The following is a 63717-nucleotide window of genomic DNA, read 5'->3' on the forward strand; positions in this document are numbered from 1 at the left end:
CAGACTCGTCCATCGGAATTGGTAAAGCGTGACTCCGGAGAACGTGTTTCCTCTGCTCCAGAGCCCAGTGGCTGCAAGCTTTACACCACTCCAGCCAAAGCTTGGCATTGAAAATGGTGATATTTGGCTTGTGTGCAGCTGTTTGACCATGGAAACCCATTTCATGAAGCTCCCGACCAGTTGTTGTGCTGACTTTGCTTCCAGAGGCAGTTATGAACTTGGTCGTGAGTGTTGCAACCGAGGTTAGACCTTTTTTATTAACTACGTGCTTCAGCACTTGGCTGTCCCATTCTGTGAGCTTGTGTGGCCTACCACTTTGGGGCTGAGCCACTCTTGCTCCTAGACGTTTCCACTTCACAATAACAGCACTTACAGTTGACCGGGGCAGCTCTAGCCGGGCAGAATTTTTTGGGAAAGTTGGCATCCTATGACAGTGCCATGTTGAAAGTCACTGAGCTCTTCAGTAAAGCCATTCTACTGTCAATGTTTGTCTATGGAAATTGCATGGCTGTGTGCTCGATTTTATACACCAGTCAGCAACGGGTGTGGCTGAAAAAGCTGAATCTACTAATTTCAAGTGTGTCCACATACGTTTGTATATATAGTGTATCTATTAGCTTAAATTGATGGATTCTGATGGGGATTTCTTCGAGAATAAGAAGAACCATCTCAGAATTGTCCCGAAATGCAAATTACACTTTGATTTCAAAGGCTAATAATAGTAGCCTACTACTGAAATAGACAAATGGGGCTGTCAACTGAGCCAGAAATTCACATTAAAAAAATTCTCTAAAAAGGCCAACATTAAAATAATATTTTGCAGAAATGTACATAAATGTTTAGCCTACATTTAAAAGTGTAGTCTAGGTTATATGCGTATTGACTACAGCCTCGTATGTCCACACAGCCGAGTTTCATCTTAGTGACTGTCTTACACAATAGTTCAAACAACATGTAGGCCTGTTAGAAGAACATAAGCATTATTATGAAATAAATGTACAGGCAAATCATTATGGAATCCTAGTCTCTCAGCCTGTATCTTTAGTGCTAACATTAGCAATGCTACCTAGCTAAGTAGCTGAACCTGCTGCATCCGAATAAAGTGTTTTCAGCGATAACAGACAAATCGCCACAGCGACTATCCAAGCAACCATCCAAAAACACTGGAGGCCTATTCAAACTTTTTAATTTTTTTTATTTATTTATTTCACCTTTATTTAACCAGGTAGGCAAGTTGAGAACAAGTTCTCATTTACAATTGCGACCTGGCCAAGATAAAGCAAAGCAGTTCGACAGATACAACGACACATGGAGTAAAACAAACATACAGTCAATAATACAGTATAAACAAGTCTATATACAATGTGAGCAAATGAGGTGAGAAGGGAGGTAAAGGCAAAAAAGGCCATGGTGGCAAAGTAAATACAATATAGCAAGTAAAACACTGGAATGGTAGTTTTGCAATGGAAGAATGTGCAAAGTAGACATAAAAATAATGGGCTGCAAAGGAGCAAAATAAATAAATAAATAAAATACAGTTGGGAAAGAGGTAGTTGTTTGGGCTAAATTATAGGTGGGCTATGTACAGGTGCAGTAATCTGTAAGATGCTCTGACAGTTGGTGCTTAAAGCTAGTGAGAGAGATAAGTGTTTCCAGTTTCAGAGATTTTTGCAGTTCGTTCCAGTCACTGGCAGCAGAGAACTGGAAGGAGAGACGGCCAAAGAAAGAATTGGTTTTGGGGGTGACCAGAGAGATATACCTGCTGGAGCGTGTGCTACGGGTGGGAGATGCTATGGTGACCAGCGAGCTGAGATAAGGGGGGACTTTACCTAGCAGGGTCTTGTAGATGACATGGAGCCAGTGGGTTTGGCGACGAGTATGAAGCGAGGGCCAGCCAACGAGAGCGTACAGGTCGCAATGGTGGGTAGTATATGGGGCTTTGGTGACAAAACGGATTGCACTGTGATAGACTGCATCCAATTTGTTGAGTAGGGTATTGGAGGCTATTTTGTAAATGACATCGCCAAAGTCGAGGATTGGTAGGATGGTCAGTTTTACAAGGGTATGTTTGGCAGCATGAGTGAAGGATGCTTTGTTGCGAAATAGGAAGCCAATTCTAGATTTAACTTTGGATTGGAGATGTTTGATATGGGTCTGGAAGGAGAGTTTACAGTCTAACCAGACACCTAAGTATTTGTAGTTGTCCACGTATTCTAAGTCAGAGCCGTCCAGAGTAGTGATGTTGGACAGGCGGGTAGGTGCAGGTAGCGATCGGTTGAAGAGCATGGATTTAGTTTTACTTGTATTTAAGAGCAATTGGAGGCCACGGAAGGAGAGTTGTATGGCATTGAAGCTTGCCTGGAGGGTTGTTAACACAGTGTCCAAAGAAGGGCCGGAAGTATACAGAATGGTGTCGTCTGCGTAGAGGTGGATCAGGGACTCACCAGCAGCAAGAGCGACCTCATTGATGTATACAGAGAAGAGAGTCGGTCCAAGAATTGAACCCTGTGGCACCCCCATAGAGACTGCCAGAGGTCCGGACAGCAGACCCTCCGATTTGACACACTGAACTCTATCAGAGAAGTAGTTGGTGAACCAGGCGAGGCAATCATTTGAGAAACCAAGGCTGTCGAGTCTGCCGATGAGGATGTTGTGGTTGACAGAATCGAAAGCCTTGGCCAGATCAATGAATACGGCTGCACAGTAATGTTTCTTATCGATGGCGGTTAAGATATCGTTTAGGACCTTGAGCGTGGCTGAGGTGAACCTAGACCAGCTCTGAAACCAGATTGCATAGCAGAGAAGGTATGGTTAGATTCGAAATGGTCGGTAATCTGTTTGTTAACTTGGCTTTCGAAGACCTTAGAAAGGCATGGTAGGATAGATATAGGTCTGTAGCAGTTTGGGTCAAGAGTGTCCCCCCCTTTGAAGAGGGGGACTAATAAACTAATAAAAAGTAGGATGTTTACAAGTAATTCAATATGAAAACATAGGCTGTTTGGAAAGGGCACCAAGGCTGCTGTAGTTGTAACTTCGGTCGTTGATGGTGGGTGTGGTTTTGGCGAATGGAATCATTGGAGCCAAATAGAAAATATTGGAGTACGCTGACTATAAACATCATTCTATAGGTTTTTGAGTGTCTATTTTAAATATTTACAGATGTTATTAGACAAAGACAACCATAATGTCTAGTATAAGTCATCTCAGGTATCGTACTTGAAAACCTCACAGAGAAGCAAAAGTGGCGGAGTTGTCCTTTAAAGGGGCAATTCGGGATTGGTAAATACATTTTCTGACTTTTAAAAAGCCATTGATTCTTTAAATATGGAATCTGTATTTGGGTACACAGTGCCATTGTTCACCCCAGCACCTTTGTTATTATTTTTGTTTTGTTGACTAACAGAGTAGCATTATAAAACAAACATATTTTACTGTTCTATCGCTCATACAAAGATGTCTGAGGGAAAATGTCACTAGAGGTATTGTAGCTGTCTTCATTAATAACTTGACCTCTGTATTAATTAAGTGAGAAGTGCAAAAAAAAGCCAGCTAAACAAACTATCTCAAATACACATACATTGATTGGCACCACATACAAACACCTGCACACAGAAACCAGAAATACACAGACAGAAAGACAGACACAAACACCACTTTTAGTCACTAGCAGGTTATGAGGTGGTGTTTGGTTCGAGATGTTTTCTCTCTCTATGCAAATCTGTTTCTCAGAAACAGAGCCACTTGTCGCAACAGGTTGGCCAAACTGCAGAGATAAGAATCTAAAGATTTTACCTTTAAGGTGTTGAACTGTATTACACACAAATGTATGCAAGAAAGCACGCACACATGAACGCACACAATCATGCTGTCACGCCTGCTCCCGCTCCCCCTCCCGTCACGCGCATCAGCAATGATTGGACTCACCTGGACTCAAACACCTGTGTCATTACCTCCCCTATATCTGTCTGTTCCCAAGCTCTGTTCCCTGCTTCAGGATTAATGTCAGTTTGTCTTTGTATACCCAGTTCTGACGCTGTCTCTGTCCTATTCAATGTCTGTTCCACATTAAATGTTCAACTCCCCGTACCTGCTTCTCTTCTCCAGTGTCGGTCCTTACACACACACACACACACACACACACACACACACACACACACACACACACACACACACACACACACACACACACACACACACACACACACACACACACACACACACACACACACACACACACACACACACACACACACACACACACACACACACACCGGCCTCTCACTGGTCAAACCAAACACACAGGCCTGATCCTTAAATCACCAAAGGTTTTAAAAATGTATGGAAGACAGCATATTGGTCAGTGTTGATTTTTCAGTGTAACATTTCTAGTGTTGATACAGGAGTTAAATTAACAGTGTAAAATCACTCCAATCACTCCAGGCATTAATAACAAGAGTTGAACCAAAACCTCTGGCTGGGCCACTCAAGGACATTCAGAGACTTGTCCTGAAGCAGCTCCTGCATTGTCTTGGCTGTGTGCTTCGGGTCACTGTCTTGTTGGAAGGTGAACCGTTGCCTCCGTCTTAGGTCCTCGGCAATCTGGAGCAGGTTTTCATCAAGGATCTCTCTGTACATTGCTTCATTCATCTTTCCCTCGATCCTGACTGGTCTCCTAGTCTCTGCCGCTGAAAAATATCCCCACAGCATGATGCTTCCACCACCATGCTTCACCGTAGTGAGGGTACCAGTTTCCCTCCAGATGTGATGCTTGGCATTCAGGCATAATAGTTCAATCTTGGTTTCATCAGACTAGAGAATCTTGTTTCTCATGGTCTGAAGGTCCTTTAGGTGCATTCTGACAAATTTTAAGCAAGCTGTCATGTGCCTTTTACTGAGGAGTGGCTTCTGTCTGGCCAGTCTACCATAAAGGCCTGATTGGTGGAGTACTGCAGAGATGGCTGTCCTTCTGTCCTTCCCATCTCCACAGAGGAACTATGGAGCTTCGTCAGTGACCATCTGGTTCTTGGTCACCTCCATGACCAAGGCCCTTCTCCCCCGATTGTTCAGTTTGGCAAGGCGGCCAGCTTTAGGAAGAGTCTTTGTGGTTCACAACTTCTTCCATTTAAGAATGATGGATGTCACTATGTTCTTTGGGATCTTCCATGCTGCAGAAATTTTTTGGTACCCTTCCCCAGATCTGTGCCTCCACACAACCCTATCTTGGAGCTCTACAGATAAATTCCTTTGACCTCATGGCTTGGATTTTGCTCTGACATACACTGTCAACCGTGAGACCTTATATAGACAACTGTGTGCCTTTCCAAATCATGTCCAATCAATTGAATTTATCACAGGTGGACTCCAATCAAGTTGTAGAAACATCTCAAGGATGATCAATGGAAACAGGAGGCACCTGAGCTCAATTTCAAGTCTCATGGCAAAGGGTCTGAATACTTATGTAAATAAGGTATTTCTGTTTATGTTTATGTTAAAAAACGTTTTTGCTTTGTCATTATGGGGTATTGTGTGTAGATTGATGATCAACATTTCTTATTTAATCAATTTTAGAATAAGGCTGTAACGTAACAAAATGTGGAAAAAGGGAAAGGGTCTGAATACTTTCCGAATGCACTGTGGTTCCCCTGGTTCCCCTAAGGCATCGCCCTCAATAACCTTATTTGGTTCCAACTTGCACTTATATTTTTAGGAGTGAGGGGCTAGCAGACTCTTAAGCCTGGTCCCAGATCTCATTTTGTGCGGTCTTGCCATTTCTTATGGTCAATGTCAATTGCACAAACAAGGCTAAGCAGAGGGACCAGGCTAAGCAGAGGTGTCCAAATATAAATCAATACTTTTGTGTAATTTGAACAAAATGCATTTTTGAAAACAAAAATCCCCTTTGTTTCAAATTAAAACTTCAGCATTTGTGTGAGAGTATTGATAGCTAGCATAGCATTAAGCCTATCATTCAGCAGGCAACATTTTCACAAAAACAAGAAAAGCATTCAAGTAAAATCATTTACCTTTGAAGAACTTTGGATGTTTTCAATGAGGAGACTCTCAGTTAGATAGCAAATGTTCAGTTTTTCCAAAAATATTATTTGTGTAGGAGAAATCGCTCCGTTTTGTTCATCACGTTTGGCTAAGAAAAAAAACGAAAATTCAGTCATTGCAACGCAAACTTTTTTCCAAATTAACTCCATAATATCGACAGAAACATGGCAAACGTTGTTTAGAATCAATCCTCAAGGTGTTTTTCACATATCTATTCAATGGCAGTTTTCTCCTCTGTTCAAAATGGAACAATGCACGCACCTGGAGATTACGCAATAGTTTCGACGGAGGACACCGAGCGGACACCTGGTAAATGTAGTCTCTTATGGTCAATTTCCCAATGATATGCCTACAAATACGTCACAACAGCCATATAAGGAGACATTGGAACACAGCGCCTCAAAAATCTGGCTCACTTCGTGTATGAAATGTTATCTTGGTTTTGCCTGTAGCATTAGTTCTGTGGCACTCACAGACAATATCTTTGCAGTTTTGGAAACGTCAGAGTGTTTTCTTTCCAAAGCTGTCAATTATATTGATCGTCGAGCATCTTTTCATGACAAAATATCTTGTTTAAAACGGGAATGTTTTTCATCCAAAAATTAAATACTGCCCCCAGAGGTTCAAGAGGTTAATAAAACCTCCCAGGAAAACCAAGGAACCATTGTAAAATGTTCTCAGAACCTCCTTGCAACTTAAACATAACGTTCCCAGAACAGGCGCAATTTTCTTTTCCTTTCTCCGAGTCTTTAAAAAACGTTCAGTTTCACCGGTCAAGAAACATATGGCTTCGTACCCAGAGCCAATGGTTAACCAAAAACTTGCGTTCCCACAACTTCCAAGGAACCAAATGTGCCAGCTGGCCTTGTCCTGACATTTAAATCTGTTTCATGGCTAAGATGTTGGACTGAGAGTTGCAGGGACCACCACAATCAAGATATAAGTCCCATTCCAAATGTTGTACTAATGCAAGCACTCTTAGTTTCCTTCAAATATCATCCATTAGGACCATATGCTTCATCAGGGCAAGTTTTGTTTAGGTTTGACTGTGACTATATTCATATACTGTATATCAGGAAAGTTTAACTAGGCCTACGGTTGTTTTTTCTGTAAAATTAGTTGTCATTCACCGGCACGTGCGGGAAGTAGTTTGGGGTGGAGGTGCTGTTTATTTGTATTTATTATTATTTTTTTTTCAAGGGGGGGTGCTGAACGTTATTTTTTGCATGCACTACAGACACTATATCAGTCCGTTAATTCAGCACTATTAAAGTCCCAGTGCACTACTTTTGCGAGAAAATGTATTTATTTTTATTCCGATTTTTCAGGGGGTACTGCAGCACCCTCAGCACCCCTACTTCCAGCGGCTATGTTTACATCAGATGAATATCACTGATATTTGGCATACAATTATTTTTGTGCAATAGAATATACTCAGCCTCATCACTAAGCTCGGGGCCCTGGGTCTGAATCCCGCTCTATGCAACTGAGTCCTGGATTTCCAGACAGGCCGATCCAGATGGTGAAGGTAGACAACAACACCACCGCCACGCTGATCCTCAACATGGGGGCCCCACAACGGTGCATGCTCAGCCCCTACCTGTACTCCCTGTTCACCAATGACTGCTTGGCCACACATGTCTCAATCATCAAATTTGCTGACGACACAACAGTGGTAGGCCTGATTACCTACAGGGAGGAGGTAAGGGCCCTGGTGGAGTGGTGCCAGGAAAATAACCTCTACCTCAACTTCAATACAAGTAAGGAGCTGATCGTGGACTTCAGGAGAGAGGAGAGAGAGCACGCCCCCATCCACATGGTGGCGGGAAGAGGGTTAAAAGCTTCAAATTCCTTGGTGAGCACATCACTGACAACCTGAAATGGTCCATTGACACCGATAGTGTGGTGAAGAAACTCAGGAGGCTGAAGGAATTTGGCTTGGCCCCCTCAGCCATGCGAGAGGCGGACACAATACAGGTGCATCAAAAACAGATACTGAAAAGCAGCTTTTATGTCCAACCCATCAGACAATGAAATAATCACCACTAGCCGGCCTCCACCCAGGACCCTGCTCTGAACGTATTTACTGTTACTAGCCGCCTACCAACTGATACTCTACCCTGCACCTTAGAGACTGCTGCCCTGTGTACATAGTCATCAAACACTAGTCACTTTAATAATTTAAACATACTGTTTTACCCACTTCGTATGTACTGTATATACTGTATTCTAGTCAAGACACATCCTATATAACTACTGCCATACACACCTTTCCTATTCATATACTGTCTGTACACACACTATTATTTATATATATATACAGTGGGGCAAAAAAGTATTTAGTCAGCCACCAATTGTGCAAGTTCTCCCACTTAAAAAGATGAGAGAGGCCTGTAATTTTCATCATAGGTACACTTCAACTATGCCAGACAAAATGAAAAAAAACCCAGAAAATCACATTGTAGGATTTTATGTGAATTTATTTGCAAATTATGGTGGAAAGTAAGTATTTGGTCACCTAGAAACAAGCAAGATTTCTGGCTCTCACAGACCTGTAACTTCTTCTTTAAGAGGCTCCTCTGTCCTCCACTCGTTACCTGTATTAATGGCACCTGTATTAATGGCACCTGTGTTGTTATCAGTATGAAAGACACCTGTCCACAACCTCAAACAGTCACACTCCAAACTCCACTATGGCCAAGACCAAAGAGCTGTCAAAGGACACCAGAAACAAAATTGTAGACCTGCACCAGGCTGGGAAGACTGAATCTGCAATAGGTAAGCAGCTTGGTTTGAAGAAATCAACTGTGGGAGCAATTATTAGGAAATGGAAGACATTCAAGACCACTGATAATCTCCCTCGATCTGGGGCTCCACGCAAGATCTCACCCCGTGGGGTCAAAATGATCACAAGAACGGTGAGCAAAAATCCCAGAACCACACGGGGGGACCTAGTGAATGACCTGCAGAGAGCTGGGACCAAAGTAACAAAGCCTACCATCAGTAACACACTACGCCGCCAGGGACTCAAATCCTGCAGTGCCAGACGTGTCCCCCTGCTTAAGCCAGTACATGTCCAGGCCCGTCTGAAGTTTGCTATGGGGCCATGTATCGTGAGATTTTGAGTGAAAACCTCCTTCCATCAGCAAGGGCATTGAAGATGAAACGTGGCTGGGTCTTTCAGCATGACAATGATCCCAAACACGCCGCCCGGGCAACGAAGCAGTGGCTTCGTAAGAAGCATTTCAGGATTTTGTACGAAACATTTCACCTGACTGGTAGTTTAGCAGGAAGAGTAGAGAACTATGGAACATTCAGGCACATGAGGGTAGATTTTTTTCGAGACACCACACTTTCTGCACTGTTGTTCAAATAATATGTTTTATTTAGTATAGTATAAGCTTCTGTCTTAAATAATGACATAGATTCAGTTTTTGAAAAATAGTAAACTTGTAAGATGCTAAATTGATGGAAACAGTGGGAAAAAAGTACCTCATAATCACACCCTGTTATTTATTGCTGACCAGCAGATGTCACTAATGTCCATTGTGAACAGATAATGAGGCTCAGTGTTTTCCGGCACAATGGCTAGGGCTGACTGCTCTACCCCGAGAACGGAGAAGAAAAAACGCAAGGAAATCAAAAGATAGCAGTGGCAGCTGCACAGATAACTCATCCAAAGGGCTTTTACTTCTCAAACACGGCAGAAAGCTTAAACAATATGATGTCCCATCACCTTATTAATTCAGTAACTTACTTAGATAACTAGCAAGTTAAACTTAGGGGTTTGCGTTAACGCAGAATTCTTAATTTTTCATGCAGGAAAAAAAATATAAAACGTGTAAGAAATCTCTTGCTGCGTTTTGTAAACGCAGATGTAAAATGCTTTTCATTTTAATTTCTGCTCTGCATCAGACTAATTTTGTGCTTCAGTTGCATTTCTCCACTTGGATGGAAATTCACAAATGGGCAGTCTATCAGTAGACTGTTTTTTCTCTGGTATTTTCTTGGTGTTGCCAACCTACTTTTCTCCGGTAAAATTCAAGATGCACTTTAAGCAAAACATTAGGGAATGTAGCTGGATATATTATTTATATGATAAACATTAGAAATGATGGCCATGCATTGTTTTAAAATAAATGCCTTATTTTTCATTGTAAGCTAATTTCCTTGTGTGGCTGACATCCAAATAGCATTGCATTTTGGATGAAGATAAAGCTATTTTCTGCCAAATCTTTTGCACTAATGCATTTTCTGTAAAGGAAAACTATTAGTTGCAAGTCCCTGATCCCTCTGTTGAAGTAAAAAACAAAAACACTGTTGACTTTCAATATAAAACACAACCCCTGTCAATACACAGCTGGACTCACCAGCTCCTGCTTTTACCCAATTGTGCTATTTTCAAACAAAACGTTGACTGGCTCAACCATTCTCGGTAACTATGGTAAACTCATAAAGCAAAATAATGTGACAAGTGAAACGTATTTCACAAGTTGACTACAGGTATTTACTTAAAAAGTAGCTACAAATATACACATTTATTGATAAAACTTTCCAAATAGCCCTGTATAAGGTATATACTGTATTCCACCTTAGCATAAAACAAACACTTGCAAAGCATGCTGGTTATTATTCTAAAAAGCTCCGCCCCCAAACAAGTACACAGTTGGTCGGTCAGGACCAGACCAAATCTGAACGAATCATAGACCCCTAGGCTGTTTCACAAGTTTGAACAGCACAGGACATTAGTTTTTATTCAGTAGAGTGCATTACAGTATAGTAAAGTACGGTACAGCACATACGAGTTTAATTCAGTAGAGCACAGGTTAATTCAGTAGAGTACAGTTAAATTCAGCAGAGAATATTAGAGTAAAGTAGGGTACAATATAGTACATTATACTGTGCACTGTCCAAACTAGTGAAACATAGATGCAATGATGTGTTTAGATGTATTAGACCTATTAAAATAATCTGAACAAATCATAGACATTTTTGGGAGAAATTAAGGCCGTCTATGTGGACGTTGAAAGGCTGATCTGTATCTGACCCAATATTAGCCAAACATAGATGTCTATGTTGGCAGAAATGTCCTATCTTGGACAATTCATTTTTTTTCCAAGACACAAGTGTCTGGGGATACTAAATGTGTTTTAGATAGCTTATTCTTTCAGAATACTAGCAAATCACCGTATCCCCTATGATTTATCTACGCCAATCATAGACAGGACGCCAATGCGCAACTCTCCCAGAGTGCTGTGCGTTTTTTTTGCCATCTTGTCTAGTGGTAGAGAATGATCAGAGCCATACTTGAGCTAGCCTGCTAGTAAGTGAATTTCAGGCACAGTAGGAGTTCTAAAGAGTGAGAGAACCCGAGGACGAGGAAGCTGAACTTTCTTCAATTCAGGAATGTATGTCTACCGTAGGAGGATATAGATTCCATGTGACGAGTTGAAGAAGGATATGGAGTTGTTTATATGATGTCGTGCAGGCTGGTTCCTGTGTGGGGAGAGAACTAACGATAGCTATTTGGCTAGCTAGCTAGTTCGATTTCAGCTACATTAGCTGACTAGCTAGCTAAAAGGGAGAGTGGTGAAAAACGGGGCCCGCCAGTCAGACTGAAGTATCGGCGGTAACTGCGACAGCGGCCTGCTTGCAATTCCGGGGCCGCAAAAATACCTCACACGGGAGGCCAGGTCTGGAAGAACCGGAGGAGAGGAGACGGTGGTATCGGGAGACTTGTCACAGTTCGTGCTGGCGGAGACTAGCTAGCTTGTTACCTTGTCCGAGTTCAGAGGAAGTGTGCTTGTTCGTTTTTACACTCAGACACACTGCAACAGGAGAGGGGAGCAAGGAAGATGTCGCGTACTTGTCTCTCGTTATAAACTGTGAGTTCTTTAGATAAGTTAGAAGACTACCTACCTAACTAACTAATTGAGCTCATACTTAACACTTTAATCTGGAAATAGAGAGCTGGAGTGACTAACATATTAAACATGTCAAAAATGCCAGCAAAGAAGAAGAGCTGTTTTCAAATCACAAGTGTGACACAGGCTCAGGTGGCGGCCAGTAGCATCACAGATGACACCGAGAGTTTGGACGACCCTGACGAATCCAGAACCGAGGATGTGTCATCAGAAATATTCGACTTGTCCCGGGCCGATATTGACACGGGGGTATGTGACAGAAGTTCATCCGAGGAAACCTTAAACAACGTAGGGGAAGTGGGGGCTGCTGTCATGGCGTTACATTTACCACAAGAGCAAGAGGCTGCAACAAGTCATTTTAACGGGGGGCACGCTTTTAGAAGTACAGGCAGAAGTCATGTCAATCAAAACCTTTTAGGGGGTAGTGTGCCTGTACCATCCGCGAGCAAGCCCTCCATTCCAACCTTGGCCTCTCAGCAGCCAACAACAGTCAATGCTGTCCCTGCTGCGAATGTCTCCCCAACAAGTGTGTCTCAAACGCCCCTAGCTGCGCCTAGCACTACAAACACTGCAAGCTATAGTTCACGTTTCAGGGTCATTAAACTTGACCATGGTACAGGGGAGCCCTTCAGACGGGGCAGATGGACATGTACAGAGTTCTATGAAAGAGATTCTGAGGGCTCTGGCATGAGCAGGACTGTGGATAGCATAAAACACACTGTCACCCTTGACCACAATGCAGACGGGGACACTGGGCTTGGGGCCACAGGAGACTCTGTGGTTGCTTCTAGTACCCTGTCCACACAGGCTCAAGAGTCCACAGGTGACAGTGGCTACTCCACTATCCACCATGGCCATCCTCCGGAGCCTCAGCAGCAAGGCTTTGGCCTAGCACCCCAAATAGGGAATGGGGGGAGTGCCTTCCAGCCCATGGGTTACTCAGCAGTGGTATCCCAGGCCCAGGTCAACGTTCACCCTACTGGCCTCAACGGGGTGCCCCAAGGCGGCATGCTGAAAAAAGATCCCCTTATGCCTCTTGCCACGCATGCCCAGCAGTTTGCCTACTCTGCTCATCCCTCTGGAATGCTCCCCAGTCAGCTGGACTACTTAACCCCTCACCAGCCCCAGGGCTCCAGCACTCAAATCCTCACTATGTCCTCCCTCTCTGTGGGGCCTCCTGCGAGCCAGGGCCCCTCGCCTGTCATCACCCCAGTCGGCCCCAGTGCTCAGGTGCTGGGATTGTTGGCTCAGGCCGGGGAGCTGACTGGGTCTCTGCACAGCGGTCCATTAGCCTCAGTTCAGGGGCTGTTACAGGTGGGCAGTGGTGCTGTCATGGCTCCTCTCCTGCCTGGGGGTACCATACAGCACCCTGTGAGTCAGTCCCTGCCTTCAGGTGGAGTGGGCAGTGTCCTCGCACCTTCCACAGCCTCCGTTGTCCAGAACGTGCCTGCCACAGTGCCCAGCGCCACCAACACCCCCCCAGGTCCAGGAGGACTCTCCCAGGTCCAGGTAGTTTCCAGTGGGGCCATGGCGGGATCTGCTGGGCAGGGCCTTCCCGCAGCCAGCCAAGAGGATGACAGCCGCAGGAGGTCGGACAACCTTCCTCAGCCCAGCGCCACCCCGGGAAAAGATTTCATGAGGCCTTTCATCCCAGAGAGCCTGCAGCTGGCCAATCCCACCGTCAACAGTCTGTTCGGGATAGCCATTCCCATGGATGGGGATGAGGATGGGTAAGAAAGATTGTTTCAATTTCATGTAAAATGCCAGTGGCCACTCCCTATCTCAACGTTCAACCTCATTGTATTATTTAGTGTACACACAAGGTGTTTATGCATTCACACTCAACAGGTGTCAATAGGCATCATGTTAAGATGAGAGAAAAAACACCTTTTAGAAAACTGATTAACACTGAGGGATTAGGTGAGTATCTGGAAGATTGCCATCATGTTTTGCATCACATTCTGCAGCAATGCAGTCATACTCAACATTGTGTAGTGAACACCTGCCCTTGCCAAGGCTGGTGTGAGGTATGCTATTCCTGGAATTGTTTAGCTGTAAAAACATGTCTTGCAGTTGTGTTCAGAGAGAAAATTGAGTTTGGCAGGCGGGAGTGCAGCTGGCAGGGAAGGAGCATTGCGTCAGAGAACTGTCATCGAGTTTTGGTGTTTTTCATTATTGCCCACAAACAGGGGGCTCAAAATATGTGAGGTTAGCTGGTGGTTGGGTTGGATATATGACCCTGTTCGAGAATTGCATTTCTTAAAGACCTGAAACGTATAATCATTATGCTTAATTATAATATAAAAATGTCCATTGTTCTGCATACCTCTTGAGCTGTCTGTATCCTACTTGACTAGTGGTTCTATTTTTAAAGAAACTAAATATGCATCTCTGTGTAAATCTGGGTAAAAGATTTAAAGGAGTCTTATGTGAGTTTTATTCTTCGCATTTAGTTATTGCTTGGTTTTCTAAAGTCTACCAACCTTGCCAGCTAAGATAGTTAGAGACACAGGCGGCGTGTGAGTTGTTTTAAGTTTGGGGAAGATCATTTTAACCATAACAATGCACCTTTATAATAAAGCATTCTGTGCATGATCGCATTTGCAGACTTTTATGTAAGATAGCATACTATTCCTAATGTCATGAGTAGATTGCATAGTCTTAATTTGGGCTAATAACATAACTCTCTCTTTTTTTTATATAAACATATTTCATGCAAATCTACTACACTTTATATGACTGGAGGGTGGAGACATTAGCAGAATCTTTTATAATATGACAAAAATGACAGGGTAGCCTACTTTGCTGACACTGACAAACGGATTAATAAAAACGGCATTGTCTGATCCATCTCATAGGCCGAGAAGGGGAGACAAATACAATTTGACATCCATCTAACCTGGAGGAGGAAATTATTGTCCAAAAACAAACTTTCATTTGTCACCGGGAATGTGATCGATACTCTCCACTGGTGCCAATAATATAGGCTATACTGTTAGCTCATTTAAGTTGAGAATTTCTTTCTTTTGTCCTCTCTTTACAGCAATAGCCATTTTGCTTTCCAAACTACGTTTTCCCGCGATTGTGTTTAGAAATATTGCGATATGCCTGGCTGGGCCTCTACTTTTCACTGACCATCGCAACTCAATAATAATCTATTTGGTATTTGCCGCTCGTGCTGCTGAAATTACGTGCCCTTCCGACTGAAGACAATGCGATTTAAACAATATATTTTTAAAGAAGCTAATGTTCCTCTGTGGCTAAATCATACTTTCTGGTGTAGTAGCCTAGTTTGATTTAATTTATTTCTGTATTGACAGGTGTAGGCTAAATAATTTTGGCAATTTAATTCAGTTTACATTAGGGTAAGCTTAACTTTATGGACGTCCCACCTATGGCTAGACAAGCTAGCTACTCTAACTTTATTGATAGCCTGAAATTGCTTCTTGGTAGCTAGCTATGAGGTTGGGAGATAGGTTCCCAATCTGGGATAGCTAAAGCCAACTTGATAAAGTTGCTAGTAGTATAACAAAGAAACAACAACATAAAAAGGTTTACAGGACAAATCTGAGGGGGCACATGCCCGTGTGCCTCCTATAGGCACGACACCTCCACCCACAAAAACTGGATAATAACCCACTTCGTTATAAACAATCATTACCCCTTATTTACCACCTGTCCTGTTTGAGTTGAGGGCTCTAAAATAAATTACACTAAAAGTAATTGTTTGGCAGCTGACACTTTAACTGAAGTGAATACTCTCCTAGTATGTAGGCCTGTGTTTTGTTCTCTATATGGTGTAGAATATCTCCTGGCTTTCGTCCTAGCATGCCACCTCATTAATACCCACTTTTCAATTGTCTGTAGTATGGCGAGGTGTTTGTGAAATGAGGTCCGATTGTATTGTCCCGATGCTATTTTCCTGAAACTAATCATTGTTTACCGAGAGACTTTGTTCCAGGCCAGCATCACAGAGTTGTTGATGTGCATGATGGTGGACAGAGCGAGTTGTTGCCAGTGTGATGTCATCTGGGAACAGCCGTGCCCATTTCCTAATCGTTCTTGTATGTCGGCCATGACATCAGGGGAGCCCTGTGTAAACCAGAGCCCTACAGGATGCCATTTGGGACGCAGCCCAGGACAAGCTGGGTCGGAGGTGACTCTTGCTGGCTTTTACTCTCACTGTTTATAGACTCTTGGGGGGGGGATCTCTAGAGGGTTCCTATAGATACACACCAAAACACGTGTGTAGAATGTTCCTGTGCTGAAATTTGGTTAACCTTGGAGTATGTATGCTGGTAGGCTAACCTATATTTGTTTATTTGGATCCCCATGAACTTTTGCAGAAGCAGCAGCTACTCTTCCTGGGGTCCACAAAAAAAGTAAAAAACACTAATACACTGATGCCAAGAGTGTGCAAAGCTGTTGTCAAGGCAAAGGGTGGCTATTTTGACGAATCTAAAATGTATTTAGATGAACTCTTTTTTTTTTTTTTTTTTTTTTTTGGTTACTACATGATTCCATATGTTTTATCTTTTCGATGTTTTCACTATTATTCTACAATGTACAAAATAGTAAAAATAATCTCTTGTGGTACTGTATATACGTTGCATTCGGGAAGTATTCTGAGCGCTTCCCTTTTCCCACATGTTATGTTACAGCCTTATTCTAAAATTGATTACATTTTTTTTTCAATCTAACACACAATACCCCATAATTTTTATACATTTTTGCTAATAAATAAAAAAACGTACATTACATTTACCGTAATTGCTGGACTATTAAGCGCACCCGAATATAAACCGCACCCACTGAATTATTAAAAAATAAGCCGCACATGTCTATAAGCCGCAGGTGCCTACCGGTACATTGAAACAAATGAACTTTACACAGCCTTTAAAGGAAACACGGCTTGTAACAAAAATATATAGGCCTTAACGAAACACAGCTTGTAACAAAAATTAAACAGTAGCCTACCAGTAAAGTCATTGGTCACTATCTTCCTCCTCCTGTGCACTAAAACCACTGAAGTCATCTCCTTCGGTGTCGGAGTTGAATAGCCTCAGAATTGCTTCATCCGATGTTGGATCGTTTTTATTGTCGCTCTCGTCACTTTCATTCGGAGACAATGCTGCCCCTTCAACACGCAGCAGTCCAGCCTTTCGAAACCCGTTGACGATAGTGGATTTTTTGACAATGCTCCACGCTGTCAAGACCCACTGACAGACTTGACCATAAGTTGCTCTTCGCATGCGGCCCGTTTTAGTGAAGGATTTCTCCCCACTTGTCATCCAAGCCTTCCACTGAACACAGAGCGCCACCTTAAATGCACTATTTACACTGATGTCGAGTGGCTGTTAATACTTTGGGCCATCTGCTTTTCTTCCCTCTGAAAGGTTTGTTGTCTTTTTGCACTGAGTCAGTTCCTCATGCTGCTGTTTACAAAGTCTTATAATCGACTCATTAAGGCCAAGCTCCCATGCAGAAGCTCTATTTCCTTTTCCAACAGCCAGATCGATCGCCTTCAACTTGAAAGCTGCATCATATGCATTTCTCCGTGTCTTTGCCATGATGAGGGTGAAAAAATTACTACCGTAATCAGAATGATGGGAAGTTTGAGCGCGCTCGATTAACGTCACATTATGTGACGGTGCTCAGTTTTTTGGCGGCATGAATCTTGTGAAAGCGGAAAAAATCCATAAATTAGCCGCGTCATTGTATAAACCGCGAGGTTCAAAGTGTGGGAATAAAGTAGCGGCTTATAGTCCGGAAATTACGGTACAGGAATATTAAGACCTTTTACTAAGTACTGTTGACAGGGATTAGTCTTGAGTCTTCGGTATGACACCACAAGCTTGACACACATTTATTTGGGGAGTTTCTCTCATTCTTCTCAGCAGATCCTCTCAAGCTCGGTCTGGTTGGATGGGGAGCGTCGCTGTACAGCTATTTTCAAGTCTCTCTAGAGATGTTCGATCGGGTTCAAGTCCGAGCTCTGGCTGGGCCACTCAAGGACATTCAGAGACATGTCTCTAAGCCACTCCCGTGTTGTATTGGATGTGTACTTACGGTCGTTGTCCTGTTCGAAGGTGAACCTTCGTCTGAGGTCCTGAGCGCTCATCATCAAGGATCTCTCTGTACTTTGCTCTGATTCATTCAGGCCAAAGAGTTCAATCTTGCTTTCATCAGACCAGAGAATCTTGTTTCTTGTGGTCAGAGTCCTTTAGGTGCCTTTTTGCAAGCTCCAAGCGGGCTGTCATGTGCCTTTTTACTGAGGACTGGCTTCTGTCTGGTCACTACCATAAAGGCCTGATTGGTTGAGTGCTGCAGAGATTGCTGTCCTTCTGGAAGGTTCTCCCATCTCCACAGATGAACTCTGGAGCTCTGTCAGAGTGACCATCAGGTTCTAGGTCACCTCTGACCAAGGCCCTTCTCCCCTGATTTCTCAGTTTGGCTGGGTAGCCAGCTCTAGGAAGGGTCTTGGTGGTTCAAAACTTCTTCCATTTAAGAATTATGGCAACAACTGTGTTCTTTGGGACCTTCAATGCTGCAGACATTTTTTGGTACCCTTCCCCCGATCTGTGCCTCGACACAATCCTGTCTCGGAGCTCTATGTGCAATTTCTTTTGATCTCTCATGGCTTGGTTTCTGCACTGACATGCACTGTCAACTGTTGGACCTTACATAGCTGTGTGTGCCTTTCCAAATCCTGTCCAATTAATTGAATTTACCACAGGTGGACAAGTTATAGAAACATCTCAAGGATGGTTAATGGAATTAGGATGCACCTGTTGTTGCTTTGTCCTATTTAATCAATTTCAGAATAAGTCTGTAATGTAACAAAATCTGGAAAAAGTCAAGGGGTCTGAATACTTTCCAAATGCACTGCATTTGTTATTTCTCAGATCTCAATTTTGAGCTCAATAGCAACTTTTACAACTAAGATATTTGATACGGCTTTGATATGCAGTGCATGCTAAATACTCATTGTCCATTGCGTTGGGCGCTAGGCTACAACTGGGACATTAAACATATCTTAGATTAATACGAGGCTACTAGCAGTGGGTATTATGTTTAGAGTTTGGTCTAGCAATTATGCTTTTTCGTTTCCACTTACGTAGGTGGTGAATTAGCCCCAAATAAATTAGCCAATGATATTAGTGCACTTAAAGATTCAGCCAAATTGGGGAAAAAAATCAAAATAAATTCTAAACATTCTGTAGCCCTATTTTAACATTAAAATATAACAAAAATACATTTAATTTAATTTTCATGCTTTATCTGATCAATCAACTTTGTAGGAAATAACTTGACAGTCCATGATCATGACAAACAACTGTAGATGTTAAAAAACACTGAAAATAACTACAATAAAAAAAGTGCCTCTTTGAAACTAACACTAACCCTGTTTTACAAAATGACCTTAAACGGTGTGTTTCCTTAGAATAATGTTGATGACTATTTTAGAATGTGCCTTTTAAATAGTGTGGATACTGTGACTGCACTAAGCAGACAAGGTAACCTTTTCACTTAGCAACTACACACTTGTATCAAACTTATTATAATGCCATCAGACATTTTTACTGTGGAATTTTAAGGTTATTGATACAGCAAATGGCCCCTTCAAAATGTTCAATTGATCCTCATGGAACGAACCCTGACCTCTGTGTAAAATATAAAGACCTAATAGTAGAGACGTGCTTTGGATCTGGGAACTAGTCCTAAAATGGTGTTTACGGTAGCTTAACTGTATCCCTTTCCAAGTTCAAAATATTAATTTTGAATGGCCGTTCGGCATATTAATAACCTTAAAATTCCACAGTAAAAATGTGTGACACTGTTAAGTTATAGCTACAAGTGTGTATTTCAGCTTCCACGGACAGGGGTCCTCCCTCTAAGAAAAACAACTCAAGGCAAAACAACAATGTTCTTGTTTCAGAGTCCATACTAACCCAGTTTACATTTGGAATTGAATCAGCCCCATAGTGTGTCACAGGCGGTTCCCAGAATTTTGACCATGTACAAACACTGTGCATGTTGGCCAGGCATCTCTCTCTTGCAGTCTCCCTCTTGCATTCTATCACTCTCTTGCTTTCTCACTCTTCCTTACACACCTTCTTTTCATAGTGGTTACATTTCAAAGGGAAGTCTCAAGACCAAAGAGATTGTCAAGACCTTTTTATCGTTCTCGGTCCACTACCCAAGTGGACGACTGTTCTCCTGGTGATGACAATGACTAATGGACCCCTTCAGATTCTTAGAAATGTTCAAAGAGTCCTTTTGGTGGGCTCTCTGACCTGTACTAGCCTATGTCCTGGGCTGCTTGTTTTTTTGTAGGTTACATCAGATGACTTGACCGAGTCTCATAAGTTCACCTACATATTTCAGAAATGTAATTTGTATTTCATTACATTGGTTACGATCATGGCTCGAGACTTAACTTTTTCCATCACAGTCCCAGAATATTCCCAAAATGCAATTTTAAACCGTCCCAAACTGAACATGAACTGTCCCATATATATATATATATATATATATATATATATATATATATATACACACACACTACTGTTCAAAAGTTTGGGGTCAACTAGAAATGTAATTGTTTTTGGAAGAAAAACATTTTTTGTTGTCCATTTTTAAAATAACATCAAATTGATCAGAAACATTGTTAATGTTGTAAATGACTATTGTAGCTGTAAACTGCAGATTTTTTTTGTGTGGAATATCTACATAGCCGTACAGAGACCCATTATCAGCAACCATCACTCTGTATTCCAATAGCACGTTGTTAGCTAATCCAAGTATATAATTTTAAAGGCTAATTGATCATTAGAAAACCATTTTGCAATTGTTAGCACAGCTGAAAACTGTTGTGCTGGTTAAAGAAGCAATAAAACTGGCCTTCTTTAGACTAGTTGAGTATCTGGAGCATCAGCATTTGTGGGTTTGATTACATGCTCAAAATGGTCAGAAACAAATAACTCTCTTCTAAACCTTGTCAGTCTAATCTTGTTCTGAGAAATGAATGCTATTTCATGTGAGAACTTGCCATAAAACTGAAGATCTCGTTCAATGCTGTGTACTACTCCCTTCACAGAACAGCGCAAACTGGCACTAACCAGAATAGAACGTGGGAGGCCCCGGTACACAACTGAGCATGAGGACGAGTACATTAGTGTCTAGTTTGACAAAGAGACGCCTCACAAGTCCTCAACTGGCAGCTTCATTAAATAGTACCTGCAAAACACCAGTCTCAACGTCAACAGTGAAGAGGCAACTCCGGGATACTGGCCAAGTTCCTCTGTCCAGTGTCTGTGTTATTTTGCCCATCTTAATCTTTTCTTTTTATTGGCCAGTTTGAGATGTATTTTCCTTTGCAACTTTGCCTAGAAGGCCAGCATCCCGGAGTCGCCTCTTCATCCTTCTCCCCCGATTGCTCAGTTTGACCGGGCGACCAGCTCTATGAAGAGTCTTTAGTTGTTCCATACTTTTTCCATTTAAGAATGATGGAGGCCACTGTTTTCTTGGGTATCTTCAATGCTGCAGACCTTCAATGTTTTAGATCTGTGTCTTGACACAATCCTGTCTTGGAGCTCCTGCTCTGTTCTTCCAATGTGCCACCTCCGTGAGGTGTCTTCAATAGATTGGTTTAATGGTAGGCCTTCTTGTGTTTAGGGCCCTCCATATGTTCTGAGGAACAGTACTTGTATGTTGAGCCAGGTAGGCTGCTGCAGAGAGCTGCTGTGGTTGTCTGGATATTCTCTTCTGCGATAGATTTACCCATACACAATCCAAATTGTCTTTCAAATAAACCGGGGGCTGTTTCCCCCTTCGGCTCTTTCAACTCTAAACAGGCTCCTCTTTAGGCCTTGCTCCTGCTGGATGTGCCCTTGCTGCACTTGGTTGTGAGACAGTGGAGGTTTAATTTTGGCCGGGCCCAGCTATTGCACAGCCAGGCTGAGGTTCCCCAGTGAGGGTGGAGGAATTGAGTTCCCCATCCGTGGGAACACCTGTATCCCCTTCCATATCCAGCCAAAGGACCCCTTTAGTCAGGTTGCCTATTTTAAGAATGTGCGAGGGGCAGGTGTCCCGGTGAGGACAAGGAAAGGGCAGAGAGACTTGAGGTTCAGGTTTAGACAATTACATTTTTATTTTCATCAGGTTGAATTTCCATCGTTGTTTCCTTAGTGTGCTAAAAATTAACAGGATATGCAAAAACATATTAGCATTAATATATTTTCATATAAAGAATCCACATTATCATATTGCATATAATTCTTATACCATAAATTCCCCCCTGAAACAAAATGGGTTCATTTATCATTTCATGATTACATAATTTTATTTCATATCCACACGAAGCACCGATTAGTGTCACCTCGTTAGTCAGTATGTGTTACACTTGTGCTGGTTGCCATCTCGTTAGTGGGAAGGGGTTTCACTTATGCTGGCCCAGTGCTCCAGTTGTCCTTTTAGTTGGCTCTCCCTATTTTGATTTCTAGACAAACAATCCTTTCTGTTATCTGATTTTGCTCCACCTTTTTGATTTGCTACCTTTATGTTTGAGTGTGGGTTTTAATTTAGTTTGCCTGTTCTTGGGCAAATGTAGTGGGTGCTTATGGTGGGGGTCTTTTAGGCTACAGTTGTTGTTACTAGTCAACTTTCAGTGGGGAAAGGGTTGTACAACTGAAATGTCTTCTGCATTTAACACAACCCCTCTAAATCAGAGGTGAGGAGGGCTGCCTAAATGGACATCCACATATTAAATATGACCTTGAAATCGTCATCCAATGTCTCCTGGCTTTCCAGTGAGGGCGATTAAACCACACTAGAAAGTCAAGACCGAGGTTATTCAAACCCTTCAAAGAAGTGTTACTTTCTATATTAGATTATGTAAAAACATTCAAAACATTTCATACATTTCAATTTTCAGGTTCACAGTAAGTTTCTCCAATACATTTAGCAGAATAATTTGCATGTTCAATTAAAACTCAGAAAATAAAAAATTCTGAAAATTGTGTGTGTGTGCCTTTTTAAGATACCTCGGCACTAACCTAAAGTCATAACCAGTAAGTTTGTGTGTGTGGTAAACCATATGGCAAAAACAAACAAGAATTGCCAGGCCTTATTTAATTTGGTAGCTCCCCTTTACCTCCGGATATCTCTATACCGATAAAACCACCAAATTTCACTAACCACTCTCCCAAGACCATAGCCGTAGGAAACATTTCAAAGAAAGAAAAAATGATGCCATCTATTTTTTTTAAAGTGCACCAGTCCCTCCTGCAGCAAAGCACCCCCACAACATGATGCTACCACCCCCGTGCTTCACGGTTGGGATGGGGTTCTGTGGCTTTCAAGCCTCACCTTTTTCCTCTAAACATAACGATGGTCATTATGGCCAAACAGTTCTATTTTTGTTTCATCAGACCAGAGTACATTTCTCCAAAAAGTATGATCTTTGTCCCCATGTGCAGTTGCAACCCGCAGTCTGGCGGTTTTGGAGCAGTGGCTTCTATCTTGCAGAGTGGCCTTTCAGGTTATGTTGATATAGGACTCGTTTTACTGTGGATGTAGATACTTTTGTACCTGTTTCCTCCAGCATCTTCACAAGGTCCTTTGCTGCTGTTCTGGGATTGATTTGCTCTTTTCTCCCCAAAGTACGTTTATCTCTAGGAGACAGAACATGCCTCCTCCCTGAGCGGTATGACGGCTGCGTGGTCCCATGGTGTTTATATTTGCATACTATTGTTTGTACAGTTGAACGTGGTACCTTCAGGCTTTTGGAAATTTCTCCCAAGGATGAACCAGACATGAACCATATTTTTTTCTAAACCTCTGCTTCAAAATACTCTCTTGCAACCCGCCTCACCCAATGTGGTGTGGATCTGCTTTTTTTCTAAAGTATCTTTCTTTACATCGGAAACGGAATCCCCCAACAGAAGCTAGCCAGGTAACTAGCTAGTAGTCAGCTAACCTTTAGCTCAGAAAACTCTCGCCAGTTTCACAACGCTATTCAAACCAGACCATACCGGACCTATTTTCTCTCCATATCCCCAGATTCCTACCGCAAGCTCTGAACCTTTTCACCTGGATCATCACAAATCAAAGTTTATTTGTCACGTAGACCTTACAGTGAAATGCTTACTTACAGGCTCTAACCAATAGTGCAAAAAAAGGTATTAGGTGAACAATAGGTAAGTAAAGAAATAAAACAACAGTAAAAAGACAGGCTATATACAGTAGCGAGGCCACACAGACACCAGTTAGTCAGGCTGATTGAGATAGTATGTAGATGTGGTTAAAGTGACTGCATATATGATGAACAGAGTAGCAGAAGCGTAATAGAGGGGTTGGTGGGTGGCGGGACACAATGCAGATAGCCCGGTTAGCCAATGTGCGGGAGCACTGGTTGGTCCGCCCAATTGAGGTACTATGTACATGAATGTATAGTTAAAGTGACTATGCATATATGATTAACAGTGTTTAGCAGCAGCGTAAAAAGAGGGGTTGGGGGGGCACACAATGCAAATAGTCTGGGTAGCCATTTGATTACCTGTTTCAGGACTCTTATGGCTTGGCGGTAAAAACTTTTTGTCCTAGACTTGGCACTCCGGTACCACTTGCCATGTAATAGTAGAGGACAGTCTATGACTGGGGTGGCTGAGGTCTTTGACAATTCTTAGGGCCTTCCTCTGACTCCACCTGGTGTAGAGGTCCTGGATGGCAGGCAGCTTAGCCCCAGTGACGTACTGGGCCGTACGCGCTACCCTCTGTAGTGCCTTGAGGTCAGAGGCCGAGCGATTGCCGTACCAGGCAGTGATGCAACCAGTCAGGATGCTCTCGATGTTGCAGCTGTAGAACCTTTTGAGGATCTCAGGACCCATGCCAAATCTTTTTAAATTCCTGATGGGGAATCGGCTTTGTTGTGCCATCTTCACGACTGTCTTGGTGTGTTTGGACCATTCTAGTTTGTTGTTGTGGACACCAAAGAACTTGAAGCTCTCAACCTGCTCCACTACAGCCCTGTCAATGAGAATGGGGGCGTGCTCTGTCCTCCTTTTCCTGTAGTCTACAATCATCTCCTTAGTCTTGGATACATTGATGGATAGGTTGTTATTCTGGCACCACCTGGCCAGCTCTCTGACCACCTCCCTATAGGCTGTCTCGTTGTTGTTGGTGATCAGGCCTAACACTGTTGTGTCATCTGCAAACTTAATGATGGTATTGGAGTCTTGCCTGGCCATGCAGTTGTGGGTGAACAGGGAGTACCGGAGGGGACTGAGCACGCACCCCTGGGGAGCTCCAGTGTTGAGGATCAACGTGGCAGATGTGTTGCTACCTACCCACACCACCTAGGGGCAGCCCGTCAGGAAGTCCAGGATCCAGTTGCAGAGAGTGGTGTTTAGTCCCAGGATCCTTAGCTTAGTGATGAGCTTTGAGGGTACTATGGTGTTCAACGCTGAGCTGTAGTCAATAACATTCTCACAAGTGTTTCCTTTGTCCAGGTGGGAAAGGGCAGTGTGGAGTGCAATAGAGATTGCACCATATGTGGATCTGTTTGGGCGGTATGCAAATTGAGTGTGTCTAGGGTTTCTGGGATAATGGTGTTGATGTGAGCCATTTACTAACCTTTCAAAGCACTTCTTGGCTACAGATGTGAGTGTTACTGGTCTGTAGTAATTTAGGCAGTTTGCCTTTGTGTTCTTGGGCACAGGGACTATGGTGGTCAGCTTGAAACATGTTGATATTACAGACTCAATCAAGGACATGTTGAAAATGTCAGTGAAGACACCTGCCAGTTGGTCAGCACATGCCCGGAGCACATGTCCTGGTAATCCGTCTGGCCCCGCAGCCTTGTTCATGTTGACCTGTTTAAATGTCTTACTCACGTCGGCTATGGAGAGCGTGAATACAGTCGTCTGGAACAGCTGATGCTCTCATGCATGCCTCAGTGTTGCTTTCATTCAAGATGGCATAGGAGTGATTTAGCTTTACTGGGCAGCTCGTGGCTGTGCTTCCCTTTGTAGTCTGTAATAGTTTGCAAGCCCTGCCACATAAGACGAGCGTCGGAGCTGGTGTAGTATGATTCAATCTTAGCCCTGTGTTGACGCTTGGCCTGTTTGATGGTTCGGCGCAGGGCATAGCAGGATTTCTTGCAAGCTTCCGTGTTAGATTCCCGCACCTTGAAAGCGGCAGCTTGACCCTTTAGCTCAGTGCGAATGTTACCTGTAATCCATGGCTTCTGGTTGGGATATGTACTAGAGGTCGGCCGGTTTAATCGGAATGGCCGATTTTAATTAGGGGCTGAAGTTTTCATACAATCGGAAATCGGTATTTTTTGACACCGATTTGGCACATTTTTAAATGTAAATTTTTTAAACACCTTTTTTTCATCTTTATTTAACTAGGCAAGTCAGTTAAGAACACATTCTTATTTTCAATTATGGCCTAGGAACGGTGGGTTAACTGCCTCATTCAGGGGCAGAACGACAGATTTTCACCTTGTCAGCTCGGGAGATTCAATCTTGCAACCTTACAGTTCACTAGTCCAACGCTCTAACCACCTGCATCTCATTGCACTCCACGAGGAGACTACCTGTTACGCAAATGCAGTAAGCCAAGGTAAGTTGCTAGCAAGCATTAAACTTATCTTGTAAAAAAAAACAATCAATCATAATAACTAGTTTAACTACACATGATTGATGATATTACTAGTTTATCTAGCGTGTCCTACGTTGCATATAATCGATGCGGTGCGTATCGTTGCTCCAATGTGTACCTAACCATGAACATCAATGCCTTTCTTAAAATCAATTCACAGAAGTATATATTTTTAAACCTGCATATTTAGCTAAAAGAAATCCAGGTTAGCAGGCAGGTGAAATTGTGTCACTTCTCTTGCGTTCATTGCACGCAGAGTCAGGGTATATGCAACAGTTTGGGCTGCCTAATTTGCCAGAATTTTATGTAATTATGACATAACGTTGAGGGTTGTGCAATTGTAACGGGAATATATTTAGACTTATGGATGCCACCCCTTAGATAAAATACGTAACGGTTCCGTATTTCACTGAAAGAATAAACGTCTTGTTTTCGAGATGATAGTTTCCCGGATTCGACCATATTAATTTTTATTTATTTTATTTCACCTTTATTTAACCAGGTAGGCAAGTTGAGAACAAGTTCTCATTTACAATTGCGACCTGGCCAAGATAAAGCAAAGCAGTTCGACAGATACGACAGAGTTACACGTGGAGTAAAACAAACATACAGTCAATAATACAGTATAAACAAGTCTATATACAATGTGAGCAAATGAGGTGAGAAGGGAGGTAAAGGCAAAAAAGGCCATGGTGGCAAAGTAAATAAAATATAGCAAGTAAAACACTGGAATGGTAGTTTTGCAATGGAAGAATGTGCAAAGTAGAAATAAAAAATAATGGGGTGCAATGGAGCAAAATAAATAAATTAATTAAATACAGTTGGGAAAGAGGTAGTTGTTTGGGCTAAATTATAGGTGGGCTATGTACAGGTGCAGTCATCTGTGAGCTGCTCTGGCAGTTGGTGCTTAAAGCTAGTGAGGGAGATAAGTGTTTCCAGTTTCAGAGATTTTTGTAGTTCGTTCCAGTCATTGGCAGCAGAGAACTGGAAGAGGCGTCCAAAGAAAGAATTGGTTTTGGGGGTGACTAGAGAGATAATAATAATATATGCCATTTAGCAGACGCTTTTATCCAAAGCGACTTACAGTCATGTGTGCATACATTCTACGTATGGGTGGTCCCGGGAATCGAACCCACTACCCTGGCGTTACGAGATATACCTGCTGGAGCGTGTTTGATATGGGTCTGGAAGGAGAGTTTACAGTCTAACCAGACACCTAAGTATTTGTAGTTGTCCACGTATTCTAAGTCAGAGCCGTCCAGAGTAGTGATGTTTGACAGGCGGGTAGGTGCAGGTAGCGATCGGTTGAAGAGCATGCATTTAGTTTTACTTGTATTTAAGAGCAGTTGGAGGCCACGGAAGGAGAGTTGTAATGGCATTGAAGCTTAGCCCTGGAGGGTTGTTAACACAGTGTTCAAAGAAGGACCGAAGTATACAGAATGGTGTCGTCTGCGTAGAGGTGGATCAGAGACTCACCAGCAGCAAGAGCGACCTCATTGATGTATACAGAGAAGAGTCGGTCCAAGAATTGAACCCTGTGGCCCCCCCATAGAGACTGCCAGAGGTCCGGACAGCAGACCCTCCGATTTGACACACTGAACTCTATCAGAGAAGTAGTTGGTGAACCAGGCGAGGCAATCATTTGAGAAACCAAGGCAGCCGAGTCTGCTGATGAGGATGTGGTGATTGACAGAGTCGAAAGCCTTGGCCAGATCAATGAATACGGCTGCACAGTAATTTTTCTTATCGATGGCGGTTAAGATATCGTTTAGGACCTTGAGCGTGGCTAAAGTGCACCCATGACCAGCTCTGAAACCAGATTGCATAGCAGAGAAGGTATGGTGGGATTCGAAATGGTTGGTAATCTGTTTTCGAAGACCTTAGAAAGGCATGGTAGGATAGATATAGGTCTGTAGCAGTTTGGGTCAAGAGTGTCCCCCCCTTTGAAGAGGGGGATGACCGCAGCTGCTTTCCAATCTTTGGGAATCTCAGACGACACGAGAGGTTGAACAGGCTAGTAATAGGGGTGGCAACAATTTCGGCAGATCATTTTTGAAAGAGAGGGTCCAGATTGTCTATTGGCTGATTTGTAGGGGTCCAGGTGGAAAGCCAGGTGGAAAGCATGGCCAGCCGTAGAATAATGCTTATTGAAATTCTCAATTATGGTGGATTTATCAGTGGTGACAGTGTTTCCTATCTTCAGTGCAGTGGGCAGCTGGGAGGTGGTGTTCTTATTCTCCATGGACTTTAGTGTCCCAGAACTTTTTTGAGTTAGTGTTGCAGGAAGCAAATTTCTGCTTGAAAAAGCTAGCCTTGGCTTTTCTAACTGCCTGTGTATAATGGTTTCTAGCTTCCCTGAACAGCTGCATATCACGGGGGCTGTTCGATGCTAATGCAGAACGCCATAGGATGTTTTTGTGTTGGTTAAGGGCAGTCAGTTCTGGGGAGAACCAAGGGCTATATCTGTTCCTGGTTCTAAATTTCTTGAATGGGGCATGTTTATTTAAGATGGTTAGGAAGGCATTTGAAAAGAATATCCAGGCATCCTCTACTGACGGGATGAGATCAATATCCTTCCAGGATACCCCGGCCAGGTCGATTAGAAATGCCTGCTCGCTGAAGTGTTTCAGGGAGCGTTTGACAGTGATGAGTGGAGGTCGTTTGACCGCTGATCCATTACGGATGCAGGCAATGAGGCAGTGATCGCTGAGATCTTGGTTGAAGAACGCAGAAGTGTATTTAGAGGGGAAGTTGGTTAGGATGATATCTATGAGGGTGGCCGTGTTTAAGGCTTTGGGGAGGTACCTGGTAGGTTCATTGATAATTTGTGTGAGATTGAGGGCATCAAGTTTAGATTGTAGGATGGCTGGGGTGTTAAGCATGTTCCAGTTTAGGTTGCCTAGCAGCACGAGCTCTGAAGATAGATGGGGGGCAATCAGTTCACATATGGTGTCCAGAGCACAGCTGGGGGCAGAAGGTGGTCTATAGCAGGCGGCAACAGTGAGAGACTAGTTTTTAGCGAGGTGGGTTTTTAAAAGTAGAAGTTCAAATTGTTTGGGTACAGACCTGGATAGTAGGACAGAACTCTGCAGGCTATCTTTGCAGTAGATTGCATCACCGCCCCCTTTGGCAGTTCTATCTTGTCTGAAAATGTTGTAGTTTGGAATTAAAATTTCAGAATTTTTGGTGGTCTTCCTAAGCCAGGATTCATACACAGCTAGAACATCCGGGTTGGCAGAGTGTGCTAAAGCAGTGAATAGAACAAACTCAGGGAGGAGGCTTCTAATGTTAACATGCATGAAACCAAGGCTATTACGGTTACAGAAGTCGTCAAAAGAGAGCGCCTGGGGAATAGGAGTGGAGCTAGGCACTGCAGGGCCTGGATTCACCTCTACATCACCAGAGGAACATAGGAGGAGTAGAATAAGGGTGCGGCTAAACGCAATAAGAATTGGTCGTCTAGAACGTCTGGAACAGAGAGTAAAAGGAGGTTTCTGGGGGCGATAAAATATCATCAAGGTATAATGTACAGACAAAGGTATGGTAGGATGTGAATACAGTGGAGGTAAACCTAGATATTGAGTGATGAAGAGAGATATATTGTCTCTAGAAACATCATTGAAACCAGGAGATGTCATTGCATGTGTGAGTGGTGGAACTAATAGGTTGGATAAGGTATAGTGAGAAGGACTAGAGGCTCTACAGTGAAATAAGCCAATAAACACTAACCAGAAAAGCAATGGACAAGACATATTGACATTAAGGAGAGGCATGCTTAGTCGAGTGATCAAAAGGGTCCAGTGAGTGGAGAGGTTGGTTGGGTGTCACGGCGATTTAGACAGCTAGCCAGGCCATCGGTAGCAAGCTAGCATAGGATGGAGGTCTGTTATTAGCCACCTCTTGCGTTCCGTCAGTAGATTAGTGGGGTTCCGTGTGGTAGAGGGGATTAATTCAAATCACACAACAACAAAAATAAAAACAATATATATAGTTATAGAGGCTCAAGAAGAACATAATAATAATGAAAATACATAAATTATGTGTATGAAATGTATGAAAATAAATAAATTGTCAGATTGTCTATTCAGATAGCAGCCGGTAAGACAGCTAACGGTAAGCAGGCCACTAATAGGCGTTCAGGTAACGTCGCGACGGAGGAGCCAGCCGGATAACTCCTTCGGGTAGATAACGTTGGCAGTCCAGTTGTGAAGGCCCGGTGGTGCTCCGCGTAGGTAGTAAAACGGGTCCGGATAGGTGACTGCAGCCCAGGAGTGATTGATGGAACTCAGGAGTGATTGACGGAGCTGGCTAGCTCCGGAATAATTGATGTTTGCTCCGGAATCGACGAAAGCCGATAGTCACACGGATAGCAGCTAGCTAGCTGTGAGATCCAGGTATGAATGTCCAGAGAGCGGTTGAAATCCAGGGACATGGAGAGAAAAATTGGTCCGGTATGTTCCGTTCCGAGCCACGCTGCGCCGTACAAAACTGGCGATAGATTTTCGAGCTAAAGGATAGCTGATGACCACAAACCGTGGTTAGCTGAAAACTAACGATTTGCCAGTGAAGAAGCTAACTAGCTTCTGATTAGCTTCTGGATTAGCTTCTGGGCTAGCTTCTGGCTAGTTTCGGGCTAGCTTCTTGGAGGATTACAGATTTGAGGTAAATTATACTTTTTTATAAATATGAATTGGTGAGGCAGGTTGCAGGAGAGTGTTTTGAAGATGAGTTGATGGAAAATTTTAAAAAATGTATGTGAAAAAAGTTGTGTATATATATATATATGTATATATATGTATATATATATATATATATATATATGGGACACGACAAGACGAGGACAAAAGATGTCTGAACTGCTATGCCATCTTGGATAGTTTTGGATAATGACCTAATGCTCGTATTTCTGTGTAATTTGAATAGAGCAGTCTGACTGAGCGGTGGTAGGCAGCAGCAGGCTCATAAGCATTCATTCAAACAGCACTTTCGTGCGTTTTGCCAGCAGCTCTTCGTTGTGCGCCAAGCATTGTGCTGTTTATGACTTCAAGCCTATCAACTCCCGAGATTAGGCTGGCAATACTGTAGTGTGTGGTGTTGGTGTAACCGATGTGAAATGGCTAGCTAGTTAGCGATGTGCGCGCTAATAGCATTTCAAACGTCACTCGCTCTGAGACTTGGAGTAGTTGTTCCCCTTGCTCTGCATGGGTAACGCTGTTTCGAGGGTGGCTGTTGTTGTGTTCCTGGTTCGAGCCCAGGTAGGAGCGAGGAGAGGTAAGGAAGCTTTACTGTTTCACTGGTAATACTAAAGTGCCTATAAGAACCTCCAATAGTCAAAAGGTTAACCTCTTGCAACGAGCAATCCTGTATCCAGGAGCCTAATCATAGCCTCAAATGCATTAGCATAACGCAGCGGACATAAATACCCATAGAAACTTTTCCTATTCATGAAAATCTTAAATGAAATTAAATGTATTCAAACACAAGCTTAGCCTTTTGTTAACAACGCTGTCATCTCAGATTTTCAAAATATGCGTTACAGCCAACGCTAGACAAGCATTTGTGTAAGTTTATCATGGCTTAATGCTATGCTGGGCTCTGCTGGCAGCAGGCAACATTTTCACGAAAATAATAAAAGCAACCAAATGAAATCATTTACCTTTGAAGAACTTCGGATGCTTTCACTCAGGAGACTCCCAGTTAGATAGCAAATGTTCCTTTTTTACAAAAATATTATTTTTGTAGGCGAAATAGCTCCCGTTTGTTCATCATGCTTGGCTGAGAAATCGACCAGAAAATGCTAGAACTATAACGCCAAACTTTTTTCAAAATTTGTTCCATAATATCGACAAACACGGCAAACGTTGTTTAGGATCCATCCTCAAGGTGTTTTTAACATATATATTCAATAATATATCCGTTGAGTTAATTGGTTTCTCATAAGAAGCGATTGGAAAAATGGCTACCTCAGTATTTTACGCAAGATTTTCTGTGGGAGACACTATGTGACCACATGCTATATATGTTCCCTTACAGCCATTCTTCAATGGAAATGCCTAAAACGACGTCACAATGCTGTAGACACCTTGGGGAATACGTCGAAAACGTAAGCTCATTCGCAGCTCATTCACAGCCATATAAGGAGTCATCGGCATGAGGCGGTTTCAAAAAATGCGGCACTTCCTGGTTGGATTTTTATCTGGGTTTCGCCTGTAACATCAGTTCTGTGGCACTCACAGACAATATCTTTGCAGTTTTGGAAACGTCAGTTTTTTCTTTCCAAAGCTGTCAATTATATGCATAGTCAAGCATCTTTTCGTGACAATATCTTGTTTAAAACGGGAACGTTTTTCATCCAAAATGTTTAATAGCGCCCCCTAATGCATAACTGGTTAATGAAATACAAATGGTATAGAGGGAAATAGTCCTATAATTCCTATAATGACTACAACCTAAAACTTCTTACCTGGGAATATTGAAGTCTCATGTTAAAAGGAACCACCAGCTTTCATATGTTCTGAGCAAGGAACTTAAACGTTAGCTTACTTACATGGCACATATAAGTAAGCTTATGTGTGTAGCTCAGTTGGTAGAGCATGGCGCTTGTAACGCCAGGGTAGTGGGTTCGATTCCCGGGACCACCCATACGTAGAATGTATGCACACATGACTGTAAGTCGCTTTGGATAAAAGTGTCTGCTAAATGGCATATATATTATTATATATTATATATTACATATTGCACTTTTACTTTCTTCTCCAACACTTTGTTTTTGCATTATGTAAACCAAATTGAACATGTTTAATTATTAATTTGAGGCTAAATTGATGTATTATATTAAGTTAAAATAAGTGTTCATTCAGTATTGTTGTAATTGTCATTAGTACAAAAAAAAAAGGCCGATTTTAATCAGTATCCTCCAATAATCGGTATCGGCGTTGAAAAATCATATTCGGTCTACCTCTAATATAGACAGGTGTGTTCCTTTCCAAATCAAGTCTAATCAATTGAATTTACCACAGGTGGACTCCAATGAAGTTGTAGAAACATCTAAAGGGTGATCAATGGAAACAGGATGGACCCGAGCTCAATTTCAAGTCTCATATCAAAGGGTCTGAATACTAAGATATTTATGGATTAAATTTTTTTATACATTTGCAAAGATTTGTAAAAAAATAAATAAATAAAAAAACTTTTCACTTTTGTCATTATGAGTTAGTGTGTAATCAAATTTAGAATAAGGCTGAAAAAGTCATGGGTTTCTGAATATATTCCAAATGCACTGTATATTTCCACACTACGAGGTTGGAATAACACTGAAATTGTGAAAAAGATAATCATTGTATTTTCCACGTGCCAAATACAACAGGTGTAGTAGACTTTACAGTGAAATGCTTACTTTCAAGCCCTTAAACAACAACACAGTTTTAAGAAAAAAATTAACTAAAATAAGCGGTAGCGAGGCTATATACAGGGGCTACCGGTACAGAGTCAATGTGTGGGGGCACAGATTAGTCGAGGTAATTTAGGTAATATGTTCATATAGGTAGAGTTAAAGTGACTATGCCCTTTTAGTGTAAGAACTGTTTGAAAAAACTCCCTGATGGTATAGAGTTTTGGCCTGCTTGGTGACATCATCAGGCAGTAAATTCATTAATCGACCAATAATAAAATAGTTCCAATCCTCTGCCAATAACAGCTATTTTTCCATTTTCCCCTTTCCACAGACCACTCCCAGACAGTCCTAGTAAAAGTTTTACTTGAGGAATTGCTCTTTGCTCAGAAACTATTTTTACCATTTGAATTGAAAACAATCACAGTAAGGAACTCAAATGTTACCCAGAAATGATTTGATATTTAGAAAGAATTGCATTGGATCTTTTAAGCCAGATCTGAGATGAGGGGAGAAAAGCACACAGAATAATTTGCGTTGTCAGATTTCAATTGCAGAGAAAAGACATCAGATGACCTCTATACGTTTCACTCACACTGTATATTTTTCTGGCTTCCGGAGTTCTGTAAGTCCCCCAGCCCATATCACTCACACAGTGAGGGAAAGACAGCCAGAGCAGTTCAGAGTAGGACTGATATCATAGCCTAAACAGCCCAACACTCACAGTAAGGGAAATTAACAAACTGATCGTTCTCTCTCCAACTTTCTCACACAAACACACTCCCAGAGAGACAGCCTAACACAGAGAGTAAAGCCTTATCTCTTACCAACACCCAGAAAGAGTACAGAGGGGATTGATGACTCAGACCCAGCTGTCTGCCATGCTTTCCACACATCCTCATTACTCACTATTCAGTCGTCATTTCAGCTCTGAGGAGACCATTTGCACAGAAACCTCCTTGTTAAGCCTCACCCCCCCTGTGAGTCGACTGGCTGCAACACACAGCTAGATCGGCTAGCTTTTTATGTCAGTCGATGGGAATGGACAGAAAGGCAGGGTGAGGCCACAGCGACACGCCTAGTATTCATTGTAACATCTGAAGTAGTAAACAAGAGGGAGCCATTTATAGAGGCAGGTAGATTTGTTTTGAATGGTTTTTGGTTCATTTATTTTATTGCATGTTTTCACATAAGAAATCTCTGCAACAGAGTGAATCGAATTCTATTACTTGTCCCCACACTCACCTTCTCCCCATCACAGCTTTAACCAAACTCTGTCCTCGGGACCCCAAGGGGTTCACGTTTTGTTTTTTGCCGTAACACAACACAGCTGATTCAAATTATCAAAGCTTTGAATCGGCTGTGAAATGCTAGGGCAAAAACCAAAACGTGCACCCAAGGGGCTGACAATCCCCAAGTTTGCATGGTTGAAAGCATGGCATTGTGGGAAGAGTTCAACTTTATTTGCAACATGCGCTGAATACAAGTGTAGACTTTACCGTGAAATGCTTACTTAGAAGCCCTTAACTAATAGTGCAGTTCACACACAATTCAGGCAACACTTCAGGACATGTAGACATTTTTAGTGTGGCAATATACCAGTCACAAGGACCCATCATTCAAGTGTATTTTTCCCCGTATGTGTACAGAGTAGCTCCATGGATTTAGCACTGCAAATAGAAAATCACATCAAGATATTGCTTTGTATATTATCCCCTATTACAATGCATTTTACGTAATATTTTGTAAGCTCTTTATTGGAATTTTTGGGAGAGCTGAAGAGCAGATGATTGGTGAATACCTTCACCTCGTCTAACCCAGGCAAGGTATTTTTCGCTCGTCCATTAGCCTTAGTGATTTGACGATTATCTAAAATATCACTGTTGCATAGAAGATTTATTAGGTAGAAAACTGAAAATGAACACCCCCAAAAAAGTTCAATATTGAATTAGAAGATAAACCAGGCAGTTTAAGAGGACATATATTCTCCATGTTGACGTCATTGATGGAACTCCCTTAGTGAAGAATCAGTTCAGTCTTGTTTGGAGTTACTTGCGTCAGCTTATGATTAATTGATAACCAACTGTGAAGTGACCCAGTAACATGGGTTTGGCTTGTTTGACCACACCTAACTCCTATGGAGCATAAATCATTCACTTGCATTAAATTGACAAAATAACTTTCACACTCTTAACTGTATGTATCAAAGTTGAGAAGGTGAAGAGTAAACTAGTGAAATTATTGAGACACTTGGAGAACTTGAATTGTGTGTGTGTGTGTTGTATTGCCTTCGACACTTATTGTTTTGTTACTATCTTCCTTTCTACCCACCTGAAACTGAATACAGTTGAAGTCGGAAGTTTACATACATTTTAAATTCAGTTTTTAACAATTTCTGACATTTAATCCTAGTAAAAAATTCCCTGTCTTAAGTCAGTTAGGATCACCACTTTATTTAAGAATGTGAAATGTCAGAATAATAGTAGTTTTATTTATTTCAGCTTTTATTTCTTTCATCACATTCTCCGTGGTCAGAAGTTTACATACACTGAATTAGTATTTGGTAGATTCAAATGTTTCGGGTAGCCTTCCACAACCTTCCCACAATAAGTTGGGTGAATTTTGGCCCATTCCTCCTGACAGAGCTGGTGTAACTGAGTTTGGTTTGTAGGCCTCCTTGCTCGCACAAGCTTTTTCAGTTCTGCCACAAATTTTCTATAGGATTGAGTTCAGGGCTTTGTGTTGGCCACTCCAATACCTTGACTTTGTTGTCCTTAAGCCATTTTGCCACAACTTTGTAATTATGCATTTGGAAGACTCATTTTCGACCAAGCTTTAACTTCCTGATGTCTTGAGATGTTGCTTCAATATATCCACATACAAGAAATTTGTGAAGTGTTTGAAAAACAAGTTTTAATGACTCTAACCTAAGTGAATGTAAACGTCGAACGTCGAACTTCAACTGTATATGTGTATTGTAAATCAATAATTGAATCTCCTTTTGTAATGAAATGTGCTATTGGTAATACAAGTGACAATGTTGGATAATATTGAGTTGAAGAGGAATCCAGGTGTTTTGATGTGGTGGGAGAGGAGCATGCATTACTTATGTCCCTGTTTCGAAGATGAAAGACTTTCCCATGTGCTGTCTCATGCCTCTGCAGTGCCTTGACTTTCTGCCATGGACATTATTGGCTGCGAGCTAGCACCTTTGTTTTATGGGTTAGCTGGCAGTACACATCTCATTCATGTCTGTTTGTTGAGACGTCGTAGCTAGGGCCCGTATACATACACTCTGAACTCATGGTTGATGTAATGAGCGGTCACCCATGAAGAATGTGCTTTTGTGGTACAGGGTCTGTGGTAGGTATACAAAGTGCGATCTAGAAGAAAAATAAATGCACACCTATTAAGACGAGGTGCTGGCTAGCGGAATAGAAACTTGAAAATAAAAGAGCCGCACACTCTAGGAGCTCAGATGCAAAAAATGTAATACCAACGTTTTGACAGCCAAGCTGTCTTCATCAGGGTATAATCACAAACACGGGATGACTTGTTTATATAATGTCAAAAGACACAGGTGTCTGTAATCATGGCCAAGAGTGGCCTAATATCATTGGATAATAATCAAATATTAAAATGTCATACAAAGAACAGCATACACACAACAAATGGATAGCATATGATCATAGATTGTTTGTAAACTTGTGTAGTCAAATTAATTACAATGGCACCAGTGGGTAGCCTATGATGAAGCTATCTCTAAGGAGGTGTTTCTCAATTGCCATATTCAATTTCATGCAAGGTCATTTCCATAGAAGTTTGCATGCAGGGTGGGGTATGTTTTCTATTGCTGTTTTGTCACACTTGGCAAGAGATTTTTCCACCTCTCTGTTTATTTACACACAAGTCAGCTGGGCTGGGAATTGCAATGAACCTCACGGTATCACAATACTTAGGTGCCGATACAATATGTATTGCGAATCGATATTGCTCGCTATATGTCTGCTGCAGAGAGACGAGAGAGCATGAGAAGAAAAGTTTTGATCAGTCGGGAAATAAAAGCGCTGAAAACATGTTGGTTAATATAATGGAGAACAAGCTATCGTATGAAACACATCCAGAATTCTGGCGCAGATACAGCTGACTAGCGCTAGTTGACACAACCTTCAGTAACCAATATTTTTTGGGGGGAGGGGAGTCAAATATCTATATAATATTGCGATATGTAACTCTATATAACTAAAGTCAGCCGTCACAAAGCACAGGCTTCGTAACCTTTACCAATAGAGTTTAGTGCAATAGCCCTGTACGTCATGTGCGATTGCCACGCTGAGCATGAATGGCGGGATCCTTATGGCCACGTTGTTCTTCGAAAGGGGAAGCAAGGAACCTGCTGTTGAAATGGGTTGTGTTGGGGTAAACGACAGTAGCCGTTGTGTAAGATCCGTGGCTGTGTGCCGTGGGTACACCGGTTATGTGTTTGATCCCCATCCAGCTGAAGTGCCTTTGGGCTACTGTGAAGAATTCCCAACTCTTTCAACAAACCACAGGTAAACCTGAGAGCTTCCTCCCATCCATCCATCCTCCCTTTGAATGGAGTCAGCTAACTCTGCTCCTCTGCAAGGTCTGACTTGTTGGAAAGGGGAAAATATGCTCAAAAGCAATTTGAGGGCATAAGCACTTTGACTTTTTGACCAATGTCAAACCTTGTGGTAGGTGCAGGGCTGGGAATTGCCAGTGACCTCACAATACGATATTATCACGATACTTAGGTGCCAATAAAATATGTATTACAATTGTCATGATTCTATATGTATTGCGATTTGATGTTCAAAACATATTTTTCACCATATGTCTGCTGCAAAGGGACAAGAGAGAGCCATGAGAATAACTGTTTTGATCAGTCATGGAAATAAAAGTGCTGAAAACAAATTGGCCCCCTATTTAAAAAGATGAAGAAGAAGCTATGAAGGAAAAATACTGAGCTTTTGTGCAGGTACAGCCAACTAGCGCAAATTGATATTGTCAAAACGATACAATATATCGTCAAAAAGGATATCCCTATATGTAACCGGTATCCATTTGTTTTCCCCCATCGCAAGATGGGTGGGTCAGATCAGTCACTGTTTTACTTCTCTATTGATGTCGTTGGCTTATCCCTAAATTATTTTATAATTGCCATTCAAACTTTATAGTGCAACCACTGGTGTAAGCCAAGACATAAATTGCGTTGGTCTCATGTTTCCTTTGGCTATTTTAAAACGGGTGTAGTGTAAACTTAAGTGACTCTGCTCACATCTCTATCTGTTATGGGATACCTTTTAAACAGCAAAAAGCAGAGCGATGACAAAATATTTGGTCGCCATAATTGAATTAGCAATCACACTCACTCTGTTTGTAATAATAATATAATAATAATATATGCCATTTAGCAGACGCTTTTATCCAAAGCGACTTACAGTCATGTGTGCATACATTCTACGTATGGGTGGTCCCGGGGATCGAACCCACTACCCTGGCGTTACAAGCGCCATGCTCTACCAACTGAGCTACAGAAGGACTTGTAAACATTACAGGAAAGCTACTTGTTGGCATGGTAGATGGGATCGTTTTCAAAGGTGGCAGCACCAAAATTGACTTGTTCCTAAAGTAAACAGAGGACTTTTTTACTACATATCCCTGAATAAAATACTTTATGATTTATAGGCCATAAAAGTAGACATATTCATTGTGATTGCATCTCACTAGTCCCCTGTCAGTCTGGAATAGAGGGTGATTTGATCCAGATCAGGTATAAAATAGCATTTTATTGTTTCGAGAGAGGGGTAAACTCAATCGTGAGAACGCAGGGGTCTTTATTGTTATTGATGCACTTCGTTAGTGCACTATGTGATAATGGAGTCCGTCAACACATTTAGTAGGACACTATCCAGGTAGACCAACTTTAAAGGTTTTGCTCATTCAATTATGGTGCTTTTTCGGGTCACCACAACAACAATGATAAAAGTTTTTTTTTCAAACAATACCCCCTTACTACTCCTGAATTAGCCTCAATTTGAAGATGGGCCTAATCCCCCAGAGTATAATTGCTAACAGACCATAGTGTATTTCTTATACAGGGGCCTCCAAAGCTCAATTCAATTGTATAGTTCCCTTTCTAAGCGTCGTAAGGAGCACACATACCGAAAGTACATCATTTTAAGGGTGCCTCCACTGCAGATAAAATCTCAAATCTCTATCTACGGGGCCTGATGGATGTTACACAAGCCAATCGCACTAACTTTTTGCTTTACGACTTGGGGGGCTGGTCATCATGGCAAAGGGTGATATAAACAACTTATGTAAGAAGAACTCCCATTCCTAGAAGACGCTGCCACCTTGCCAGGCGTTTAGAGTCAACATTTTAATTTTGGCAAACCTCTCCACATCGTGACTGCTGCCCTTTTCATGCCATCTACTGGGTCCAGTCCAGTTAGCTCTGAGCATACATGGAGAAGCTCCCACTTGTCAGCATTCACATCAGGGCAAGAAGTAGCTACAAGAAGATGAGACGTGGATGAGGGCCTAACCCCTGGTGTTACACTACATGCTGTAGGCTTTTTTCACATTGAAAGGGAATTAAGCAGCTTCTCGAGCGGTATCGATTCTCGAGAGACACTGCTGTAATGTAAACTTCTGAATTTCTCACTTCTCGAACGCTACCTTAGACAGCCCCCCTCTAAGCGGCAGGGTAGCCTAGTGGTTAGAGCGTTGGACTAGTAACCGAAAGGTTGCAAGTTCAAACCCCTGAGCTGACAAGGTACAAATCTGTCGTTCTGCCCCTGAACCCACAGTTCCTAGGCCGTCATTGAAAATAAGAATGTGCTCTTAACTGACTTGCCTAGTTAAATAAATGTAAAATAAAATCCTGGTAAAGTTGTCAGTCGGACTATTGTCATCACTATAGATAGAATCAAACAATATTTGCATATAGCCATCTAGTATATCCCCTTAAAGTTCGCTTGTTAACTAGCCTTATTGACGTGATCGTTTAGCCAATTTGACGTGGTCCATCAATCAATCAATGTAGCCTGTCATGTCTGTGAACGTGATCGTGAACACTTTTAAAAACAATGTTGAAAGGGGGATAATGTTACCTAACTTTTCTAGGTAGGCCTAAGTTGGTTAGAGAAAAAAGTACATTACTGTAATTTCCGGACTATAAACCGCTACTTTATTCCCACACTTTGAACCTCGCGGTTTATACAATGACGCGGCTAATTTATGGATTTTTCCCGCTTTCACAAGATTCATGCCGCCAAAATACTGAGCACCGTCACATAATGTGATGTAAATCGAGTGCGCTCAAACTTCCCATCATTCTGATTACGGTAGTGATTTTGTCACCGTCATCATGGCAAAGACACGGAGAAATGCATATGATGCAGCTTTCAAGTTGAAGGCGATCGATCTGGCTGTTGGAAAAGGAAATAGAGCAGCTGCATGGGAGCTTGGCCTTAAATGAGTCGATTATAAGACTTTGTAAACAGCAGCATGAGGAACTGACTCAGTGCAAAAAGACAACAAACCTTTCAGAGGGAAGAAAAGCAGATGGCCCAAAGTATTAACAGCCACTCGACATCAGTGTAAATAGTGCATTTAAGGTGGCGCTCTGTGTTCAGTGGGAGGCTTGGATGACAAATGGGGAGAAATCCTTCACTAAAACGGGCCGCATGCGAAGAGCAACTTATGGTCAAGTCTGCCAGTAGGTCTTGACAGCGTGGAGCATTGTCAAAAAAATCCACTATCATCAACATGTTTCGAAAGGCTGGACTGCTGCGTGTTGAAGGGGCAGCATGAGCTCAGCGGGGTATTTGTCTCCGAATGAAAGTGACGAGAGCGACAATGAAAAAAATCCAACATCGGATGAAGCAATTCTGAGGCTAGCAATTCTGAGGCTAGCAATTCTGAGGCTAGCAATTCTGAGGCTAGCAATTCTGAGGCTAGCAATTCTGAGGCTAGCAATTCTGAGGCTAGCAATTCTGAGGCTAGCAATTCTGAGGCTAGCAATTCTGAGGCTAGCAATTCTGAGGCTAGCAATTCTGAGGCTAGCAATTCTGAGGCTAGCAATTCTGAGGCTAGCAATTCTGAGGCTAGCAATTCTGAGGCTAGCAATTCTGAGGCTAGCAATTCTGAGGCTAGCAATTCTGAGGCTAGCAATTCTGAGGCTAGCAATTCTGAGGCTAGCAATTCTGAGGCTAGCAATTCTGAGGCTAGCAATTCTGAGGCTAGCAATTCTGAGGCTAGCAATTCTGAGGCTAGCAATTCTGAGGCTATTCAACTCCCGACACTGAAGGAGATGACTTCAGTGGTTTCAGTGCACAGGAGGAGGAAGATGGTGACCAATGACTTTCTTGGTAGGCTACTGTTTTAATTTTTGTTACCGTGTTTTGTTTAAAGGCTGTGTAAAGTTCATTTGTTTCAATGTACCGGTAGGCACCTGCGGCTTATAGACATGTGCAGCTTATTTATGTACAAAATACATATTTTTTAATAATTCAGTGGGTGCGGTTTATATTCAGGTGCGCTTAATAGTCCAGCAATTACGGTATGTCTACTTACCACTGTTTAGCCAACTGTACAAAGTTTCTACCTGTGGCTTACAATGTAAACATTATCAGCTAAAAGTAATGTTACATCGGATGGGAAAGGATGGTAAAAATTAACCGAAACCACTCATACTTGTCAGGTATAGTTCATTTTTATTTTATTACTCAATTATCCAATTAATGGTGGCCATTTATTGAGAGATATTAAGGCTACCCTCACAGAGCCTATCTGAAGTTACATGTTACATGTTTGTTTACTAATTATGAAAAGCATGCAGTTACTTGCTGTAGCCCTATAACTCTGTTGGAGCTCAATTTGTGCAATTGTTTTGTGTGGAATTATCAAACATTTATATTTCTGACTATGCTCTTCTCGAGGTGATATTACAACCAAACGTTAACATTTATTTAACAATCCCTTGAAAATGGCACACAGTTCTTACTGGTTTTAGCGGGGCTGCGGATCTCCTTGCCCCCCAGCAGGTAAATCAAGCACTGCACCTTATTGACATTTTATTGATAATGACCTATTCGTATGAGAGGGGTAAACATTCATGTTTGATATGCTAACGTTACTAGCTAGCAGTAGCTATCTGTGCTGTATCGTCTTGCAAGCTCCATTTAATGTGTGTATGAACGAGAACATAAACCATTTAATTGTCTGCTTGCATTGTTGAATTATGCTTACTGCCTTGTGTCTACTGTAATATTGATATTTATGGTAAATTTGGAGCTGCAGAGCAAAAACATGTCACATTGCCACCCACAACGAAAGGTAAGGCAATGATGTAATGTAAATTGAAACGTTTATGTACATATTACTTCAATTGAGATCTTGTTGCGGTGTCTCTCCTTAAAATTGGATCAATGGGAGTAGCCCAATAGTGCATCTTGATGTTGAAAGGGGAGCCTCAGCTGCTCCACATCAGAGGTGAAGCCCTAATTGAGTCTCTGTACCTGATCCTGTGACTTTGATCTGATGAATTCAGAGGCTCATTAGCGGCCAGCCACTATTTGTCCTCTTAACTACTGCCCTCGCACCAGGAGGGGGGGGACTGTGGAGGTAACACTACTCCACCACTACTTGCGCCTTACCTTTTACACATTCAATGGAGATTTACTCCCTCTTCGACCCAGTGGGTAAAACAGAAGTCAAAGGAAAAGCTGAGATTTTGCAACTAAAGAGAGTGCAGTTGTGCCAAAGCACTGACCTGGGTCGTTTGTCAGCTGTGAAACCCTTGACAAGGTGGTTATTGGAGTGTAGTAGAATGGGCTGGCCTCCAAATCTGCAGTTCCCCACTGAGTTCACATATGGAGTTTGATGGTTACATTATACCCTGCCTCTTTACAGTCTCATGTCCTCACGAGCCCAAGGGGTTCATGTCCACTCCCTGGTAAGCCAGGATTCTAAGCAATTTAACAACCTTCCCAGCTGGAAGTTATTTTAGCACAACATAAAAGCCCAACATAGCTACAGCAGACTTCAGAAGTTTAACGTGTGTGTGTGGCAAACTTTCGCCACTCAGATCCAAAGCATCTATAATTCTACTTACTGTACCTCTCCCGCATATAGTATATATTTTTTTAAACTAACAATCACCAAAATAAAAACTTGGCAGTCAAGTAAAATCTAAAATTCAAAAAATGGTATGGCATGGGTCCCTCATTAGATTTGATGTTTTTGTCACTCAGAAAGCATAAGTACATATGTATAAGCCATGGCATATTACAATACATGACCAAAAGTATGTGGACAACTGCTTGTTGAACATCTCATTCCAAATCATGGGCATTAATATGGAGTTGGTCCCCCCTTTGCTGCTATAACAGCCTCTACTCTTCTGGGAAAGTTTTCCACTAGATGTTGGAACATTGCTGAAGGGACTTTTTTTCATTCGGCCACAAGAGCATTCGTGAGGTTGGGTGAATAGGCCTGGCTCGCAGTCTGCGTTCCAATTCATCCCAAAGGTGTTTGATGGGGTTGAGGTCAAGGTAGCGTTCTCCTGGCATCTGCCAAACCCAAATTTGTGATGAATCACAAAAGTGTGATTCATCACTCCGTAGAACGCGTTTCCAACAGGACAACGACCATAAGCGCACAGCCAACACAACGCAGGAGTGAGTGGCCCTGCCGGAGCCCGGACTTAAACCCGATCAAACATCTCTGGAGAGACCTGATAATAGCCATGCAGAATTTCTTCCCATCCACCCTGACAGAGCTTGAGAGGATCCGTAGAGAAGAATGGGAGAAAGTCCCCAAATACAGATGTGCCAAGCTTGTAGCGTCATACCCAAGAAGACTTGAGGCTGTAATCACTGCAAAAGGTGGTTCAACAAAGTACTTAGTAAAGGGTCTGAATACTTATGTAAATGTGATTTTTCAGGTTTTTTTATATACATTTTCAAAACTTTCTAAAAACCTGTTTTTGCTTTATCGTTATGGGGTATTGTGTGTAGATTGAGGGGATAATTTACATTTGTTTAATTAGAATAAGGCTGTAACATAAAAAGTAAAGGGGTTTGAATACTTAATGAGTGCATTGTATAGTGTATGTAGAATTGCAAATTCTCTCTCAGCCCTATGGAAAAGTATGTAGGATTACAGGAAATTAGCTTCAATGTTTTTCCTCACAGCCCCATGACAAAATGTGTATAATTATTGGAAACTTGCCTTAAAACTGTAAAAAATAAAATAATGATAATAATCTGCCCCAATGGCAAAATCTGTAGAATTACACTAACTTTGCCACCACTGTGGCGGAAAAATCATAGGGACATGCAAGGGACATCTGCAGACAGAGCAGCTGATTGTGTGTGCGGGCATGTGTGTGTGTGTGTGTATGCGTACATGCACCCGCCCAAGGATTATGCAACAGGACAGTGAACAAACTTTTCCGTTTTTTTATTAAGGCCTGTTTACAGGATAGGCATGGGAGGAGCACTGCTCGTGACACTGGAAAAATACCACCAGTTGTCTGATGGTGTGCAGGCCAGGGGCGGTTGACGCGGTCCACTTTTTCATTCTCTGTATCGTTTCTATTGTGTCAACCAATCCCCATGTATTGTAGACGACATATCCTAACAATGCATCCTCAGAAAAACCCTTGTTCAGATGAACCTGTTTATCCATTTCCCACATCCTTCAATTGTTGTCTTTCATGGAAAGATGGCATTATTCCTTTCAAAGGAATTAAGACCGGCAGATAGTCTTCGGCATTGTGTGTGCTGCTTCGTGTGTGTGTGTGTGTGTGCTGCTTCGTGTGTTTTCAATGTGTAGGCCTATAAATGTATGTAGTTTTTGTGGCACATGTTTGTAACGACAGTTTAACTAGATTTTAACTACGCACGCTTCGTCCTGTAGCATTTTCCTTGCTGATCTCCACTGGCTACTTGTTCCTCAAAGAATTTACTATGAAATGTTCCTCCTTGTCTACAAAGCCCTAAATGGGCCTGCCTACCTGTCAGACCTACTTTCCCCCTATGAACCTCCACCCACCCTACGTTCAAGCCACACCAAACTGCTCCATGCCCCCAGGACCAGGCTCCGCACAATGGGGTACCCACAATGGGATACCCCGCACAATGGGATAATTTTATTTGTGCAACTGTATAAAAAATACTAAACTGAAATATCACATCCTACTTAAGTATTAAGACTCTTTAATTAGTACTTTGTTTAAGTACCTTTTGGCAGCAATTACAGCCTTGAGTCTTGGGTGTGACGCACCCAAGGTGTGATGCATTGGGTGTGATGCATTCGGAAAGTATTCAGAGCCCTTGACTTATCATATTTTGCTACGTTACAGCCTTATTTCTAAAATGTATTACATTGTTTTTGTTCATCAATCTACACACAATACCCCAAAGTGACAAAGCAAAAGCAGGTTTTTCTGAAATAGGTATTCAGACCCTTTACTCAGTACTTTGAAGCACCGTTGGCAGTGATTACAGCCTCGAGTTTTCTTGGGTATGACGCTACAAGCTTGGCACACCTGTATTTGGAGAGTTTCTCCCATTGTTCTCTGCAGATCCTCTCAAGCTCTATCAAGTTGAATGGGGAGCGTCGCTGCACAGCTATTTTCAGGGCTCTCCAGAGATGATCGATCGGGTTCAAGTCCGGGCTCTGGCTGGGCCACTCAAGGACATTCAGAGACTTGCCCCGAAGCCACTCCTGCATTGTCTTGTCTGCGTGCTTAGGGTCGTTGTTCTTTTTGGATGTGAACCTTTGCCCCAGTCTGAGGTCCTGAGAGCTCTGGAGCATGTTTTCATCAAGGTTCTCTCTGTACTTTGTTCCGTTATTCTTTCCCTCCATCCTGACTAGTCACCACAGCATGATGCTACTACCACCATGCTTCACTAGGTATGGTGCCAGGTTTCCTCCAGTCGTGACACTTGGCATTCAGGCCAAAGAGTTCAATCTTGGTTTCATCAGACCAGAGAATCTTGTTCCTCATGGTGGATGTCATAAGGTGAATGCACCAATTTGTAAGTCGCTCTGGATAAGAGCGTCTGCTAAATGACTTAAATGTAAATGTAAATGTATGAGAGCCCTTTCGATGCCTTTTGGCAAACTCCAAGTGGGCTGTCATTTTGCCTTTTACTGAGGAGTGGCTTATGTCTGGCCACTGTACCGTAAATGCCTGATTGGTGGAATGCTGCAGAGATGGTTGTCCTTCTGGAAGTTTTTCCCATCTCCATAGAGGATCTCTGTCAGTGACCATCAGGTTCTTGGCCACCTCCCTGACCAAGGCCTTTCTCCCCCAATTGCTCTGTTTGGCCAGAGGGCGGGCTCTAGGAAGAGTATGGATGGTTCCAAACTTCTTCCTGTTAATGGGGTCTGAATACTTTCCGAATGCACCGTAAATGTTCACTCTTCAGGCTTTGTCTCACCTCTATTGGCTGGACTACTGTTATGGCCTTCCTCCTAGACTTTGATTGTTGCTTTCGTGCTATGTTTTTTATATAAACCATATATTAAACTCTTTCTGTTATTTTTTTATTTTATGCACTCAATATTTATCCAGCTGCTCTTAGTGAAAATGTGTTGGGAGTGATCTTTCTATCTAATAGGCTATGATGGAGTTCACACTTCCTCTTCCGATTTATAATGTGGGGAGGTCAAAAATAATGAAAAACTACAGTATATACCAAATCTGTTAATTCCTTACTTCTCCTTGCCATTCACCTGATAATACGACAATGTTTTTGCTACCGTCTGATGGGTTTGCCTGGGAGGGGGTCCCAGGGCAAGATAAGGTTGAAGACCCCTGACTTAATATGGTCCACACACACCCGCATAGTTGTCAATGGGGCACGACATCGCCCCTTCCCCCTCAGGAGGCTGAAAAGATTTGGCATGGGTCCTCAGATCCTTAAAGGTCTACAGCTGCACCATTGAGAGCATTGGTATGGCAACTGCACCGCCGTCGACAGCAATGCGCTACAGAGGATGGTGCGGGCGTCCTAGTACATCACTGGAGCCGAGCTTCCTGCCATCCAACACCTCTATCAGGCAGTGTCTGAGGAAGGCATGAAAAATTGACACAGACTGTTCTGCCTGCTACCGTCTGGCAAGCGGTACCATAGTTTTGGATCTCGGACCAACAGGCTCCAAGACAGCATCTATCCCCAAGCCAAGAGACTGCTAAATAGTTAACCAAGTGGTTACCCGGATTATCTGCAATGACCCTATTTTGCACTGACCTTATTCACATTCACAAGACTCTACCCACACACAATACACTGACACACTACCTCGTACCACTGTACATTGATATGGTACTGGTACTCCCTATATATAGCTTATTTCTTCTATTTTTATTCCTCTTGTGTTCTTCCTTTTATTATATATATTTATTTTTACTATGCATCGTTGAGAAATGGCTCTTAACTAAGCATTTCACGGAAAAGTCTACCCATGTTGTTTTCGGCGCATGTGACATACAATTTGATTCGATTTTGTTGGTATCTGACCCATACCAATTCAAGAGACTCAAAAACAAGCTTGTACCTAGTTTGAATTGCACTGGTGTCCGTTGTTGCAATTTGGCCAAGTGCCATCACTCACCGCTGTCGTGAAATGGACTCATGCTAGCCACAAGTTCTGACTGAGCTCAATTGTCATGAAACGCAAATGCAGTGACTTTTTGTCTCTTTCTTACAAACTTTGAGAAATTATGAGGAGCGCCCACAATGTGTGGGGGAAGTGCTTAGTAATGAGTCTCTCAGAACTAACAAATTAATAAAACGACACGTCCTGATCAAACATCCAGGCACAACATGACGGTAAACACAGGGAGTTCTTTCAGAACGGGGCAGAATGCTTCAGGAAACAGTGCTTCGAAAGTGGAAAAGTAAGTCAACTAGCAAGGCACAACTGTTGCTGTCACAAGTGATACTTTTTATTCTGAACTGGAATAAACTGATTGAAGCAAGATCCTTTTTGAGGCAAACACTCACACAGTTCTGGGTTGCTCATCTGCATCAGGAAGCGGTCTCCTGCCTGACTGAGAAAGCAGTAGATGTTCTGATCCAGTTTGGCACCACATACCTATGCAAGTCAGGGTTCTGAAGTACAGAAACTGTCTCAATGTTGCACTGTCAAAAACTGAGCCCAGAATAGACATGCTTGTTGAAAACTTCAACCAGCCACACACCTCCCCATTTTGTGTGTGTGTGTGTTTTCTGGACTACATCTGTGTGATGTGATTAATCAGTTTATTCCAATTCAGAATTTTTTTTACATTCAAAAGTTCCAACCTAGGCTTTCTATCAACAAAAATGTATACAGTAGGCCTGAATTTTGTATCTGTATTAAGGTTGCATGATCAAAAAGCCTGTGTGTATGTGTTCTGTTATACATCTGTGTGATGTGATCAATCCATTTATTCCAGTTCAGAATGAAATTATTTATTCTATTTTAACAGCAACAGTTCCAACCTAGACATAGTTTTTAATGGAGAAAAATAAACATATTTATGGTTATTTAATTATTTGTTTTTGTCTATATTGCTTTTTTTTTAGGCACAATGGCAATGAAATGTATCGATATTCACTTATAGTTGCATATTTTCCTTGGGTCCCAGGAAAACACCAAATTTCTCACTTGGGTCCCAGGCTGAAAAAGTTTAAGAACCCCTGATCTAAAAACATTGATCCCTAGTGGTCTGAATATTGACTTTGATCTCAGGCCCTTCTTATGAACACATTTTTATTTTATGAACAAGTCTTATAAATATTCTTTCTACAGTTTATTAGCGTACACCTAATATGTTTCCCCTGTTGATGATGCTCATTATACATTAAGATGAACCAAAAGATTACATGTAACAAATATGAAATGAAATACGAAACTATTGTGTGAAATTGAATTAATAATGTATGTTGATGCTAATATGATGTACAATATTCACATATATACAATATGTACAATGTTTCAATATGATAACAATAGCGTAATATTTTTATTTTATTTTTTATTAAGTTTCACTAATTTTAATTAACTTAATCATTATGACACACCCCTCACTATTGCACTGTCTACATAACCTGGTTCAAGTATTTATGACATTACCCTGAGGAAGGCACAGTGATGCCGAAACGTTGGTAAATACCCATTAAATTGCTGGGAGTTTATATATGGAGTGTGTGACTTTATTTTGATAGTTTACAGCAAATCGCATCTATAACATAGTCTACAGCAGTGATTTCCAAACTTTTTTTAACCTGGGCACAGCTTGATGGTAAAAAAAGTTGGGCATCCCTAAAATGTCCTTACTAATTTATTTAGTATATAGACCTCATCTGCTCCATAATACGTCTTTAGTTTTGAACGGTTTGTGCTAGAGTCGAGCGGTGCAACAACGGACACAAAGCCATGCTCCGTAAGTTTCTATGGCAGAGCCTTTGGTACAGCTAAGCCTAATCAGACTTGCCTCTGTTGTCACAGGCGACGTGAAATGAGACAACTGATATTGCTCGTGATGTGCACTCCTCAAATGATAAATGTAACAGCCTGAACGCACTGGACTTGAAACAATGATCGAGATGTAATCATGTACCATTCATATATTATCTGAGCGGCACGACATACAAGTGTTATATGTGAGCATATCAAAAAATGATCAAGATTCAGAACAGTTTTGTGGCACACGAGAGTTCCTCAAGGCACACCAGTGTGAATCAGGGCACCCATGTAAGCAGTCAAAATATAACAGGAGTAAGAATAACATTGGTTTAGACTCACTGTTTTAGGGCACGCCCCAGATTCCCTGCATATAAGTAATTTGAACCCTGTATGTAAATGTTCCTCCTGGCTCCCTATTTGATTGAAAAGGTCATTATTAGCTCAATAGCATTCCGAGTCCCCTTAGGACCCTAGAGACCCAATATCCGGGAAGGTTTATACTGGGCTCCTTTCTTAAATAATTGGTACCATCAATTAAGGCAATGGGGGAGCAAAGCTGGTTTCTAACAATGTTATTTGTCTTTCAGGTCCATTGTCCCTTAAGTGTTCTTGACTTGGGTGAACATGGACAAAGCCTTTATTAAAAAGTGTTTATTAAGATACCTTTATAACTAAGCTTATTTTTTTTCTGTTTGACATAGTTCATAATCAGCTGGAGTTGTTCCTCTTTTGATTTAGGTGAGGATAATAGCTAATAACTCAGACTCTGCTGACATCAACTGGTCTAGTGACTGTAGTGCAGCTTTTGAGAAGATTAGAGAGGCCCATATGCTGTTAACTCTGGGGATAAATAAGGTCTCCGCATATGAAAGAGCCTAGCAGCTTGTCGTCAGTCAATAAGATCTTCTCTTAGCACCCCCATCTCCATAGTTTGAGATCCATTGGCCGAGGGAGGGGCCATTGAAGTATGATTTGTACAGCTGTCTTCACCTAGTGTGGTGTTCGTTTGGGTTTGCAGGGTGAAGTGTGCATGTGCGTCGGTCCCTTAATGAAGAACACATTGGATTTTTGGTCTCCGAAAGCATGTGATCAGACGAGAGAAAAGGGGAGACCGTACTCTCTGCCCTCGCACGTGTTCTCTGTGTTTTCGTCTCCCCTTTATCCGGTCAGCACCCCCAACCCCGAGTGTGGGGTGTTTTGGTTCTGCCGGTGCCCCGTTGGGGGTGAGGTGACTTTGACGTGTGGTGTTGGGGTTTATGCTGCCTGGGTGACTGGAATGTGTTGAGGCTCTGGGGGTGATTGGAATGTGGGGTGTTGTGTTCCTAGATTTGTTTGTTGTCTTGACACACACACACACACACGTGTGCACTGTTGTGATCAGGTCCTTGTTATGGGTGACACACACAGCAAGCCATCTCTTATATAAACAGCCCATAATGTCCCCTCCCGGAATAAAATGTACAGGCTGCCTTGTTTTCCTTGGATGCTGATTGCCAACAAATTAGATTTGGCTGCCAGTGCCTGCCCTCCACTTCCTTTTAACCCCTCCCCGCCCATCATCCTTTCCCATCTCTCATTAGACAGAGACGCAGCAGAATATTGCCGACTGCTGTCACTGTGTTTTGTTATGTTTGTTTCAGAGGATGAAGAATGTATTATTCTCTCCTTGTTTATCAACCACTCAGATTGCAATCAAGGCGGGTCAAAGATGTGGAATGCGGGCAGTTCATTTTGCGGTTTCGCATGTTGTTGTGGACCTGTCAGCACAACATAACATTCCCCTCGTACCCATATGTTAATAGTAAATCATCACAGCAAGAACAATAGCTCCTCAATGGTCCACTTTTAAGTAGAGAGACCGGAAAAGGTCAAATTGTATAACGATCCAGTTTTATTTTTCCATCTTTTGATACCTGCTTTTGATAGTTGGACGTTTGCATTTTGAAACTGCTTCAGACTGGACAGAGAGGACATTGTTGACATGAGGAAAGTTGAGTTGGAAATTTGATTAGTTTAATTATTTTAGTAAATTCACGAACAGAACAAGTTTTTATCATGGGATTTGGCTAATAGTAAAAACTCTTAAATCACAGAAAATAGTACAGTCAAATCTTCTTATGATTAAAATCTGGAGAACAATGTAATAGAGAAATATAGATTCCCAGTTGATAGTGTTGTAGCAGTTTGCTTCATGTATGTGTAGTCAGCCATACGCACTTAAATAATAAATGCTGTGCTCTAAACCATTAAGGGTTTTGCGCATTGGAGCCTTTAAATAAAATTGAGGCAAAGTAAATTAGAAGGCACACAGAACCTGAAAATATTAACTAGCACCCTGAATATCCATATTCAATAATGTAGTTATTTAAACGTGAATGCCATAATTTGGTTTTGATAGACATCAAAGAATCCTCGTGCTGATTTTAAGAGATGTGAGTAAACTTCTTTTTAAGACTAATTTAGTAACAGTCTATATGGATATAATAAAGGGGTGGGTTGACACATGTGGTGTGATAAATTAAATTTGTCAGTGAATGTCAATAAATGTGATCATATCAGCCTGTCGCACGAGAAGGCAAATGAGAATGTCAAGCGCACCAAACTCCTCCCCTAACATTCTTCCAAGCAAGTCAATGTGACATGTAAAAAGGCTTTTAAAGACTGGAGACACACACAACCATCAAAACACTGATACCTATGACTGAGAGTTGTGTTTAGGGAACTTTTGGGCATCATGCGTTGCAAAATGAGCTACAGTCTTCCTTGCACGCCAGGAACCTCACCCGCATATTCAGGACGTTTTGTTTCTTACAGAGCACGTTGCAGGTAATAGCTTTTGAGGATTTTGGATACGTTTGTATTCCTCATCATTGTGTAGCCTCATCATTTGCTATGGTATGAAAAAGACGAGTCAATAATGCTTGATTTTTTTATCAATGCTTTTTAGTGGGATTTTATCAACTTGCTTGTGCTCATGCTCTAGTTTTGTATCCATGATCAGTTACTAGAAGAACAAAGTGTCCCATTTAGAGTTGTTACTGTATTTTGTCATTGGTGGTGTTGTGCCACTGTATTACAATTTGTATCGACTTTGCAGTGATACAAGGGCTTTGGCATCTTTCTTGTAGCATCAGTAACTTTAATGTGGTGTGACATTTGATGGTCGGTTGTGACTGTCTCTCTGCAAGTCCAATCATAGCCTTGCTGTGCTGCTGCCAGTCACATACAGGGCCTAGGCAGTACCATAGCATCGATGATTGACAGGTGCCTTGTTTATATTGCATGGAGGAGTCTATGGCATTTATGGAATAATTGGGACCTTGATTTGAAAAGGATTGCATAGTTTTCTGCAACAGTTGAGATACCCTGACACACACAAGTGTGTCCCCTCAAGACTTTAACCCATGCTGATGTGCTCCAAGTACTAATGTTAAGGGGCAGTTGGTACATATTTACAGCAATTTCATATTCTGTATGCTGTTCATGTTTGATTTGTGCTGAGGAAACCTAAACGTTTCCGCAGTCATTGGAGCAGAACAGCATGGGCCATATAGTTTTACCTCACCCGTGAATATGGATGAAGAATAACATTTAATGTTTTTAGCTGGGTCAGTAAAATTTGAAATCACATTAATAGCAAACTTCTACAGACCTGCACAAAATGTTATCTTGCCAGAGCACCTTCTAGTGGCGTGTTGCGCCTCTTTGTTCAGTCGTGCCTTTGCAGGGCGGTGTCGTACAGGAAAGGCAGCGACTGCGCATTGGTCTTTGTAAAGGATAAAAAATGACAACCTTTGGGAATTAAATAGCGACATGTTTGATCATTTACTGTGTCAACAAGACGGTGGGCCCTGAACGAGGTGAGTATTGTGCATTTTCTGTAAGGATAAGGCGTTTAACGGAGTGACAAACGAGAGTTATTGGGAACCATCATAAAAAGGGTACAATAAACGCGTTGTATTCGACTGTGTTGTCGATTAGACAACAAAAGATTGCTACAAATAATATCTTCAAAACTGTCGAGATAAAACGTGACAAAGTATAGTTTTATATTGTATTACATCTGAAAGGAGACATTTATTCAGAGGATGGTGTTTGCCTCTTATGCATTTGCATCAAAAAGATATCCACGGTTGTGAGATTAGTCTATTTACGTATGATTTGATTTGCATTAGAAGCGCAAATAATACAAAGTTTCACTTCCAATAACAATCCGTTTTTGGTCCGTTCTGTTTTGCGTGGCATGTTATTATTCTGCCTCTAGAATGCAGTGACCACCAGTTGCCCACAAATTGTTTATATTCTTCGATAAAACAATTTTATTGGAATTCGCTTATTCCCTAATCATTGGGTTTTGTATGCATTGTATTAGATATCATACTTGAGTATTTGCAAAGGGTGCGCCGACGAGGCTCGCCTTTGCACCCCAGTATCTCAACTTGCACATTCATCCTTTGCACATCCTACCATTCCAGTGTGTATTTGCTATATTCTAATTACTTTGCCACCATGGCCTATTTATTGCCTTACCTCTCTTATCCTACCTCATTTGCACATGCTGTATATAGATTTTCCTACTGTATTATTGATTGTAATGTTTGTTTATTCCATGTGTAACTCTGTGTTGTATGTGTCGAACTGCTTTGCTTTATCATGGCCGGGACACAGTTGCAAATGAGAACTTGTTCTCAACTAGCCTACCTGGTTAAATAAAGGTGAAAAAACAAACTAGTCTTAAAGACTTGTCAAATAAATGTATCCTCCCATTAAAATTCTGGTTCTTTAAATCACATTAATCTACTCTGCCTGTATGGATCCCTTTCTATCTGTCTTGAGAATTGTTTTTACAATTTTAAAACATGTAGGGGGTAGATCAGCTTTTGGCTTCCATCAATGTTATTGATCCCATCCTTCAGCTCCACTCAATCCCTCCTGTCTATCTCTGAACACTATCCTGTTTAGATTTCTATTTGCCATATATTTTTCAACTGTGCTGTGATTTTTCAAAAAAATGTAACCTTTCTATTCTCAGATTCTACATATTGTAAATTCAAGATAAGCATTTTTGCTAAGAGTATTATTATTGCTTGATTGACTGACTTTTTAAATCACCCAGCCGTGCTATTTGCAGAGTTAGCTCCAGGTAAAAGTTGTATTTCTTCAGCAATTCCTGAACCTGTGACCAAAAATATGCTACATATAGGCAGTACCATATTTGACTTCAGCTAGTGAAGTGCAACATTGATTTCATAAAATCAACTAGGTATGTTGCCAGCAAACTTTTAACATTGTATCAACTAGCCTATTCCGGCAAGGGAAAAGTGTTTGGCATTTTGTGACGTTTCCACTGGATATATGGGATCATCAAAGCATGACATTTTGTGCTTTCACACCGAGACTTGGTGATTATCAAGATGGAACTATTAGCCTCATTTGCAATGGATTTTTAAAATATTTTTTTATATATATATATATATATATATATATATATATATATATGCTGTCACCGCAACAATGTTACAACATATAGTGGAAAGCCTTCCCAGAAGAGTGGAGGCTGTTATAGCAGCTAAGGGGGGACCAACTCCATATTAATGCCCATGATTTTGGAATGAGATGTTCAACAAGCAGGTGTCCACATGTTTTTGGTCAAGTAGTGTACCTTGGAAGAGCAACATACATTTGAATGTGTAATAGATGATTTGATGATTATCTTTAAAGGAATAGGGTGGCCCCTCTTTTCCTCATTCCTTCGGTAATTAACATTATTTTTCTCTTATCTCCACAGTGCTTCCGGAGCCAGTGTTGTTGCCATCGATAACAAGATAGAGCAAGCAATGGTGAGTGCGTCTCTCGTTTTACCTTCTAACTAGGCACTACAAACTTATTGAACAGTTGATGTACATGATTTGACCTGAAGTCAGTGGTGAAGCTTGAGAAATGTTTGACATGGTATTATATCACTTTTGCTAGCCCTCTGACAACCTCTCTTATCTCTGTAGTGTGTGTGCATTGTTGTATGGTCCTAAATTGTTGTGCTAATGGCAGGCCTCTCTTTCCTTAGGATCTAGTGAAGAGCCACCTGATGTACGCAGTGCGGGAGGAGGTGGAGGTGCTGAAGGAGCAGATCAAGGAACTGTACGAGAGGAACTCTCAGCTCGAGCAGGAGAACGCCGTGCTCAAGTCCCTGGCCAACATGGACCAGCTCACCCAGCTGTCGTCCACCCAAATCAGCCCTGCCGGCAGCACCTCTCCGTCTCAGCAGCTACCCTCCACCAATAACACCAATACCAACACCCCCCTGGAGGGTGAAACCCAGGCTTTCAGCCTGCCACAGCAGCCCAACGTCACCTCCGTGTGATCCCATGCTCCCGTAATACACCTCCCCGACATACGGGAGGTGGAGACCCCAACAAACAACCAACCCCTGCCTCTCCTGCCGCATTGCAACATAAAAAAAGAGCTCAGAACTGCATTTGATTTGTTTTTTTAGAAGCCAAAAAAAACAAGCAAAATCAGCTTTTGTTTGCCACCCTTGTCTTCGACTTGTGTGAAGAGCCATGCTTCATTTTTCGTGCTGCTGCTGCTGTCGTCGGGCCTTCCCAGTATTAGACAAACATCATCATGTGATAGCATTCTTTTGGCCGGGTGTCCTGCTTTAAGTCTATGGGGAACTGGCCAAGGGAGGAGTGCGGTGCAGGGCCACCGGGGGTAAGAGGCAATCCGGCTCATGGTGGCGGTAGTGGAGGTGGTCAAAGAGGCTGAAAAACGTGGGGGGGTTCTACTTCCTGGGAGGCCCTTGACTGTTCTATCCCCCACTCCACACCGGGTTGTTGGTAGCAAGTGGAAAAGAATGGGGGAATGAGAACAACAAATAGAGACTGAGGTGGAGGAAAGGATTCCCCCCCCACCAAAGGAAGAATGTGTCTCACGCCGTGAGAAGACCAAAACTAGTTTTCCCAGAGCCACCACACTTTGACACAAAAACCTTCATTAGTTCAGTTTTAATGTTTGCAAGTTATTTATTTCAGGGATACTATTTTCATAATGTAAATGAGCAATGTCACAGAATTGACATGTTATAAAAATAAACTAGTTTCTCTCTTTGTTTCTGGTATGTTAGATTATCTGTCAGGCAGTCAATTGGTAGTCTAATGCAAAAAGTAGTTCCGTAAATGCAATAGGTTCTCTTAAAAAGGCAATTCCCATGTCATATCACCGCTAACACTAAAAGGCAGTTAACTTAATTAAATTAATCCAGGTTGAATGTACATTTTGTGAAGAGTAAAGTATTAAAAGCATAGAGGGATTGTACAGGTGAACTGCAGTTTTTGAGATGAATTGTTGGTAGTTATATTTTGATAAACCTTTGCTGTAGTTTCTTTGTTGCCAAAATTGGAAGACAGTTGCCATACTTTCCCAACGGTTTAAAAATTCTATTGCACATATTTACTTTCTGGGCTGGGGGTAAAAAAAAGCTGTGAAATTGTTCAACCTACTTTGTAACCAAAGACTCAAAGCTGTGTAATAATTTAATTTTTAATGTACACGTTTCGTTTTTTAACTTTTTTTTTTACTTCCTTGTTTCTTTTTCTGTTTAGCATGTTCTGCATGATCTATAATTAAACCACTTTCTTACCTCTTCTTTTTATTTAGCACTCTTATTGTAACAGTTAGACTGCTCTGTCCTTTACCCATCGTTTACAAAGAGCTGCCAGTTAGAACGAGAGGAAGGAGAACGGAATGGAAAGAGGGGGGGGGAATGAGGGATTAAGAGGGAGAGTCAGAAGCACACACTAGCAGAAAATGAAGTTTGAGCCATCTTTTTGCTTATGCGAAGTGTAATGAATTTCATATGCAGACCAAAAAAGTTTTGTTAAATTGCAAATGTTACTGTATTTAAAGGCCCAGTGCAGTCAAAAACGTGACTTTATATTTCCACACTATGAGTTTGAAAAATACTGTGAAAATGATAATGCCCTTTTAGTGTAAGAGCTGTCTGAAAAGACCACCTGAAATGTCAGCCTGTTTTGTTGGGAGGGAGCTTTGGTTTTCCATGGTGATGTCACCATGCAGTAAATTGGTTAATAGACCAATAAGCAGTTCCAAACCTCTCTGCCAATAACAGCTCATTTTCAGTTTTCCCCTCTCCACTCAAACCACTCCCAGGCAGTCCTAGCAAAATTCTTGCTTGAGAAATTGCTCATTGCTTAAGTAGCTCTTTTTGTTTTCAATTAAAATGGTCAAAAATAAATAATCACAGGAAGGTACTGAATTGTTACCCAGAAAGGATTGATTTTGAGATTTAAAAAAAATGGCTGCATTGGACCTTTAAGTAATGCAAACATTTAGATTCTGATTGTAGTGTACCAACACATACTTCAATAAAAAAAACTGCTAGACTATAACTTACCAACTTAACGGAAACTATTGTATACATTTCACAACTCCAGCTTGAATCTGGTAAACTATTGAATGAGCATATTCAACATGCGTTACATGTCTTTTGTGCTTCCTGTACCATTCTTTGTGGCTTAGAACCAAACCAAAATTACCTTTAGCAGGATGAACTTAGATTTCACCTTTGCAACTGGGTATTATTTTTTTCTTTTGAAGGAGATGCCATGTTCATGCCAGGTGTGTACTGTGTGGACGTGATAATCACTGAGCCTTGGAGAAAATATCTTAACGATGCCCTTGTAATGTGCTGTTGTGGCAACAAACAAAAAAATGTGTAAAAAAATAAATTACTGTTTTATTAAGAATGTCAATGTCTTGCCCAGTGCAAATTGTCTTGTGTGTCATCTTACAATGAATGACTAATAATCAACCTTCTGGTTACTGATGACTTGTTGTACAAGTATGAAACATGCTGTATCCAGGTTATAGAGATGCCAAAACATGTATCTCTCACCACAATCTCTGCTTGCTGTACTTTGCTCTAGGATCAACAAGAACTAAATTGATGTTCACTAGGCTATTTTATTTACTCATAGGTACGGTTTTGTGCTCCAAACGTATTGGGGCAGTGACACATTTTGTGTTTTGGCTCTGTACTCCAGCACTTATGATTTGAAATTATACAATGACTGGGGTTCAGGCTTTAATTTGAAGGTACACTGCTCAAAAAAATAAAGGGAACACTAAAATAACACATCCTAGATCTGAATGAATGAAATATTCTTAAATACTTTTTTCTTTACATAGTTGAATGTGCTGACAACAAAATCACACAAATTATCAATGGAAATCAAATTTATCAACCCATAGAGGTCTGGATTTGGAGTCACACTCAAAATTAAAGTGGAAAAACACACTACAGGCTGATCCAACTTTGATGTAATGTCCTTAAAACAAGTCAAAATGAGGCTCAGTACTGTGTGTGGCCTCCACGTGCCTGTATGACCTCCCTACAACGCCTGGGCATGCTCCTGATGTGGTGGCGGATTGTCTCCTGAGGGATCTCCCAGAACTGGACTAAAGCATCCGCAACTCCTGGACAGTCTGTGGTGCAACGTGGCGGTTGGTGGATGGAGCAAGACATGGTGTCCCAGATGTGCTCAATTGGATTCAGGTCTGGGGAACGGGCGGGCCAGTCCATAGCATCAATGCCTTCCTCTTGCAGGAACTGCTGACACTCCAGCTACATGAGGTCTAGCATTGTCTTGCATTAGGAGGAACCTAGGGCCAACCGCACCAGCATATGGTCTCACAAGGGGTCTGAGGATCTCATCTCGGTACCTAATGGCAGTCAGGCTACCTCTGGCCCCCCAAAGAAATGCCGACCCACCGCCAAACCGGTCATGCTGGAGGATGTTGCAGGCAGCAGAACGTTCTCCACGGTGTTTCCGGACTGTTACGTCTGTCACGTGCTCAGTGTGAACCTGCTTTCATCTGTGAAGAGCACAGGGCGCCAGTGGCGAATTTGCCAATCTTGGTGTTCTCTGGCAAATGCCAAACGTCCTGCACGGTGTTGGGCTGTAAGCACAACCCCCACCTATGGACGTCGGGCACTCATACCACCCTCATGGAGTCTGTTTCTGACCGTTTGAGCAGACACATGCACATTTGTGGCCTGCTGGAGGTCATTTTGCAGGGCTCTGGCAGTGCTCCTCCTTGCAAAAAGGCGGAAGTAGCGGTCCTGCTGCTGGGTTGTTGCCCTCCTACGGCCTCCTCCACGTCTCCTGATGTACTGGCCTGTCTTCTGGTAGCGCCTCCATGCTCTGGACACTACGCTGACAGACACAGCAAATCTTCTTGCCACAGCTCGCATTGATGTGCCATCCTGGATGAGCTGCACTACCTGAGCCACTTGTGTGGGTTGTAGACTCCGTCTCATGCTACCACTAGAGTGAAAGCACCACCAGCATTCAAAAGTGACCAAAACATCAGCCAGGAAGCATAGGAACTGAGAAGTGGTCTGTGGTCACCACCTGCAGAACCACTCCTTTATTGGGGGTGTCTTGCTAAATGCCTATAATTTCCACCTGTTGTCTATTCCATTTGCACAACAGCATGTGAAATGTATTGTCAATCAGTGTTGCTTCCTAAGTGGACAGTTTGATTTCACAGAAGTGTGATTGACTTGGAGTTACATTGTGTTGTTTGTGTTCCCTTTATTTTTTTGAGTAGTGTATTTTAATCCATATCGGGTGAACCGTTTAGAAATTACAGCACTTTTTATACATAGTCCCCCCATTTTAGAGTACCAAAGGTATTGGGATGAATTCACTTATGTGTAAGAAAGTTAGACAAATATCATACCCCTGCAAATGCTAACCTTCCCTGTTATTGTAATGGTGAGAGGTTAGCATGTCTTGCGGGTGTGATATTGGTGCATCTGTAACTTCCTCATTCATCATTATTCACAATTAATTCAGGACTGTCCGTAATCATGGTAGCATCCACATTCATGTAGTAGTGTTTAGAAACATATTCTTATTAACAACAAAAGTGACTCCTAAATGACACATTATTTACGATTAGTTTCTATTCGGCACAAAATAATCTATTAAACAACCAAAACAAACAGCAAATGCATCCAACAAGTTTGTAGAGTCACAAGCTTGATGTAATCATTGCATGCTTGGAATATGGGACCAAATACTAAACCTTTGGTACTTTAATGCACATAAGTGCATTTGTCCCAATACTTTTGGTCCCCTAAAATGGGTGGATAATGTACAAAAAAGTGTGGTAATTTCTAAACAGTTCACCCGATACAGATGAAAATACCCTCAAATTAAAGCTGACAGTTTGAACTTTAACATCATAGTCCTTATATTATTTCAGAGCCAAAACAAAAAATGTGTCACTGTCCCAATAGTGTTGAGGCTCACTATAAACTGAACCAGGATCCTGATAGAGCAACACAAATTAGATTGAACACAAGTTACCTCTCCACATTGTTTGAAACCTAGTGAAAAGTACAATATAATGCATGTTGGTATGAAGACAGATTACTCTGCTCAGTCATTGACACCTGAGATGTCACAGGCCATGGCTCCCATTTACCTCAACTGAATAGCTTTATTATACAGTCATTTAATAAACTAGTCTATGCAGAGACTTGTTACTGGGGAGGTTTAGGAAGCTTATTCAGGTATGTGCATGAGTGGAGCCTACACAGTTATTTAAAGAAAACATGAAATGGCCCAACAAAATGTGACTCGCCCACTGGCATCAGTCATTCGATCTCTGATTCACCTGCTCAGGAGTAATGGACCCAACATGGCTGCAGCCGTCTGAGGACACTGTCATTTTTCAACGTCTGTAAATAAAAAATGGTGTAAATGACACCACTCTTTCCCAAGAGCAGAATTCCTCTGATCTTTATGAAATCGGTCTATTCATGTCAGACCAATAACCTAGCTTGCACTCCATCAAGATGGTTAAGTTAGAGCTAACAGCTGAATAGGAAAGTGCCTAGGGGGCTAATACCTGTTTCCAATTTATCTAAATGGAGCATATACGTTTTACATTTGGAAGTGATTTAGGTAGCGTTTTATTATTATTTAGCTGGTATTTCCCTAGTATTTACTAAGAAGTTATGTGCTAATCGATCGATCTATACTTTCTGATACTTCATAAATTGGCACTTACTATCTGGAACTGAATAGTACAGCATGTTGCCTGTTTCCATGAATCCCTAAGACACAAAAATCCAAAATATAGGTAGTAATAAGCTTCTACTACTTTTACTAGCCTGTGGAAGAGGTTTAAATACCTGGGGCATAATTTATAAACCATGAGCTTGTACAGTGAACAAAAATATAAACACGACTTGTAAAAGTGTTGGTCCCTTGTTTCATGAGCTGAAATAAAAGATCCCAGAAATTATCCATACGGACAAAAAGATGATTTCTCTAAAATGTTGTGCACAAATTTGTTTACATCCCTGTTAGTGAGCAATTCTCATTTGTCAAGATAATCCATCTACCTGACAGGTGTGGCATATCAAGAAGCTGATTAAACAGCATGGTCATTACACTTTGAACCTTGTGCTGTGGACAATAATTGCCAAATAATTGAATTTTCATTTCTCTACCATAAGCTGCCTCCAACATCGTTTTAGAGAATTTTCCAGTACGTCCAACTGGCCTCACAACCACAGACCATGTGTATGGAGTCGTGTGGGCAAGTGGTTTGCTAATGCCTACGTTGTGAACAGTGTGCCGCATGGTGGCAGTGAGGTTGTGGTATGGGCAGGCATAAGCTATGGACTACCAACACCATTGCATTGTATCGATGGCAATTTGATTGAAAAGAGATACCGTGATGAGATCCTGGGGCCATTGTCGTGCTATTCATCCGCCACCATCACCTCATGTTTCAGCATGATAATGCACAGTCCCATGTCGCAAGGATCTGTACACAAATCCTGGAAGCTGAAAATGTCCCAGTTCTTCCATGGCCTGCATACTCACCAGACATTGACCCATTGCGCATGTTTGGCATGCTTTGGATTGACGTGTACGACAGTGTGTTCCAGTTCCTGCCAATATCCAGAAACTTTGCACAATCATTAAAGAGGAGTGGAACAACATTACACAGGCCACAATCAACAGCCTGATCAACTCTGCGAAGGAGATGTGTCGCGCTGCATGAGGCAAATGGTGGTTACACCAGATATTGACTGGTTTTCTGATCTACGCCCCCACAATAATACATCTCAATATTTGTGTA

General features: G+C 41.8%; 1 protein-coding gene across 1 annotated transcript; it reads left to right on the forward strand.

The window, feature by feature from the left end:
* Nucleotides 1-11300: 11300 nt before the first annotated feature.
* Nucleotides 11301-59303, forward strand: LOC123997458 (TSC22 domain family protein 2-like). Its single transcript, XM_046301719.1, has 3 exons — nt 11301-13708; nt 56321-56372; nt 56597-59303. The coding sequence occupies exons 1-3, from the start codon at nt 12048-12050 to the stop codon at nt 56891-56893; spliced, it is 2010 nt and encodes a 669-aa protein (XP_046157675.1). The 5' UTR covers nt 11301-12047; the 3' UTR covers nt 56894-59303.
* The last annotated feature ends 4414 nt before the right edge of the window (nt 59304-63717 follow it).

The sequence above is a fragment of the Oncorhynchus gorbuscha genome, linkage group LG15 (genome assembly GCF_021184085.1).
Source record: "Oncorhynchus gorbuscha isolate QuinsamMale2020 ecotype Even-year linkage group LG15, OgorEven_v1.0, whole genome shotgun sequence".
NCBI classification, from domain to species: Eukaryota; Metazoa; Chordata; class Actinopteri; order Salmoniformes; family Salmonidae; genus Oncorhynchus; species Oncorhynchus gorbuscha.

What these genes read in the sequence shown, in the direction of transcription:
- LOC123997458 (XM_046301719.1), top strand. Translation starts at nt 12,048, where the DNA reads ATGTCAAAAATGCCAGCAAAGAAGAAGAGCTGTTTTCAAATCACAAGT. An exon ending in ATGGATGGGGATGAGGATGG is followed by an intron (nt 13,709 to 56,320) that starts GTAAGAAAGATT and finishes TTATCTCCACAG; the next exon opens with TGCTTCCGGAGCCAGTGTTG. An exon ending in ACAAGATAGAGCAAGCAATG is followed by an intron (nt 56,373 to 56,596) that starts GTGAGTGCGTCT and finishes CTCTTTCCTTAG; the next exon opens with GATCTAGTGAAGAGCCACCT.